Raw genomic sequence first — 65,456 nt, 5'->3', positions numbered from 1 at the left:
CCAGAAAATCACATTGTATGATTTTTAAGTAATTAATTTACATTTTATTGCATGACATAAGTATTTGATACATCAGAAAAGCAGAACTGAATATTTGGTACAGAAACCTTTGTTTGCAATTACAGCGATCATACGTTTCCTGTAGGTCTTGACCAGGTTTGCACACACTGCAGCAGGGATTTTGGCCCACTCCTCCATACAGACCTTCTCCAGATCCTTCAGGTTTCGGGGCTGTCGCTGGACAATACGGACTTTCAGCTCCCTCCAAAGATTTTCTATTGGGTTCAGGTTTTGAGACTGGCTAGGCCACTCCAGGACCTTGAGATGCTTCTTACGGAGCCACTCCTTAGTTGCCCTGGCTGTGTGTTTCGGGTCATTGTCATGCTGGAAGACCCAGCCACGACCCATCTTCAATGCTCTTACTGAGGGAAGGAGGTTGTTGGCCAAGATCTCGCGATACATGGCTCCATCCATCCTCCCCTCAATACGGTGCAGTCGTCCTGTCCCCTTTGCAGAAAAGCATCCCCAAAGAATGATGTTTCCACCTCCATGCTTCACGGTTGGGATGGTGTTCTTAGGGTTGTACTCATCCTTCTTCTTCCTCCAAACACGGCGAGTGGAGTTTAGACCAAAAAGCTCTATTTTTGTCTCATCAGACCACATGACCTTCTCCCATTCCTCCTCTGGATCATCCAGATGGTCATTGGCAAACTTCAGACGGGCCTGGACATGCACTGGCTTGAGCAGGGGGACCTTGCGTGCGCTGCAGGATTTTAATCCATGACGGCGTAGTGTGTTACTAATGGTTTTCTTTGAGACTGTGGTCCCAGCTCTCTTCAGGTCATTGACCAGGTCCTGCCGTGTAGTTCTGGGCTGATCCCTCACCTTCCTCATGATCATTGATGCCCCACAAGGTGAGGTCTTGCATGGAGCCCCAGACCGAGGGTGATTGATCGTCATCTTGAACTTCTTCCATTTTCTAATAATTGCGCCAACAGTTGTTGCCTTCTCACCAAGCTGCTTGCCTATTGTCCTGTAGCCCATCCCAGCCTTGTGCAGGTCTACAATTGTATCCCTGATGTCCTTACACAGCTCTCTGGTCTTGGCCATTGTGGAGAGGTTGGAGTCTGTTTGATTGAGTGTGTGGACAGGTGTCTTTTATACAGGTAACGAGTTCAAACAGGTACAGTTAATACAGGTAATGAGTGGAGAACAGGAGGGCTTCTTAAAGAAAAACTAACAGGTCTAACAGAGCCGGAATTCTTACTGGTTGGTAGGTGATCAAATACTTATGTCATGCAATAAAATGCAAATTAATTACTTAAAAATCATACAATGTGATTTTCTGGATTTTTGAAATTACAGACCTCTACATGCTTTGTAAGTAGGAAAACCTGCAAAATCGGCAGTGTATCAAATACTTGTTCTCCCCACTGTACATGACTTCGTGTTCCAGTTCCCACCAATATCCAGCAACTTCGCACAGCCATTGAAGAGGAGTAGGACAACAAGCCACAACAGCCTGATCAACTCTATGTAAAGGAGATTTGTCACGCTGCATGAGGCAAATGGTGATCACACCAGATACTGACAGGTTTTCTGATCCACGCCCCTACCTTCTTTTTAAGGTATCTGTGACCAACAGATGCATATCTGTGACCAACAGATCTCTAGAGGTTCTCTGTGGGGATGGGAGAACCTTCCAGAAGGACAACCATCTCTGCAGCACTCCAGCAATCAGGCCTTTATGGTAGAGTGGCCAGACGGAAGCCACTCCTCAATAAAATGCACGTGAAAGCCTGCTTGGAGTTTGCCAAAAGGCACCTAAAGACTCTGTCAATTAGGTTATAGTGGAGTAACTACAATGTTGTCAGTTTTATCCCATCACAGCCATTAAACTGTCACCATTGGCCTCATGGTCAAATCCTTGATCGGTTTCCTTCCTCTCCGGCATCTGAGTTAGGAAGGACGCCTGTATTTTTGTAGTGATTGGGTGTATAGATACACCATCCAAAGTGTAATTAATAAACTTCACCATGCTCAAAGAGATATTGAATATCAGCTTCTTCTTTTTTTTACCCATCCACCAATATGTGCCCTTAGCGAGGGATTGGAAAACCTCCCTGGTCTTTGTGGTTGAATCAGTGTTTTAAATTCACTGCTTGACTAAGGGATCTTACAGATAATTGTATGTGTGGGATACAGAGATGAGGTAGTCATAAAAAAAAACATGTTAAACACTATTATTGAACACAGAGTGAGTCCATGCAACTTATTATGTGACTTAAGCAAATTGCCATAACAAAGGGGTTGAATACTTAGATCACGACTCCATTTTGCTCCTCCCTTCCTATAGGCATAAACTCTATTCAACGCTGGTCTGACCAGTCGGAATCCATGCTTCAAGATTGTTTTGATCACGCAGACTGGGATATGTTCCTGGTTGCCTCTAAGAATAACATTGACGTATACATGGACACGGTGATTGAGTTCATCAGGAAGTGTATGGGGGAGGTTGTTCCCACTGTGACCATTAAAACCTACCCAAACCAAAAACCGTGGATAGATGGCAGCATTCGCGCAAAACTGAAAGCGCGAACAACCGCATTTAACCACGGCAAGGTGACTGGGAATATGGTTGAATACAAACAGTGTAATTATTCCCTCCGAAAGGCAATCGAACAGGCAAAACGTCAGTAGAGAGACAAAGTGGCTCAGACACGAGACGTATGTGGCAGGGTCTACAGACAATCACAGATTACAAAGGGAAAACCAGCCACGTCTTGCTCCCGGACAAGCTAAACACCTTCTTCGCCCGTTTTGAGGATAACACAGTGCCACCGACACGGCCCACTCACAAGGTCTGTGGGCTCTCGTTCTCCGTGGCCGACGTGAGTAAGACATTTAAGTGTGTTAACCCTCGCAAGGCTGCCGGCCCAGACGGCATCCCTGGCCGTGTCCTCAGAGCATGCGTTTGCGTGTTTACGGACATATTCAATCTCTCCCTATCCCAGTCTGCTGTCCCCACTTGCTTCAAGATGTCCATCATTGTTCCTGTACCCAAGATAGCAAAGGTAATTGAACTAAATTACTATAGCCCCGTAGCACTCACTTCTGTCATCACAAAGTGCTTTGAGAGGCTAGTTAAGAATCATATCACCTCCACCTTACCTGACACCCTAGACCTACTTCAATTTGCATAACGCCCCAATAGATCCACAGATTATGCAATCACCATCACACTGCACACTGCCCTATCCCATCTGGACAAGAGGAATACCAATGTAAGAATGCTGTTCATTGACTATAGCTCAGCCTTCAACACCATAGTACCCTCCAAGCTCATCATTAAGCTCTGGTTCTGAACCCAGTGCTGTGCAACTGGATCCAGGACTTCCTGACGGCCACCCCCAGGTGGTGAAGGTAGGAAACAACACCTCCACTACGCTGATCCTCAACACAGGGGCCCCAAAAGGGTGCGTGCTCAGCCCACTCCTGTACTCCCTGTTCACCCATGACTGCGTGGCCACGCACGCCTCCAACTCAATCATCAAGTTTGCAGATGACACAACAGTAGTAGGCCTGATTACCGACAATGACGAGACAGCCTACAGGGAGGAGGTGAGGGCCCCGGCGGTGTGGTGCCAGGACAATAGCCTCTCCCTCAACGTCAACAAAAAGAAGGAGCTGATCCTGGACTTCAGGAGACAGCAGAGCAAGCACGCCCCTATCCATATCAACGGGACCGCAGTGGAGAAGGTGAAAAGCTTTAAATTCCTCGGCGTACACATCACTGACAATCTGAAATGGTCCACACACACAGACAGTGTGGTGAAGAAGGCGCAACAGCGCCTCTTCAACCTCAAGAGGCTGAAGAACTTCGGCTTGGCCCCTAAGACCCTCACAAACTTTGACAGATACACAATTGAGAGCATCCTGTCGGGCTGTATCACCGCCTGGTATGGCAACTGCACCGCCCGCAACCGCAGGGCTCTCCAGAGGGTGGTGCAGTCTGCCCAACGCATCACCGGCGGCACACTGCCTGCCCTCCAGGACACCTACAGTACCCGATGTCACAGGAAGGCTAAAAAGATAATCAAGGACATCAACCACCCGAGCCACGGCCTGTTCACCCCGCTATCATCCAGAAGGCGAGGTCAGTACAGGTGCATCAAAGATTGGACCGAGAGACTGAAAAACAGCTTCTATCTCAAGGCCATCAGACTGTTAAATAGCCATCACTAGCCAGCTACCACCCGGTTACTCAACCCTGCACCATAGAGGCTGCTTCCCTATGTACATAGACATGGAATCACTGGTCACTTTAATAATGGAACACTAGTCACTTTAATAATGTTTACACACTGCTTTACTCATTTCATATATATATACTGTATTCTACTGTATTTTAGTCAATGCCACTCCGAAATTGCTCATCCTAATATTTATATATTTCTTAATTCCATTCTTTTACTTTCAGATTTGTTGTGACTTGTTAGATACTGCTGCACTGTTGGAGCTAGGAAAAGAAGCATTTCGCTACACCCGCAATAACATGTGCTAAATATATGTATGTGACCAATATAATTTGATTTGATTGACTCAAGACATTTCAGCTTTTCATTTTTTATTAATTTGTAAACATTTAAAAAAACATCAATTCCACTTTGAAATTATGGGGTATTGTGTGGAGGCCAGTGACAGGTAATGTATATTTATATTTTTTGTTAATTTCGACCAGCCCACCCTAATAAAAGACGGTCCTTCTGGCATTTGCGAGAATTGCCAGACGGCCAATCCACCCATGCCCTTTAGAGTTTCGTCAGCAACACGTGACACAGAGGGCCTTCTGAGTGAGTTGGTAGGCGCGATGGGGTGGTTTGGGATTCACCAAGTGTTTCTTGTCACTCCAAGGTTGTGGCTCCATGGACACGCCCATTCCCCCTAACCCCGCCTCCATGTCAATAGAGTAGCAAAACTCAGAGAGAAAAGATGACCTGAAGGTGGAAAAAAATGTGTCATGGCAAGGAAAAGGACAAGAACCGAGACTGAAAAGAAGTTGTTTGACCAAAGAAACTTTAAGATTGGATGCAATATAATTTTCAATACGTTTTAATTGTAATTGTTTTCATACCCCCAAAAAATATATCTATATATTTTTTATCACTTTCGCTTACAATAATAAAACTCTGTGATGTTATCCTCACAATTAATCCTGATAGGTATCAGTCTGGTGTTTTCTGTAATGACTTTAGTGATCACTGTTTTACAGTTTTACAGCCTGCACGGTTGGTTAAGGGCTGTAAGTAAGCATTTCACTGTAATGTCTGCACCTGTTGTATTCGGCGCATGTGACCAATACAATTTGATTTGATTTGATCTGATTTATTGGCTGCTCAGTGAAACGACCTGTCATAGACTCTTGCTAAAAAACATTAATGAGCAAGCCTTCATTCATGACCTGGCCTCTGTAAATTGGTATAGAATCAGCATGATCCCATCTGTCAAAGATGCTTGGACCTTCTTTTTTGATATTTTCTGTGGTATTGTTAACAAACACGCCCCCATAAAGAAAATTAGAATTAAAACAGGTTCAGTCCCTGGTTCGACCGTGATCTGGCAGAGTTACTCTACCTCAAGAATTCCATTTGGCGAAAGGCTCGGCACACGCATACTCAGGCTGACTGGCTCTCGTTCAGGCAAATTAGAAATAAGTGCACTCAGGCTATCCGGAAGGCCAAAGTTAGTTACTTTAAGGAGCAGTTCTCTCTCTGTGGGTCTAACCCCAAGAAGTTCTGGAAAACGGTTAAAGACCTGAAGAATAAACCCTCCTCCTCACAGCTGCCCATGTCCCATAATGTTGATGATGTGGTTGTTACTGACAAGGAGCACATGGCTGAGCTCTTTAATCAAAACTTCATTAAGTCAGGATTCCTATTTGACTCAGCCATGCCATCTCCCACCCCTTCTAATGCGACTAGCTCCGATGTTCCTCCCTCTTTTCCCCCTGCCCTGCTAATAAGTTTCTCCCTGCAGGCAGTCACTGAGTCTGAGGTTCTAAAGGAGCTCCTTAAACTTGACTCCAAAAAAACATCTGGGTCAGATGGTTTAGCTCCTTTCTTCCTTAAGGTTGCAGCCCCTATCATCGCCAAGCCTGTCTCTGACTTTTTTAACCTGCCTCTCCTCTCTGGGGAGGTTCCCATTGCTTGGAAGGCAGCCACGGTGTGTCCTTTATAAAAGGGATGATCAAGCTGATCCTAACTGTTATAGGCCAATTTCTATTTTACCCTGTTTATCAAAAGTGTTGGGAAAAACTTGTCAATAATCAACGGACTGGCTTTCTTGATGTCTACAGTATTCTCTCTGGTATGCAATCTGGTTTCCGCTCAGCTTATGGATGTGTCACTGCAACCTTAAAAGTCCTAAATTATGCCACCATTGCCCTTGATTCTAAGCAATGTTGTGCTGCTATTTGTATTGACTTGGCAAAAGCTTTTGATACGGTAGACCATTCCATTCTTGTGGGCCGGCTAAGGAGTATTAGTGTCTCTGAGGGGTCTTTGGCCTGGTTTGCGAACTACCTCTCTCAAAGAGTGCAGTGTATAAAGTCAGAACATCTGCTGTCTCAGCCACTGCCTGTCACCAATTGAGTACCCCAAGGCTCGATCCTAGGCCCCATGCTCTTCTAAATTTACATCAACAACATAGCTCAGGCAGTAGGAAGCTCTCTCATCCATTTATATGCAGATGATAGTCTTATACTCAGCTGGCCCCTCCCCGGATTTTGTGTTAAACGCTCTACAACAAAGCTTTCTTAGTGTCCAACAAGCTTTCTCTACCCTTAACCTTGTTCTGAACAACTCCAAAACAAAGGTCATGTGGTTTGGTAAGAGGAATGCCACTCTCCCCACCGGTGTGATTACTACCTCTGAGAGTTTAGAACTTGAGGTAGTCACCTCATACAAGTACTTGGGAGTATGGCTAGACGTTACACTGTCCTCCTCTCAGCACATATCAAAGCTGCAGGCTAAGGTTAAATGTAGACTTGGTTTCCTCTATCGTGATTGCTCCTCTTTCACCCAAGATGCCAAACTAACCCTGATTCAGATCACCATCCTACCCATGCTAGATTACGGAGCTGTAATTTATAGATCGGCAGGTAAATGTGCTCTCGAGCGGCTAGATGTTCTTTATCATTCAGCCATCAGATTTGCCACCAATGCTCCTTATAGGACACATCACTGCACTCTATACTCCTTTGTAAACTGGTCATCTCTGCATACCCGTCGCAAGACCCACTGGTTGATGCTTATTTATAAAACCCTCTTAGGCCTCACTCCCCACTATCTGAGATACCTACTGCAGCCCTCATCCTCCACATACAACACCCGTTCTGCCAGTCACATTCTGTTAAAAGGTCCCCAAAGCACACACATCCCTGGGTCGCTCCTCTTTTCAGTTCTCTGCAGTTAGCGACTGGAACGAGCTACAAAAAACACTCAAACTGGACAGTTGTATCTCCATCTCTTCATTCAAAGACTCAATCATGGACACTCTTACTGACCAGTTGTGGCTGCTTCACGTGATGTACTGTCTCTACCTTCTTGCCTTTGTGCCGTTGTCTGTGCCCAATAATGTTTGTACCATGTTTTGTGCGGCTACATTTTACATTTACATTTTAGTCATTTAGCAGACGCTCTTATCCAGAGCAACTTACAGTTGTCTTAGGTCTCTCTTTATGTAGTGTTGTCTCTTGTCTCGCAGGAGGCCTTTTGCCTTTTGGTAGGCCGTCATTGTAAATAAGAATGTGTTCTTAACTGACTTGCCTAGTTAAATAAATACCCCATAATGACAAAGCGAAGAGGTTTTTAGAAATGTTTGTATTACAAATAAAAAACAGGAATACCTTATTTACATAAGTATTCAGACCATTTGCTATGAGACTCGAAATTGAGCTCATGTGCATCCTGTTTCCATTGATCATCCTTGAGATGTTTCTACAACTTGATTGGAGTCCACCTGTGGTAAATTCAATTGATTTGACATGATTTGGAAAGGCACACACCTGTCTATATAAGGTCCCACAGTTGACAGTGCATGTCAGAGCAAAGACCAAGCCATGAGGTCGAAGGAATTACCCGTAGAGCTCCGAGACACAATTGTGTTGAGGCACAGATCTGGGGAAGGGTACCAAAAAATTTGGAACCACCAAGACATTTCCTAGAGCTGGCCGCCCGTCCAAACTGAGCAATAGGGGGAGGAGGGCCTTGGTAAGGGAGGTGACCAAGAACCCGATGGTCACTCTGTCAGAGCTCTAGAGTTCCTCTGTGGAGATGGGAGAACCTTCCAGAAGGACAACCATCTCTGCAGCACTCCACCAATCAGGCCTTTATGGTAGAGTGGCCAGACGGAAGCCACTCCTCAGTAAAAGGCACAGGACAGCCCACTTGGAGTTTGCCAAAAGGCACCTAAAGGACTCTCAGACCATGAGAAACAAGATTCTCTGGACTGATGAAACCAAGATTGAACTCTTTGGCCTGAATGCCAAGCGTCACGTCTGAAGGAAACATGGCACCATCCCTACGGTGAAGCATGGTGGTGGCAGCATCATGCTGTGGGGATGTTTTTCAGCGGCAGGGACTGGGAGACTACTCAGGATCGAGGCAAAGATGAACGGAGCAAAGTACAGAGAGATCCTTGATGAAAACCTGCTCCAGAGCGCTCAGGACCTCAGACAGGTTCACCTTGCAACAGGACAACGACCCTAAGCACACAGCCAAGACAACGCAGGAGTGGCTTCGGGACAAGTCTCTTTATGTCCTTGAGTGGCCAAGCCAGAGCCTGGACTTTAACCCGATCGAACATCTCTGGAGAGACCTGAAAATAGCTGTGCAGCGACGCTCCCCATCCAACCTGAGAGAGTTTGAGAGGATCTACAGAGAAAAATGGGAGAAACTCCCCAAATATAGGTGCCCCAAGCTTGTAGTGTAATACCCAAGAAGACTTGAGGCTGTAATCGCTGCCAAAGCTGCTTCAACAAAGTACTGAGTAAAGGGTCTGAACACTTATGCATAAATGTCTAAAAACCAATTTTTGCTTTGTCATTATGGGGTATTGTGTGTAGATTGATGAGGAAAAATAATAATTTAATCAATTTTAAAATAAGGCTGTAACATAACAAAATGTGGAAAAGGTCAAGGGGTAGGTCCCGTGTAGCTCAGTTGGTAGAGCATGGCATTGGTAGAGCACGGGGGGCCAGTATGAAAAATCTGCTAAATGACTAAAATGTAAATGTCTGAATACTTTCCGAAGACACTACAGAATTGATTATTACCTCAACTTGATTATTATCTCAACTTTAAAATATATTCAAAAGTTTGTAGTTATTTACCTTTTGTAATGTTTTTTCTTGTGGCAGCCCACAGATACAACATGAACGGAATATCAAATTATATGAGTTTAAATATTGTACCTGTAACCCCCCCCCCCAAACAAAGAAGAGTAAATAAAATAAGTACATTTGAGCAGGTAAAATGTGACATTCTAACAAATAAGGCATTTATGAAAATTAATATTATATTGCATGAAGCCAAGTAAGAAGAGGTTTGTTGTTGTTTTCATTATATTAAATATGTATAAATAGTCATTTTCATTATGAAAACTGATAAGTAAAATATGTACTGTTCTTAGTCACTTGGTTACATGATATGGTGTGTGTGAGTGAAAAATCACAAAGTAAGATTTCAATAATTTTTGTATTTTATTTGCCACTTTTTACAAAAAGGTAGGCACCAAGTCAGTGGTAGGTGGGTGGTGGTAGCTAGATCACTTACGTCTTTTTTCCCCACTCCCCATGTCAATCAATAATCAAAACATACTTAAAGGCCCAGTGCAGTCAAAAAACAGATTTTCCTGTTCTATATACATTTCCACATAATGAGGTTGGAATAGTACTGTGAAATTGTGAAAATGATAATACCCTTTTAGTGTAAGAGCTGTTTGAAAAGACCACCTGAAATTTCAGACTGTTTTGGTGGGATGGAGTTTTGTTCTACCTGGTGACATCACCAGGAGGTAAATCAGTTAATAGACCAATAAGAAAGAGTTCCAAGCCTCTCAGCCAATAACAGCTTGTTTTCAGTTTTCCCTTCCCCACTCAGACCACTCCCAGACAGTTCTAGCAAAATTCTTGCTTGAGAAATTGCTCTTGCTAAGAAGCAATTTCGGTTTCTTTTTGACCATTGTAATTGAAAATTAAGTACGGTATTTAATTGTTACCGAGAAATGGTTTAATAGACATAAAAAACGTCTGCATTGGGCCTTTAAATACATAGTTCAATACCTTGCAAGTCAATGAAACTGACGCTTTTCTGTATTTCTAATTTCTGCAGAGGAATATAATCAAAATACTGTGACACTTGAGCTTCTTGCATACACGTTACCACACCTGTCAGTATACTCTTTGAAAGGTTACTGGACTTTGGAAATCTTAGCAATAATCCAGTGCCTAATAGCCTGTATACTTTAGTGCAGGGTCAGAATAGTGCAACTGAAAGCTGAATTACTGCTACAATAATACTGCAGTGTTGTAAGTGATCTGGGGTGATGTTTTCCCTAGGTACAGATTTAGGATCACCTTACCCAATCCTAACCTTAACCATTAGCTGGAAAATTGCAAAACAGACCCAAGGACAGTGTCTAGGTGCAACTTCAGCCTAAATCATTCAAAGTACTAAGGGGCAATGGGGAAGTGGTGATGGCACACACCCCAATAACTTTCAGTTGCATGACAACATTTTAAAAATCTGACAATCTAATTGTATTTTTAGAAACGGGCTACTGATTCCTCGCAAGCTTACTTTAATTATATATATTTTTCCAGTTAACCATTTGTCATCATACCACACACTAACCTACTCAGTAAAAATGCTAATGAGCTAACAAAATTCAACACTTGAGAATTATTGGCAGTCATATTTTCTTCTCTGGTTCGGTGAGTGCTGTGTTCATGCCTTGGACAGGGCCACCACTGTGAAGCGAAGCTCCTGGGGGTCCCGAGCCATGAATGTCTTACATACCTCTGTGGCATCCTGCAACACAGAAAAAACAAATTTTACTATTTTTAAAAATGGCATGGCACACCTTGATACATTATATGAATATAACCAGGGTCCTAATTATTAGTGCACACTAGGGGTGTTCAGTACGGGGACCTCTGTTTGGTCCATACTGTGAACCTGAATGAACACATACAAATATAACAAATTAAAATAGGCTATATGTACGCTGTGATGTATGCCTAGATGTATGTCCCCTGTAGCGCAGTTGGTAGAGCATGGCGCTTGCAACGCCAGGGTTGTGGGTTCGTTTCCCACGGGGGGGGGGGGGGGAAGTAGTATGAAAATGTATGCACTCACTAACTGTAAGTCGCTCTGGCTAAGAGCGTCTGCTAAATGACTAAAATGTAAATGTAAAGTAAATATGATCTTATTTGTATTTATTTTTCAGGCTATTCCGTTAAAACAACTAGAGCCTATGCGCACATTGTAATAAAAATTATAAATTGCCACATTTCAAACTGTCCTTTTGTGAGGCGCAGCCGGGAATTAATTCTGTACGATGGCGAGTGGTGGGGTCGATAAACCAGGAGGATTCTCCATCATCGTTAAAATTTCCAGTTTGGGAACATTTTGGTTTCCCAGTAGATTACAACTGCGATGGACAGATAGAGTATGTCGCCACTGCTCAACGAGAATAGCCTATGGAGCTGCCAACACTTCAAACATGTTGACACGTGCTCTTCATGGATGAGTCCCGGTTTCAACTGTACCGGGCAGATGGTCATCGTGTGAGCGAGCGGTTTGCTGATGTCAACGTTGTGAACAGAGTGCCCCATGGTGGCGGTGTGGTTATGGTATGGGCAGGCATAAGCTACGGACAACGAACACAATTGCATTTTATCGATGGTAATTTGAATGCACAGAGATACCGTGATGAGATCCTGAGGCCCATTATTGTGCCATTCATCCGCCGCCATCACCTCATGTTTCAGCATGATAATGCACAGCCCCATGTCGCATGGATCTGTACACAATTCCTGGAAGATGAAAATGTCCCAGTTCTTCCATGGCCTGCATTCTCACCAGACATGTCACCCATTGAGCATGTTTGGGATGCTCTGGGTCGAGGTGTATGACAGCGTGTTCCAGTTCCCGCCAATATACAGCAACTTCGCACAGGCATTGAAGAGTGGGACAACATTCCACAGGCCACAAATCAACAGCCTGATCAACTATGCGAAGGAGATGGGTCACACTGCATGAGGCAAATGGTGGTCACACCAGATACTGACTGGTTTTCTGATCCACGCCCCTAACTTTTTTTTAAGGTATCTGTGACCAACAGATGCATATCTGTATTCCCAGTCATGTGAAATCCATAGAGTACGGCCTAATTAATTAATTTCAATTGACTGACTTCCTTATATGAACTGTAACTCAGTAAAATCTTTGGAATTGTTGCAGGTTGCATTTATTTTTTTGTTCAGTGTACTATTTTAATCATATCAGTGAAATTGGAGCCAATTCCCATTTGTTCCAAGACAGACCAGAGATATGACCATTCTAGTCAATCAAAAGCTTTTTCTGCATCAAGAGATAATACAGCCCAAGGAGTTGTTATTTCTGATGAAGCATCGAAGATATGTAATAGTCGATAGGATAAACGCTCTCTGTAGGACTGGGTCTGAGTGTAATGGCAACTACTGTATGTACCTTGGAGATACGGTGAAGTAAACGTTGTTAAACTGGAACCTAGTCATTGTGTTATTTGGAATTAACAATGGCTACCCAAAGAGGAGAGTCTGTGGTCACTGCATGACATGGGAGGTAGAGACAGCCATGCACTTCTTCCTCTACTGTGAAAAATACTCCCAAATAAGACATTTTTTCAAGAAAATATCTCAAATCAAGTCCCAACTTCTGCGCATTTACTAATGACATAAAGCTGGGAATTATTCTGGGTGAGGGAGAAACCGCAAATATTACTGCCAGATATGTATATGACTGCCATAGCCTGAGGGACATCCCATGACCATTCATTCCCTGCAGTATTTACATTGTATATAACTTTCAAGTAATACCTAGTGTAGCCATCTTCCATGTACATTTTGCTGTTTATTTATTAGCCATTCTTTCTTTTTATCTTATTTGTATTTAATCAAATGTATCGACCGAAGATTACACAATACAACAGCAGTAGTGTTGTATCTGTATACATGATTATAAGTACTATTGTTATTATTATCACTACTACTACCACCACCACCACTGAAATGAACTGTATTTCATTATCCTCATTGCATTGCATTTACTGAAATGCTGTGCCACTATACTGATTTGACAATATCGACAAATTGTATTTCATACCAATAAAGCAATCTGAATTTACTCCCGCTCCCACACACATCTTTCTCTCTCCCTCACACACACACTGCTCCCATAAGTTAGGTACCAAACAGAATTTAAGGAACACCAGAAAAATATATTGAACAAAAATATAAATGCAACATGTAAAGTGTTGGTCCCATGTTTCCTGAGGTGAAATAAAAATCCCAGAAATTGTCCATACGCACAAAAAGCATCTCTCTCAAATTTGGTGCACAAATCTGTTTACATCCCTGTTAGTGAGCATTTCTCCTTTGCTAAGAAAATCCATCCACCTGACAGGTGTGGCATATCAAGAAGCTGATTAAACAGCATGATCATTACACAGGTGCACCTTGTGCTGGGGACAATAAAAGGCCACTCAAATGGTGCAGTTGTGTCACAACAACGCCACAGATGGTTTGAGGGAGCGTGCAATTGGCATGCTGACTGCAGGAATGTCCACCAGAGCTGTTGCCAGAGAAGGTAAGGTTTATGTCTCTACCATAAGCCGCCTTCAATGTAGTTTTAGATAATTTTGCAGCATGTCCAACCGACCTCACAAACGCAGACTACGTGTAACAACGCCAGCGCAAGACCTCCACATCCGGCTTCTTCACTTGCGGGATCGTCTGAAACCAGCAACCTGGACAGCTGATGAAACTCCGGGTTTGCGCAACTGAAAAATGTCTGCACAAACTGTCAGAAACTGTCTCAGAGAAGCTCATTGTCCTCACCAGGGTCTTGACCTGACTGCAGTTCGGCGTCGTAACCGACTTCAGTGGGAAAATGCTCACCATCGATGGCCACTGTAACTCAGTAAAATCGTTGAAATTGTTACATGTTGCGTTTATATTTTTGTTCAGTTAATATGGATTTTTTATTCTGATTTAGCTTTGAATTACATTGATTAGGCATATGCATCCTACCTTGGAAGCTTCTCTTTGAGTAGGCCATCTATCCCTTTTTTCCTGTGCCATCCAAATGTTTGCATAGAGAAGGGGTACCATGTTGTTAGCTAGCCAGGTAACATGAATAAACAAGGTCGTTTGTTATCAAAGCAAAAACTCGCGTCCCACAAGTAGTTTAAAACTGCCCGTGACATGGTTCATAAAATATAACGTATCGACTTCGCTTGCGCTGCAAGCCACTGCAATAATTAAACAAAATGTAGCAATAGAAATCCCATCACTATCTGCAGACCCCAGCTCGCCATCACGGCTAAATGACATTTTAAAACTGATGGAGATGCGCAGAAAGAACGGACGGAGAAGCAGCTGAGTAGGTTAGGGGATGCAGCTGGCTGCTCACACCTGTCACACGTGATATTGGATGAAGCGCTCATCGCTCAATGGGTGAAACAATTTACATCTGCTCACTTTATCAGACAACCCTGCCTCCCAAACGATTCACGTGGATGACCTGACAGTCACTCCAGGATTCCGCGATCGCATAATTAATGCAAAATCAACCAATCAGCGTATATTATGCGAGAGCTCACAATTTTGACCAATCCCCACACTTTTAGCACATAAAAGGGTCCAATCAAAAGCAGGTTTGTAATTTTGGTTTGTAACGTCAAAGTTTTTTCCCCTGGCCTGTCAGCGTATTTACGTGTGAAGATGATGGCTGCTTGTTGATGGATGACAGGCAGCAAAGTTTTTTCCCCTGGCCTGTCAGCGTATTTACGTGTGAAGATGATGGCTGCTTGTTGATGGATGACAGGCAGTACAATGAACAGAAATCTAATTTGCCAACAAAAATAACAGCTAAAGACCGTGCGAAATAAATTTCCAAATGTTTTACATGAGAGTGGGGGGAAATTGTTTTGCACTCCGTGCAACGTTGTGCTGGAACACAAGAGAAAGTCGACAATCAACAGTCACTTCGAATCAGTAAAGCATATGAGAATGTCAGAACAGTTCCCACAGCAGCGGCAGATCAACATGACTGATGTGGTAGCAGGGAGGACTGTGGCAAGCGCTGAAAGAATCAAGGTGAGTTGCGTTTTACTCAAACTTTTACTCCGCTAACCTTGGCTTTAGTAGGGTGGTCGGCACTCTGCTCTCCCCAGTCTGTCTATGGAGAGCGCTGCTCAAAGCACTGAGTGCAATTTGTCAGCTTTGCCGTTTTAAACACTGTGTAAAACTTTATACGGATCACGAAAGCACAATCTTCCTTGATTTTCAAGGAATTGTAATACTGTTTTAAAAGTTCATATCAACCACTATACTCTATTTTTACGTGTTCTGTTCTTTATCTCACTTATGACCCTTAAAGAAAAAAATCACAATCAAGTATTTTGACAATTTATGCGAAATAAATATCGATCCTCAAAGCGATTGATCAGCTTTGAATCTATTTTTTTTTTTTTTTAGAGAGAGCGTGAGTGGGAATGGGAGGTGCATCTCGTGTTGATAGCAAACCCCAAGCCTTGTGGAGAGGTATGTGTGTGTGAGTGGTTTATGACACACAGATATATTTTTTCTAATTAATTGGTGTAATTGTTATTTTTCAGATTTGTGAAGATTGGGTACGCACTTGCACAGTAGTCAACATTTCCCTTTCCAAAAGTGATCACCTCTCAATGAGGCAGTTTCTGAAGGAGATCATAATCAATGGAGGTGACATCCCTGGATACCACCAGTTACAGGACAAGTACTTGGGAGATGTCTACCTGAAGGTGAAGGAAGAACTCAAGCAACATCTTGCAGGGAAGCCAGCGGCAGTCATCTTTGATGAAACATGAAGGAAGATGTGTACAAAACATCCTCATCGCACCACTTGAAAAGGATACCTCAGGGAGAATTTTTGCCTACAGTGAGGGAAAAAAGTATTTGATCCCCTGCTGATTTTGTACGTTTGCCCACTGACAAAGAAATGATCAGTCTATACTTTTAATGGTAGGTTTATTTGAACAATGAGAGACAGAATAACAACAAAAAAATCCAGAAAAACGCATGTCAAAAATGTTATAAATTGATTTGCATTTTAAATGAGGGAAATAAGTATTTGACCCCTCTGCAAAACATGACTTAGTACTATTTCGAGGACTTGCAGATGAACATTGTAGACAACAAAGAACTACAGTATGAGGCTTGTTCAAACTACTTTGACGCAGTTGACGACTTGCCCTTTGCTGTGAAAACAAAAATCTTGAGCACTGTTGAAGAGGCATACAGCAATGCAGAGGAAAAACTTACAAAGTACATGTCAGATGGACAGCCTGCCATGGAGTTCCTCCAAGAAGTTAGGTCAGATGGACAGCCTGCCATGGAGTTCCTCCAAGACGTTAGGTCAGATGGACAGCCTGCCATGGAGTTCCTCCAAGACGTTAGGTCAGATGGACAGCCTGCCATGGAGTTCCTCCAAGACGTTAGGTCAGATGGACAGCCTGCCATGGAGTTCCTCCAAGACGTTAGGTCAGATGGACAGCCTGCCATGGAGTTCCTCCAAGACGTTAGGTCAGATGGACAGCCTGCCATGGAGTTCCTCCAAGACGTTAGGTCAGATGAACAGCCTGCCATGGAGTTCCTCCAAGACGTTAGGTCAGATGAACAGCCTGCCATGGAGTTCCTCCAAGACGTTAGGTCAGATGAACAGCCTGCCATGGAGTTCCTCCAAGACGTTAGGTCAGATGGACAGCCTGCCATGGAGTTCCTCCAAGACGTTAGGTCAGATGGACAGCCTGCCATGGAGTTCCTCCAAGACGTTAGGTCAGATGAACAGCCTGCCATGGAGTTCCTCCAAGACGTTAGGTCAGATGAACAGCCTGCCATGGAGTTCCTCCAAGACGTTAGGTCAGATGGACAGCCTGCCATGGAGTTCCTCCAAGACGTTAGGTCAGATGGACAGCCTGCCATGGAGTTCCTCCAAGACGTTAGGTCAGATGGACAGCCTGCCATGGAGTTCCTCCAAGACGTTAGGTCAGATGGACAGCCTGCCATGGAGTTCCTCCAAGACGTTAGGTCAGATGGACAGCCTGCCATGGAGTTCCTCCAAGACGTTAGGTCAGATGGACAGCCTGCCATGGAGTTCCTCCAAGAAGTTAGGTCAGATGGACAGCCTGCCATGGAGTTCCTCCAAGATGTTAGGTCAGATGGACAGCCTGCCATGGAGTTCCTCCAAGACGTTAGGTCAGATGGACAGCCTGCCATGGAGTTCCTCCAAGACGTTAGGTCAGATGGACAGCCTGCCATGGAGTTCCTCCAAGACGTTAGGTCAGATGGACAGCCTGCCATGGAGTTCCTCCAAGACGTTAGGTCAGATGGACAGCCTGCCATGGAGTTCCTCCAAGAAGTTAGGTCAGATGGACAGCCTGCCATGGAGTTCCTCCAAGACGTTAGGTCAGATGGACAGCCTGCCATGGAGTTCCTCCAAGACGTTAGGTCAGATGGACAGCCTGCCATGGAGTTCCTCCAAGACGTTAGGTCAGATGGACAGCCTGCCATGGAGTTCCTCCAAGAAGTTAGGGTGTTTGATCCACGTCACATTGCGTTTATGGATGACAGTGTCCAGCTACAAGGCTATTCCAGACTTCAGTAAGGTACAGAGAGATGAACTGGATGCCTACTTGACCAATGTAGGACCACCAGCACTGAGAGCCACAGTGAGTGGGGTGGTGGATTTGGATATCTTCTGGGATGGACTTCAAGAGAGAATTCCTGTGCTGTGCACCCTGGCCAAACGCTACAAAGATGCAGTCTCAAACTCAGTTGATGCTGAGCGAAGCAATAGTATCTACAAGCTTGTGTTGTCCAGCCGTAGGCGAGCAACCTCTAACCACCTACGAGCCTTGGTCTTCATGTACCACAACCAACGACTCCGCAGTGGAGCAATTGATATGGAGGATGAAATGGATGATTACATTGAGATATAGGCCTATATGAACTAGGCCCTTGGTCACACCCCCCACCTCTCGTTATGTTCAGATAAAGAGCTGTGTTTGTTCAACAAAAAAAGAAACAGCCCAAAAAAGAGCACTTTGTCTCTGTAAGATGAATTTGAGATATAATATGTCTTAATTGCAGATTGGACCCCAGGTGTTTCTTTTGTCCTAGTTTAATATTTTTGAGTACCTACAGATTATGGGGGCATGCATATTTTTTATTTTGGAACTCTGAGCTAGCTTCCACCCCTTTTTTTGTTCAGAAAAAGAGCTGTTTGTTCAGGAAAATAAACGAAATTGAGCACTTTAAATGTTTTTGTTTGATGTATTCTGCTTAAAATCATCCTGAAACTGAGCACATTACCTTTTATTGCGTTATATGAAATTAACGTGAAAAAAATCAAGCATTTTTGGCCGCAGAAATCACGCAAAAAAAATGCGCAATCCTGGAGGGATTGTATTGAGATCAAAATGGTGAATATCGCCAAAAAGTGCAGAATTTGCATCCCTGATGTCTGATGGAATTACCCAAGTGTTTGAAAATCGCAATTCATAATCGCAATATCTGCCCCCGCAAAAAAACAGAATTACATATTTTGTCCAAATCGTGCAGCACCTTTCGTAATATTGAGGAAACTAGATTTGATACCGTCAGTAAAGCAGCACAATGATTTTTATAGTCTAAACAATATAGCACACATCATGTAGTCCTATGTAGCTCAGTTGGTAGACAATTGGCGCTCGCAACGCCAGGGTTGTGGGTTCGATTCCCACGGGGGACAATATGAAAAAAAAAAAAGTGAAAATGTAGGCACTCACTACTGTAAGTCGCTCTGGATAAGAGTGTCTGCTAAATGACAAAAATGTAAATCTAAGACAAGTGTAGCCGCAGCAATGGTGTTATGTCCAGGTCTAAAACCAGAATAGAATAAGTAAAAATAAATTCTAAGCTGAGAGTTGGCCAGGAACTCTAAAACTTTGGCAAGGCAATATAGCTTGGAAATTGGATGGTAGTTATCCAAGTCAGAAGGATCTCTGCCTTTATGTAGGGGGAGGACTTGTGCCGTTTTCCAGATCTTAGGGATAACCCCAGAAACAATTGTCAAGTAAAAAATCTAGGTTAGTGATTGTGCAATAAGTGGGGCAGAAAGCTGCAGCAAGGGATCAAGTGAGTCAGCGCCAGTGGATTAATGTTTACATCGATCTCCACTTACATCATAAACATCAAATGGTTTAAATAAAAATAATGAACGTGTATCTGGGAATGTATCGTTCTCTGCAACCTGTCTCGAAGTGAGTAAAGAACTCCCTCTACTGGAATCAGAGTTTTCAGAAGCTATTCTATCAAATAGGTGGCCTGCTGAGGCAAAGTGGTTATTAAAAGCACCACAAATGTTAATCCTATATATCTGTTATGGGACCAGAGGCTGTCATAACCTGCTGGGGTAATGAGGGCGTGGAGTTTTGTTTCAGAGATTTGACTACCTTCCAGAAGTCAGCTGGATTCCCACCAATCTCAGATACACAGTTCAAGAAGTATGTCGATTTTACTTTTCTAACCAGGGATAGACATTTTTCTCAAGCGTCTGAAGGACTGCCAGTCAGACGTAGAATCAGTCAGCCTTAGTCGAAGCTAAATTTCTCTTGAAGTTTCTCTGATAGTTCATGCGTGAACCAAGGATTAGCTCTATCCTTTAACCTTAATTTCTTTAACGGTGGATGCTTATCTGCAATAGAGTTAAACAAAGAAGTAAAACAATTTAGGGCCTGATCCGAATCAGAGATAGCTGACAACCCCCCATTCACACAATCCCAGATCAGACAAGAATTGTTGCTAATTAAAATTCCAAAAATGTATCTTTAATCATGCAAGGGCGAGATTAAGGTAGCTTTGCATCTTTTATGGTCACTGAAATCATTAGCAAAAATTCAATTGACTGTATACTTTGAGGGGCGTTTGTCAAAATATTTAAAATAGTAGATCTTTCAGGGTGTTTAATGTTGGGGCGGGTTGGTTCAGTTATCAACTGAGTTAGATTTAGCTCAATGCAGATATATTTCAGCCTATCAGAAGCTGGCATCAACCGATCCAGATTAAGATCACCTAAAATTTATAATTCAGATTTAGCATAGTTAGATAAATCAGACAAGAGCACATGTTGAGGCAGAGCAATACATTCCCACTAGCATAAGTTGGGCAATATTACCAAGGCCCACATGTAGGACTAGACATTCAAATTGCTTAGGGACAGAGGTAGGCCACAGAAACGTTTAAGTTGTCCTTTGTAAATATGGCGACACCCCCACCTCTGCCAGATCTATAAACATTGTAACTAGTGAGAGGCACATCTGTTATTTAACCAAGTTTCAGATATTACCAGAACGTCCACATTGGTTTATGAGGCCAGAGATGTAATAAAGTACATTTTGGAGATCAAACTTCTGGCATTTACATGAATCCGTCCAAGGCAACCTCAAATCAGACAGTCTCCAACACAAGCATTCTATAGTAGGCAACCCCACATTTGAAAAAACTATAGGGCTGGTCCGAATTGGTATAGATATAAGACTGCATAGAACTGCACCATTGGGCCGCCTCGAGCGAGGATGTGGAATAAAATCAATGAGTCAATGAGTTACCTTACATGTGCTTGCTCCAGTAGACCTAACAGCGTCACATCACTGAAGGGCTCTTAGCACCGAGCCAATGTTGGTGAACAGCAGTCTGGATCCTTTTTCTTTAGTATGAATCCCATCATAACTGAAAAGCTCTGGCCTATTCCAAAAAGAGGTCAGTCATCCACAAATTGAATTTCAATAGATCTACAGACCACATCTTAATTTCTCACTGTTCTGACGCAAAGAGGGAATGGGACCGGAGATTATGGCTTGTTTCCCCAAATCCTGTACGGTCTCAATAATTTGCGCTTTCCTGATTTCACTAGCATGACATAATTTGATATGAATCACAACTTGTTTTGAGTCCGGGAGTTGCATTTTGATGGTTGGGAACAGTTATTGTAAATACATCGCGCGCACGCACAACATCGCAAACCATGGAGTTGGTTGAAACACCATTGTGTTACTGTAAGTTTGGTAAATCAACCTCAGTTTGTCCCGGTCTGTCTCAATGGCAGACATCGCAAACCACGCCTCAAGGGAGCGTATTTTCGTAGGCCACATCCACTCTGGAAGCCTCTCTGCGAAGATTCTGTCTACTTTTCAGTTGTGCCATCTCAGTTTGAAGTGCGATGATCCAATCCTTCAGCTCAACATTTTGATTGCACTTTAGACAGACATAGACTATCAACATTTCGCACAACTCACACTTCACGGCTTGGTTTTTGTTAAGACATTCCGACTGCGAAATGGAAGAGTTTTGCGACTCGATAGCCGTGTCACTTGAAGCGCATGAAAGTCAACGTGCAAGACAGCTGCCTACAGCAAATTCTATTAATATTGGTGATAGAATATACCTAGAAGTAAATCAAAAGGTATAAACATTTTATAAAATCCAAGGCTTTAAATCTGAAAATAATCTATCAGACGGGAGGTGACTTTCAGCAGCTCTGATACCGTGCTGGGAGGCTGCATATAAACTTTCTGTAACGTTGCACCCTTCTGAACAAGCCCCAGACCTTTGTTAATATTTACACTGCCCAACAAAGTCACGGCAAATCTATTTTCCGTGCAACTCCAGATGCTGCAATCGAAGTGAGTTGACTATTGTCAGTGATCTTCCTACTGTAGGCCTACTTGCCATCCGCTCTGACTTTGAAGTGTAAAGACATGTTATGCTTCTGCTTGAGTAGACTGTTCTCAATATCCACCCTACGCCTTGCCCAGTTCTATTATGGGAACTGAGTTCCCAAAGTGAAAGTAATTTCAACATGTAAAAATTTGTTTAGAGCTGAATTCCTGGCAATTCCCAGAGGGCTGCAGAGCAGATACAGTGGTGCTCTCTTGTGGATGCCTTATGTGCCTAAAGGCACAAAGAGGATTAAGTAAGTAGGTATGTAAGTTCCCAGAGAGATTTCCCTTTCCAATTCCACTCATGATTATAACAATGCAGGTAAGGTACAACTACTGAATATGGAAATATCATTAATCAAACTTTTTCTGAATAGCCGCCACTCATTCAACAAATGCCGTGGTTGCCTCTACCAAACCATAATTGCATCGAGTCATACAATGAGATGCATTGATTAGCCATTTACCTCAAGGAAGCGGACTTCTGATGTTTTCCCGTGGGCAATAGGGAAAGGCTTGCGGCCATCTTGAGAGAAAACACAAGATGAGAAACAAATGCTATAGATAGTGCTCCAGCAGCACATGATCAATATCACACTGCAGTGACTGAGCAAGTCTGATAGAACAATCCCATTGTAATGTGGATTATTTGCATAGAAAACTCATGGTAACACTTCCTAAGAATACCCTCTTAATAATGCATTATAAGCACATTTTTAATGAACATGTCACGGATGGGATCTGAAGGAAATTCCCCCCTGGGCTGAGGGTGACTGATTTTGAAGACACAGGCTGGGCTACCTCATCACGAGACCATGAGCCTCCCCACGAGACACCACCCCACGTTGGGCGCCATTGTCACATGCGGGATCTGAACCTTGGTCTCCCACGGGAGAAACCAATGTCTTCACCATTAGACCAAAAGGAAATTACCCCTCATGTCGGCTACAAACGCATTATAAATGTGCTTACAAGACATTTTGAAGAGGTTATTCATAAGAAGTGTTACCAAACCCATTTCTGTGTATCTTATTCCTGCTAGTGAGATGTTCACTACAAAGCATTTCAAGTGGAAAGGGGTGTTTCACTTACCCAGTTCATATAAATGTCCCCCAACATTCACAAAAGCAATGAAATGCAAGTCCACTTTTTCATCTAAGCTTGGTGCCTATAAAACAAAAAATAAAGGTTATGCCCGTCGACAAAATGAATGTAATTCAAACGCACAACTGGGTCATGTTCAGTATGGGCAAATAGAAAATGAAAAGAAGAGTTTGCAAAGGACAAGTTTAGGTAGTACCTCCCCATTTCACGCTCTTTCAAAAAGTTCTCCCTGGAGTTACTTATTGACTGCCGTTGACCATGTTCAAAATCAACTCAAATTAAGTTGTTTTAGAAAAGAAAACCCTTAAAATTAATACTCACCTCAGTCTGTCCTTCCTGTGCACTGGATTCATGTGTAACACGGATGCTCTGTAAAGGAAGAAAACATAATTCAATTTAATTTCAATCACATAATTTCCCCATGGCTAGAATGACACCATCCACTCAGTGCATTGTCAGCGTGGTCACCACTTATTATAGGCACACCCTGGTGTAACTACCAAGCTAAGCACTAGTGCTAATCTGATAAATTATCATCTTTGTATGATGAAGATTATGATGGAAATACCTCATCTTTCTCCAGGAAGGTGGCCTTGTTCTCTGGGCTCAGTTTAGTGGACTGTACCAGGAACATCTTCAGTGGAGAGTCAGCCTCTGGGAGGACGAGTAGAGATAAGCATGAAACATACAGAAAGTTATACCACTGAGCAGTGTTTATTTCATCAACAGAAATAGTGACTAACATTTTTGTCAAACACCTACTTTTCAGTGGCAATTGACGAGACTAATAACTGACTAAATAGACCCAGAAAAAACTATAACCAAATGAAAATTAATTTTCATTTCAGTTGACTAAAACGAGAAGAGATGAAATTATCTCTGTGACTAAAATCTGACTACTAAGTGGACTGGACAAGAGTTTTGGGAGAGATTGAGAGCTTTTCATTGATAAGCACAATGAATATTGGCAGCACAGATGCGCAGTTGTGTTCAGCAGTGGGAAGGAAGCGCCACACACAGACTACATCAGCTGGTGAGCTGCGGGGGAGCAAGCGATGGATGTGGGCAGACAGGCTCCACTCCGGCTCAGATTATTATAGGCACACCCTGGCACAGGTGACACTCTTGCTTCCCGGTAGCTAACCAGTCACCCCCAGCCTTCTAGTTAGCTACCCTTTGCCTGGTTAAGAAACAAGCTGCTTTATGAAATTAAAAACAATAGTAGCATTGAGTTTAATCGTAAAAACAACAGTCTAGCTATGTTTTTCTCTCCCTTGAGTTAGAAAAGTAGGCCGTCTTTGAACTTGTAGTCTCGCTTAACATTCCCCACTGCATTTCATAGCCAGGTTCTGTAACCAACGTAGCCAAGTCTCCCTCTTTTCCTCAGAGAACATGGCTTGATTCTAGCCCTTACCGTTCAAAATATATGATCCATAATACCGGAACTATGTTTTCATTCCTTCTATCGCGCATTGTCGGGCCGCATTTTACATTCATAAAGTGGATCGGACCGTTAACCACTTGTTTAGGCTACACCTTGTTCAGTCATGTTACTTCATTAGCTAGCTATAGATAACAACCTGGGGCGCGTTCAGCAGGACGTGTTGAATAAGGAATAACGCAATGTTCGAGAATGTTTTGCATCTGAACGTGGCCCTGGTAACATTACCAGTAGGCTATATGCAAACATTTGGTGGCAAAGAAAGGAAAAGGGATAGCAAATAATTGATTGACTAAATTAATCTTGCCACTACAGGAAAATCCTTTGCACGATTAAATTAGTGAAATAATTTTACGGAACGACAACGCAATGACATTTTTCATATCCTCATTTTTTCAACAATTTATCAAAGCCATCCTCGACTAGTCATTTGACATTGCCAAACTGTGAGCATGCCATTTTGACCCTCGCCATCTCAATAAGGACAGTCATCCGCCCTGTGACAGGTGATGTAGGGTTTTTCATTTCCCCACACAGGGATTGGGGGGAGGGAAGCTGATCCTAGATCTGTACCTAGGGGAAACGTCACCCAGGGTGTGACAGCCACGTACCAAATTCCAGATGCTCCTGGTTGTTGGCCACAGCGTGAATTAAGCCTATTGTTCCGCAGGCGTTGCCGATTGTCTGCTTCATGAAGTAGACATCTGGGGAGACCTCCTGGCCCTGGGCCTTGATCTTGGCCTCCTCCTCCAGCCTGAAAGACTCGTACTGAAAAATGGCAGAGGAGAGGGAAAGTGTGTCATGTTGTTTTCCTAACTTGTGTGTTCTTCTTTTGATTATATTCTACTGTAGTTACTTTTTTTTTGGAATTCTGGAATTTTAACAATTCCAGAATGTTAATAAATAAATGTATAAAATACAAAATTATTGCAGAATGCACGTGTGGTGAATGCCGGCAAACACCACAACTCTACATGCGTGTACCAGTATATTTGACTGTCAAATCATTTTCAAGTGTAAAATACCATTTCACACTTGCTGAAAACACAGGTTGATCAATCAGGACAACAGAGTATATTTTTTTAGCATAGTGTAGAAGACAGGTTACCAACCTTTACACTTACCAGCTGTGACTGATTTCTACTAAATAGCCTAAGTCAAACAAACACACTAGATTGGAGATGCTGGAGCAGACCTACCTTCTCTGTGACAGGGAAGAGCAGCAGGACAGCACACACAGGCCTGGGCACCATGCTCAGAAGCTCGGGGTCCATTCCATACACATCGCCAAACTGCCAGGTCGGCAGCAAACCCAACTGTCGCAGAAACTTGGGGTAGAATATTGGAGTTAAATCATCATGCATGAAAATAGGAAAGCAAGAGACAGGGCAAAGCTCAGGGGTGCTTTAAAATATAAATTAGGATATGAACATGTATAAATCAGCAGGTGATCATTATTGTAGCTGCCACACTATCCTTTTAGCAAACCACACCAAATACCAGAAGCCTAAGCATTGGTAATTTAATCAGATCAAAGAATCACATTTGATTCGACCAACTTTGGTTTCAGATTGACTTCTGTTCTCTATTTCTATTTGGAGCTCGTCGGCATCATGTGCACATTTACTGCAGTAATTATTGGCTCACAGAACTTGCTAGCTAGCTAGTTACATAATCACCATCAAAATCCTGCCTCAGCTCTCTAAAACAAAGAGCAACTGTCTCTGATATGAATGGCAATGCTGTCTAGTTAGCTACTTAGTTGCTATTATTAGGGGTTAAATATCAGCTGATACAAGCATAACGTTAGCTGTTGGATATGCTATTTTTAGAGGGTAGGTAGTTAAGATGAACAGCACCTCCGCTTTTGATAGCTAGCCACCCTTAGCTAGCTAGATATTAAATATTATAGCTAGCTATCCTCCTAGCTGGAAACTGTGTTGTTAGCTAGCTAGCTTACTAGCTCGCTAAGATTTAGCATGGAATCTGCGAGTGAGATTCCGATCTCCTTGAACAGCAACACTTGAAACCTCCATGATGGGTTTAGCAAGATGATAAGACTGACTCACTTGGTTCATCACCTAAAAGAAAGAACAAAAAGTAAGCCGTTAGCTTTTGTTCTTTGACAAACCAGCCAACAATAATAGCTAGCTAGAAGAATCACGCTAACTAGCCACAGAAAGCCCACTCATGTGAGATTGAACGAATGAGGCAGCTAGTTGTGATTACATGTTTTGCAAAATTGGATAAATACAAAGTATGTATACTAACATCTGGGTTAGCTTCCAGTGGTAACCAGCGCTGGCCGTTCATTTCTAATGATATTATAGCTAGCAAAAATCTTCACTAAAGTGAAACTGCTCCAACTTATTTTTCGGCTAAACAGAAGAAGCGCGTTTCTTCTTCTGCTTCTGCTTCTTCTTTTAGGGTATTATGGCGGTCCGCAAACAATCGTTAGAGGTGCATGCCGCCACCTACTGTACGGCTGGTAAACTATTTAAGAAAAATAAAGTCACTTTAACATTTTAGTATTTTTATTAAATAAAATATAACAGACATCACTTAAGTTCAAGAATTGACAAGAACATAAAAGACGAACAAAACAAAAACAGAAAAAGTACTTATGACAGCAATGTGACAATGACACTTATTCAAAAAAGAATTTGTTATAATATTGGATTTTAGATAAGCTTTTCATATTATTTAGTAATTTCAGAGACTCAATTAAAAACAAAGTCTATCAAAAACACTTTAAAGGAGGGGGTTGATTTAAAAATGGTTTTGTGGATATAACATTTACTAACCAAAATCATGACATTAGTTAAACATTTTAAAGACTTCAGAGTACTGTCAAAAAAGTTTATACCATTGCATTTAATATAATTAGAGTGACCAGTTTTACTCATTATATACTCCTCCATATCGCTCCAAATGTAATAGTGTACAAACAATCAACAACAAAAAAACGTGTCAGCATTTCAAGTCCATCACTGCAGAAGGTATACTTGTCATCAATGTCTGTAAACCTTGACACCATTGTGTTGGAGGGGTACATATTGTGCACAATCTTTTGGTGCACCTCTCTTATCTTATTAGAAATACAACATTTGAAGGGACAAAGCCAGGCCATTTGCCATTGAATGTCTGATAGTTGGTGTGATCTTTCTTTTGCTATAAAATATTATCTTATGTGTTTATTTGTACACTTGGGACTTTTGATATCAGTACCATTAATAAATAGACTAGGTTCTAAATGTCTATCTTGAAAACATAGCACTAGCTGGGAAATACCTGAGGGAATAGCATTAACCACAGAGGGATATCCTTTGTATGCAACAGGAAAGGCTTTGACTCTTGAAAATACCTCATAACTTAAGATTTGGCCACCACTATCAAACATGTCACCTACAAAGATGATATTTTTCTCTATCCAATGTTGCATAAAAATACTTTTGTTTTTAACAGTGATATTACCATTATTCCACAGAATAGCTTTATGAGGCGAAAAGTCATGCACAAAACATAATTTCCGTGCCACAAGGGCTTGCTGATAACATTTATAAAATTGAAGTGACCGTTTGGTTATGTTGTAATTACAAGACACCAAAAACTGTAAACCCCCAATTTCTTAAAAATATTACAAATAAAGAACCATAAAGATTATGGAGATTCTCTGCATTTTTTCCAACCACTTAATCTTAAAGGTATTATTTATATCCACAAAATCCAATAACTCAAAACCTCATCTGCCCTAGTTGCAGCGAGAACTTCCTTTTAAAATTTAAAATGTTTACATTTTAGTCATTTAGCAGACGCTCTTACAGTGGGGAAAAAAATTATTTAGTCAAATCAAATCAAATCTAATTTTATTGGTCACATGCGTTGAATACAACAGGTGCAGACATTACAGTGAAATGCTTACTTACAGCCCTTAACCAACAGTGCATTTATTTTTAACAAAAAAAGTAAAAATAAAACAACAACAAAAAAAGTGTTGAGAAAAAAAAGAGCAGAAGTAAAATAAAGTAACAGTAGGGAGGCTATATATACAGGGGGGTACCGTTGCAGAGTCAATGTGCGGGGGCACCGGCTAGTTGAGGTAGTTGAGGTAATATGTACATGTGGGTAGAGTTAAAGTGACTATGCATAAATAATTAACAGAGTAGCAGCAGCGTAAAAAGGATGGGGTGGGGGGGCAGTGCAAATAGTCCGGGTAGCCATGATTAGCTGTTCAGGAGTCTTATGGCTTGGGGGTAGAAGCTGTTGAGAAGTCTTTTGGACCTAGACTTGGCACTCCGGTACCGCTTGCCGTGCGGTAGCAGAGAGAACAGTCTATGACTAGGGTGGCTGGAGTCTTTGACAATTTTGAGGGCCTTCCTCTGACACCGCCTGGTATAGAGGTCCTGGGTGGCAGGAAGCTTGGCCCCAGTGATGTACTGGGCCGTACGCACTACCCTCTGTAGTGCCTTGCGGTCGGAGGCCAAGCAGTTGCCATACCAGGCGGTGATGCAACCAGTCAGGATGCTCTCGATGGTGCAGCTGTAGAATTTTTTGAGGATCTGAGGACCCATGCCAAATCTTTTCAGTCTCCTGAGGGGGAATAGGCTTTGTCGTGCCCTCTTCACGACTGTCTTGGTGTGTTTGGACCATGATAGTTCGTTGGTGATGTGGACACCAAGGAACTTGAAGCTCTCAACCTGTTCCACTACAGCCCCATCGATGAGAATGGGGGCGTGCTCAGTCCTCTTTTTTTTCCTATAGTCCACAATCATCTCCTTTGTCTTGGTCACGTTGAGGGAGAGGTTGTTGTCAGCCACCAATTGTGCAAGTTCTCCCACTTAAAAAGATGAGAGAGGCCTGTAATTTTCATCATAGGTACACGTCAACTATGACAGACAAATTGAGAAAATAAATCCAGTAAATCACATTGTAGGATTTTTTATGAATTTATTTGCAAATTATGGTGGAAAATAAGTATTTGGTCACCTACAAACAAGCAAGATTTCTGGCTCTCACAGACCTGTAACTTCTTCTTTAAGAGGCTCCTCTGTCCTCCACTCGTTACCTGTATAAATGGCCCCTGTTTGAACTTGTTATCAGTATAAAAGACACCTGTCCACAACCTCAAACAGTCACACTCCAAACTCCACTATGGCCAAGACCAAAGAGCTGTCAAAGGACACCAGAAACTTTTTTGTTTGCTAGAGTGCATTTGGATGATCCAGAAGAGGATTGGGAGAATGTCATATGGTCAGATGAAACCAAAATATAACTTTTTGGTAAAAACTCAACTCGTCGTGTTTGGAGGACAAAGAATGCTGAGTTGCATCCAAAGAACACCATACCTACTGTGAAGCATGGGGGTGGAAACATCATGCTTTGGGGCTGTTTTTCTGCAAAGGGACCAGGACGACTGATCCGTGTAAAGGAAATAATGAATGGGGCCATGTATCGTGAGATTTTGAGTGAAAACCTCCTTCCATCAGCAAGGGCATTGAAGATGAAACGTGGCTGGGTCTTTCAGCATGACAATGATCCCAAACACACCGCCCGGGCAACGAAGGAGTGGCTTCGTAAGAAGCATTTCAAGGTCCTGGAGTGGCCTAGCCAGTCTCCAGATCTCAACCCCATAGAAAATCTTTGGAGGGAGTTGAAAGTCCGTGTTGCCCAGCGACAGCCCCAAAACATTACTGCTCTAGAGGAGATCTGCATGGAGGAATGGGCCAAAATACCAGCAACAGTGTGTGAAAACCTTGTGAAGACTTACAGAAAACGTTTGACCTGTGTCATTGCCAACAAAGGGTATATAACAAAGTATTGAGAAACTTTTGTTATTGACCAAATACTTAATTTGCAAATACATTCATTAAAAATCCTACAATGTGATTTTCTGGGAAAAAAATTCTCATTTTGTCTGTCATAGTTGACGTGTACCTATGATGAAAATTACAGGCCTCTCTCATCTTTTTATGTGGGAGAACTTGCACAATTGGTGGCTGACTAAATACTTTTTTTCCCCACTGTATCCAGAGCGACTTACAGTTAGTGAGTGCATCATTTATTTATTTTCGTACTTTTCAAGGTGGTGATGTTTGTTTTTCCACACAAAATTGGTAAATTGATTGTTAATCTCCTTACATGTGGATTCATGTACAAAAAGAGATAGAGCTGGATAAACAAACCTAGATACACCCTCAGCCTTCGTTAATAGAACCCTTCCTAAAATATAAATATCTCTTTGAAGCCACATATTCAATGTGTTTTTCCAGTCAGAGTTAGTATTTCGTATTGTTTGCCTATATTTTGGAGACCTATGTGCTCCTCATTTGCTTTCGTGTATAGTCTGTTGTTTTATATCCTGGCTTTTGAACCACCAGTGAAGATCCTTGTTTCACCATCCCTGCCTACTGTCTATCCTGCACCGCACCTGGGTCACACCTCACACCAACCCTTACAGAGCATCAGATTCCAAATTGTCTGAATAGTCTATAAGGTCCAAAATCAACCTGATATTACAACTAATATGGCGATTGGCCATAAAGCCAGTTTGAGTCTCATTCATAATTTTCTTAAGACCTTTTTTCAAACAATTAGCATATACATGAGAGATTACTTTGTAATCTACATTTAAAAGAGTTATAGGTCTCCAATTTTCAATAGATAAATGATCCTTATCTGTTTTGGGTAGTAAAGTAATCAAACCTTGTTTCCTTGACATTTCCTTTCTATCTATACATTCATTAAACATTCCCGATAAAGCAGTTTCAATAATGTTCCAGAAACAAACATAAAATTCAACCGGAAGTCCGTCATTACCAGGAGATGTACCTTTTCACAGTCTGATTTGAATTATTCTGAAAAACATGTCAACATACATCTTATCAATTTTTGCTGTACATTTCTTAAGTGTTATTTCCTCTTCTACTGTAAGATTATCTTTTATAAATCAGATCATTCAGATTTTCCGTTATTTTCACTTCCTTGGCTGAATTACTTTTTTATATATATCTTTACTATGCTTTATTTCCAATTCCCTGACCTTAAACAAAAAAATGCCCATCTTTGTACATGAACCATTTGCTTGTTCCCAAAAAATCTCCTTAGCAGTTGTTTTAATAGTGTCACATCCCTACAGGCTCAGGGGCCTGTGACGGAACATCCTGTGACATTATTTTTTGCAACGCCTCGTTTGTAAACTTGTGCCGCATTCAAAACAACTCGGAATGCTGAAATCTCAGACTTCCGACTTCAATGTGTTCAAGACAACTGGGAACGAGCTTCAACTGGGAAAATCGGTTTGAACGGTCATCCAACTCGGAATTCCATGTTGGGAACTGGGGCATCTTTCTAGAACTCAGACTTTCCGACCTGAAGATCACTGACGTCATGATTTGACCTAGTTTTTTCCCCCAGAGTTCCCAGTTGTATTGAAAGCACCATTAAGGGTCATCAACACCAAGGATGATAACTATAACGATAACAAAAAATAGAAATCGTTTTAATTCAAGTGAACAGGTGTGTTCACACTACAGCGATAACTACAAAAAGAGTGGAGAACGATAACGAGGGTTATCGTTTGGATCACTTTCATGGCAAATTTTTTTTCTGTCCCTCCGATGATAAATCATTGACAACCAATCAAAAACGTGTTTTATTGAAGCGTTCTTGGTTCTAGGTGCTCTAGGCTGTTTGGAGAGGAGAGAACGCTGAGCGTACAGAAAGCTTGTGTGAATAACTGGGCATGTGTGAGCATATTGGTGGCCACATTAATTACACTGAACAAAAATATAACTCCTTGGGCTGTATTATCTCTTGATGCAAAAAAAGCTTTTGATTGACTAGAATGGTCATATCTCTGGTCTGTCTTGGAACAAATGGGAATTGGCTCCAATTTCACTAATATGATTAAAATACTACACTGAACAAAAAAATAAACGCAACCTGCAACAATTCCAAAGATTTTACTGAGTTACAGTTCATATAAGGAAGTCAGTCAATTGAAATTAATTAATTAGGCCGTACTCTATGGATTTCACAAGACTGGGAATACAGATATGCATCTGTTGGTCACAGATACCTTAAAAAAAAGTTAGGGGTGTGGATCAGAAAACCAGTCAGTATCTGGCGTGACCACCATTTGCCTCATGCAGTGCGACATCTCCTTCGCATAGAGTTGATCAGGCTGTTGATTGTGGCCTGTGGAATGTTGTCCCACTCCTCTTCAACGGCTGTGCGAAGTTGCTGGATATTGGCTGGAACTGGAACATGCTGTCGTATACGTCAATCCAGAGCATCCCAAACGGGCTCAATGGGTAACATGTCTAATGAGTATGCAGGCCATGGAAGAACTGGGACATTTTCATCTTCCAGGAATTGTGTACAGATCCATGCGACATGGGGCTGTGCGTTATCATGGTGAAACATGAAGTGATGGAGGCGGATGAATGGCACAACAATGGGCCTCAGGATCTCGTCATTGTATCTCTGTGCATTCAAATTGCCATTGATAAAATGCACTTGTGTTCGTTGTCCATAGCTTATGCCTGCCCATACCATAACCCCACCACCACCACGGGGCACTCTGTTCACGATGTTGATATCAGCAAACCCACACAACGCCATACACGTTGTCTGACATCTGCCCGGTACAGTTGAAACCAGGATTCATCCGTGAAGAGCACACTTCTCTAGCGTGCCAGTGGCCAGCGAGGTGAGCATTTGCCCACTGAAGTTGGTTACGACACCGAATTGCAGTCAGGTCAAGACCCCAGTGAGGATGATGAGCACGCAGATGAGCTTCCCTGAGACGGTTTCTGACAGTTTGTGCAGAAATTCTTTGTTTGTGCAAACCCACAGTTTCATCAGCTGTCCGGGTGGCTGGTCTCACACGATCCCGCAGGTGAAGAAGTCAGATGTGGAGGTCATGGGCTGGCATGGTTACACGTGGTCTGCGGTTGTGAGGCTGGTTGGACGTACTGCTAAATTCTCTAAAACGACGTTGGAGGAGGCTTATGGTATAGAAATGAACATTAAATTCTCTGGCAACAGCTCTGGTGGACATTCCTGCAGTCAGCATGCCAATTGTACACTCCCTCAAAAGTTGAGACATTGTGTTGTGTGACAAAACTGCACATTTTAGAGTGGCCTTTTATTGTCCCCAGCACAAGGTGCACCTGTGTAATGATCATGCTGTTAAATCAGCTTCTTGATATGCCACACCTGTCAGGTGGATGGATTATCTTGGCAAAGGAGAAATGCTCACTAACAGGGATGTAATCAAATTTGTGCACAAAATTTTATAGAAGTAAGCTTTTTGTGCATATGGTACATTTTAGGGATCTTTTATTTCAGCTCATGAAACATGGGACCAACACTTTACATGTTGCGTTTATATTTTTGTTCAGTGGATATGACGACTTGGGAGAATGATGACAAACAGCACATGAGAAGGCCATATTTTCCGATACATCCTGACAAAATACACACTATGACTGGCCTGCCTTTATGGACCTTGTAAACTGTCGAGAATAGACCCATAACTGATCCAAATGGTTGCATAATCAGGCCTAGGCTGCATGCAGTTATTTCGGCATGAAGCATTCAAAACAGGATGTTTGAGCGGTTATTCAAATTAGCCTAAATCGCTGCAGTTTACAGCCCTAGACAATAATTGTGTACTCACTTGATAACAATAATACATTCCTCATTGCACTGTGTTGTTGTAGCCTAGGTAGAATGACTTTCTTGTCTAAAAACGTAGGCCTAATCAGTAGTGGAGCTTTGTGTGTCCAGGACTGCAGAGCACAGCCTGGAGGAATGCAAAGATCTGCCATTTCATAATCTTTAAACTTTTGTTTCTTGCACGTTGACAGGTAAATATTTATAGCCCTAGCCTACAATTTAGCTAATGAATGGCCTAAAATCGAGCTAATATTTAGTTTCTTACTTCAGCTACACGTCTCTAGCCTCTCTCTTCCAACTGTTCCCGAGCGCAATTCCGCTATTCCTCTTCACCTGAAATCCCAGGAAAAGCTATAGGCTACAAAAGCTATAGGACAGTTATTTTTGTATTTATTTTATACTAGGCCTAATAGCCGTTTCGTGGAGAGAAGCAGGCTTGCTCTTGCTAAATTGCTGAGTGCAAAATAGGCCTAGGCCAAATTAACTGTCGCACAGGACAGACAGAGATGAGCAAAGCGAAAAAGAAGATCCAAACGAATTGACAATCATTAGAGAAATAGAAATCACTTACAAACCACTTGAGCAACGAGGCAAGTTAATGACGTGAAAGATGTGCAGGCTAAACAGAATTTGTTGTTGAATTGCTACATTTAAATATGAGTTTCTATATTATTATTATTATTATCATCAATATTGTTAAATGAACATAGCCTGAAGCACTGAATGGTATTGTGTTACTACCTTATTATTAGGCCTACAGTGTGCAGTCGGATGCGTTGATCAGCTGACAATAAATGCTCGCCAACGTTTCTAGTTATGTATAATTTATCGTTATAGTTATCGTCCTTGGTGTGGATGGCCCTTTAGAGTCCAAAAAAGCATTCTGCTGCACTCACAATGATTCCAATGTTCTCCGATTTCTTCTGCATTTGTGCTATGCAGTTTATAACCATTGCAATAAAAGCTACAAAGTCTACCTTCTTCACATGTAATATATCAGGATCAATTGATTGCAGAGAAACATTCACTGGTGCATGCTCAATTACCATTTAGTCTTCAACGCCACTCTCTCCTTCCACTTTTCTTACAGCCTCAAGATACGATGGACAAAATCGAGCACACAGCCATGCAATCTCCATAGACAAGCATTGGCAGTTGAATGGCCCGTCCTGAAGAGTTCAGTGACTTTCAATGTGGATGCCACCTTTCCAACAATCAGTTTGTCAGATTTTTGCCCTGCTAGAGCTGCCCCGGTCAACTGTAAGTGCTGTTATTATGAAGTGGAAATGTCTAGGAGCAACAACAGCTCAGCCGCAAAGTGGTTGGTCACACAAGCTCACAGAATGGGACCATCGAGTGCTGAGGTGCATGGCGCGCAAAAATCTTCTGTCCTCTGTCCTTGGTTGCAACACTCACTACCGAGTTCCAAACTGCCTCTGTAAGCAATGCTAGCACAATAACTGTTCCTTGGGATCTTCATGAAATGGGTTTCCATGGCCGAGCAGCCGCACACAAGCCTAAGTTCACCATGCGCAATGCCAAGCGTCGGCTGGAGTGGTGTAAAGCTCCCGACATTGGACTCTGGAGCAGTGGAAACCCGTTCTCTGCATACAATGACATTCTAGATGATTCTGTGCTTCCAACTTTGTGGCAACAGTTTGGGGAAGGCCCTTTCCTGTTTCAACATGACAATGCCCACAAAGCGAGGTCCATACAGAAATGGTTTGTCGAGATCAGTGTGGAAGAACTTGACTGGCCTACACAGAACCCTGACCTCAACTCCATCGAACACCTTTGGGATGAATTGGAAACTCCGACTGCGAGCAAGGCCTAATCACCCAATATTTGTAATTGTATTTATTATGGATCCTCATTAGCTGCTGCCAAGGCAGCAGCTACTCTTCCTGGTGTCCGGCAAAATTAAGTCAGTTATAAAATATTTAAAACATTACAATACACTCATAACAGATTTGTGTGCCATCAGGTCCGTACTCCACTATCACATACAGTGGGGAGAACAAGTATTTGATACACTGCCGATTTTGCAGGTTTTCCTACTTACAAAGCATGTAGAGGTCTGTAATTTTTATCATATGTACACTTCAACTGTGAGAGACGGAATCTAAAACAAAGATCCAGAAAATCACATTGTATGATTTTTAAGTAATTAATTTGCATTTTATTGCATGACATAAGTATTTGATCACCTACCAACCATTAAGAATTCCGGCTCTCACAGACCTGTTAGTTTTTCTTTAAGAAGCCCTCCTGTTCTCCACTCATTACCTGTATTAACTGCACCTGTTTGAACTAGTTACCTGTATAAAAGACACCTGTCCACACACTCAATCAAACAGACTCCAACCTCTCCACAATGGCCAAGACCAGAGAGCTGTGTAAGGACATCAGAGATAAAATTGTAGACCTGCACAAGGCTGGGATGGGCTACAGGACAATAGGCAAGCAGCTTGGTGAGAAGGCAACAACTGTTGGCGCAATTATTAGAAAATGGAAGAAGTTCAAGATGACGGTCAATCACCCCTTGGTCTGGGGCTCCATGCAAGATCTCACCTCGTGGGGTATCAATGATCATGAGGAAGGTGAGGGATCAGCCCAGAACTACATGGCAGGACCTGGTCAATGACCTGAAGAGAGCTGGGACCACAGTCTCAAAGAAAACCATTAGTAACACACTACGCCGTCATGGATTAAAATCCTGCAGCGCATGTAAGGTCCCCCTGCTCAAGCCAGCGCATGTCCAGGCCCGTCTGATGTTTGCCAATGACCATCTGGATGATCCAGAGGAGGAATGGAAGAAGGTCATGTGGTCTGATGAGACAAAAATAGAGCTTTTTGGTCTAAACTCCACTCGCCGTGTTTGGAGGAAGAAGAAGGATGAGTACAACCCCAAGAACACCATCCCAATCATGAAGCATGAAGGTGGAAACATCATTCTTTGGGGATGCTTTTCGGCAAAGGGGACAGGATGACTGCACCGTATTGAGGGGAGGATGGATGGGGCCATGTATCTTAAGATCTTGGCCAACAACCTCCTTCCCTCAGTAAGAGCATTGAAGATGGGTCGTGGCTGGGTCTTCCAGCATAACAACGACCCGAAACACACAGCCAGGGCAACTAAGGAGTGGCTCCGTAAGAAGCATCTCAAGGTCCTGGAGTGGCCTAGCCAGTCTCCAGACCTGAACCTGTCGTGGAAATATTTGACTAATAGATAATCAACTCAAAAATATCTCTCAAGACACCGGAGCCTGTGAATTCAAGAATTTAGACTTTATTGCATAACAAAGCCTGAGCTTTGCTCCATGGAGCAACAACTGGCTCTCCTTGGCTCAAAGATCTCCTTTTATACAAATACAAGCGCATAGTCATCCTTACATAGCATACACAGTTACTACCCTTAGGGTAATTGATTAACTTCTTTCATGGCCACGCCACCCTTATCTTTCAACGTCTAGATGTCACATGTTGTTTTTCTCCAAAAAGGCTATGTGAACTTTTCCATATGACCTCTTCCTCTTATCTCATTATATTGGTGGCAGACCCTTTCTCAAAAATAATACACATACATACATTAAGGCATGGTTACACACTGTATTGGCTATATTGCTTATTTAAACATACATCTGGATTATAGAATGTCAATCATGTTTACTATATTTTACTTTTGACATTTCCCAACATTTTGCCTTAATGATACATAATTTATTACTATAAACCCAATAGAAAATCTTTGGAGGGAGCTGAAAGTCCGTATTGCCCAGCGACAGCCCCGAAACCTGAAGGATCTGGAGAAGGTCTGTATGGAGGAGTGGGCCAAAATCCCTGCTGCAGTGTCTGCAAACCTGGTCAAGACCTACAGGAAACGTATGATCTCTGTAATTGAAAACAAAGGTTTCTGTACCAAATATTAAGTTCTGCTTTTCTGATGTATCAAATACTTATGTCATGCAATAAAATGCAAATTAATTACTTAAAAATCATACAATGTGATTTTCTGGATCTTTGTTTTAGATTCCGTCTCTCACAGTTGAAGTGTACATATGATAAAAATTACAGACCTCTACATGCTTTGTAAGTAGGAAAACCTGCAAAATCGGCAGAGTATCAAATACTTGTTCTCCCCACTGTATCTACAACACAAAATCCATGTGTACGTGTGTGTATAGTGCGTATGTTTTCATGTGTGTGTATGCATGTGTCTGTGCCTATGTTTGTGTTGCTTCACAGTCCCCACTGTTCCATAAGGTGTATTTGTATCTGTTTTTTAAATCAGTTACATGATGTGGAATAGAGTTCCATGTAGTCATGGCTCTATGTAGTACTGTGCGCCTCCCATAGTCTGTTCTGGACTTGGGGACTGTGAAGAGACCTCTAGTGGCATGTCTTGTGGGGTATGCGTGGTTGTCTGAGCTGTGTGCTAGTAGTTTTAACAGACATCTCTGAGCTTTCAACATGTCAATACCTCTCACAAATACAAGTAGTGATGAAGTCAATCTCTCCTCCACCTCACTTATGCTCGTGGCTGAATGGAAGCAAGTCCCGGCAGCAATGTTCCATCATCTAGTCTCTGCTCAAAGCATTAGCAACAACATTCTTGGGACCTGGTATGTACTGGATATCAAAATCAAAGGGTGCCAGCTTTGCAACCCATCTCTGCTCGCATGCATCGTCTCGGCTTTGTAAGAATGTATTTGAGTGGATTGTTGTCGGTCCACACAGTAAACTTATGCCCTTGCAGCCAATGGCTGAATTTATCATGAATGGCCCATTTCATGGCTAGAAATTCCAGCCGGTGAGCAGGATACTTGGATTGTGCATGATTAAGAGATTTACTAGCAAAAGCTATCGGCCTGGCTATGTCCTTCCCATCTTGCACTTGTGATAGTACAGCTCCCAAACCACTAGTAGATGCATCCACGGAAAGTAGAAATGGCTGAGAAAAATCTGGATGAACCAGCAGTGCCTGGTCAACTAGTGCTGATTTCAAAGCTTCAAAAGCGAGTCGACATTCGGCAGTCCAGTCTGCAGTAGTGAGCCTGCGAGGGGGACCAGGCCTCTTCCTACCCTTGCCTCTCCTAGGCTTCTTCTGACCTGTAGTTAGCTGAAACAATGGCCTAGCAACCATGGAACAATTCTCAATGTAGTGCTGATAGTATACTACCATACCAAGGAAAGAACCTATTTTGATAGGAGACGGTGTGACACCATCAGCTTCCATTATCTCACTCTCAGTCACATTCAAAATGGTTTGAACTTTAGCAGGGTCAGTGGCTACACCCTCCTGAGAAATGATGTGGCCCAAAAACTTTACAGACCTCCTCAGAAACTTGCACTTAGACGGAGACAGTTTAAGGTTGTGCTCCTGCAACCGCTGAAAAACCATCTCAAGTCTCTGCAGACTCTCTTCCTCCGTCTTAGCAAAAACCATCAGATCATCCAAGTAACAAAGGAGACTTAGAACGTTTTGGTCACCAAAGATGGTCAGCATCATTCTCATAAAAGTAGCCGGGCTGTTGCAGAGGCCCTGAGGTAACCGATTGTACTCGTGCAGACCTAAAGGGGAGGAAAAGGCAGTGTATTTCTTGTCCTCTTCATGCAGTGGCACGTTGTAATACCCTGACGTCAAATCCATTGTGCTGAAGAAGGCATTACCTCCCAGCGCGGCCAGTACATCAGCCTGATGAGGCAGGGGATGAGCATCCTTTACTGTGCGGGCATTTAACCACCTGAAGTCAGTACATAGGCGCAAGTCCCCATTCTTTTTCCATACCAGCACCAATGGTGAGGCATACTCGCTGCTGGATTTTCTGACGATTTCCTTTTCCTCCATATCATCCAGTGTTTCCCTGAGTTTTTGGTAATGAGCTGGAGACAGCCTACGATAAGGTCATCGAAATGGGCGGTCATCAGTCAGCCGTATGCGAAGGCAGAACTCCTTTGCCTCGCCACAATCTAGGCTATGTCTAGAGAACACTGTGTCATACTTCCCAATTAAGTTGACAAGTTTATCTTTCCAGAACTGTGAAACTGGACACTCCTCAACAGACAGGCCTTGAAGTCCAAGATTCCTCAGTGTACTGTTGCCATTATCTACACTGCCACCAACTGAACTCTTAGCTGTCAGACTGCCATGTGATCTGTCACATTGAGCCTTTGCCACATTCTGATGAGCTGCTTGCTGCTTGACATCATTAAAATACTCCAATGCAATGCAAGGGTACACATCCGCCACTTTAGCATTTCGTCTCAGGGTAACTGGCGATGTTGTTGGATTCACAATCTTCACAGGGAGCCATCCATCCCCCCACAGAGGCGTAACTACTCTCCCCACTAGTATGTGTCGATTCACACAACGAGACGTGCTGGGCTCGACAACAACAGTACTGCCCACAGAGAGTTTTGTCTTTGGGGGTAGGCGGCCCCACACCAGATGCTCACTCATGGGTTGGAGCGTTACTGCTCTCTTCAACTTAATGGTGCCCACTTTATCTGGGATGGAGTCTCCTCTCCATCTCTCCAGATTTGACATCACACTGGCTAGAGGAACCTGGTGTACCCGCCACCCGCCAGTAGCTGTCATTTGATTTGAACTGTCTAATCAGAGACTTCAACACATTAGTGCCCACAATGAGTTCCTCAACCTGCCCATCAACAATAAGCACTGGGACTACATAACAGAAGCCATAAAGTTGAATTTTTAAGTCACACATGCCCACTGGGCTAGTTTGTTCCCACCACAACCCACCAGGATGATGTCTGAAGGAGCTAGAAAGTTCCCCTCTACCACTCCTGCCTCCCTCAACCGAGGTACAATATCTGCGCGCAGAGTAGTAGCCATGGACCCACTATCTAACATCCCCTTCAGCTCAACTTTATCCTGTACTAGCACAGTGGTGTAAAACAAACTGTCATTCTGAGTAATTCTCATTGTGTTCTGAAAAATGACAGTGTTGTTCTTGGGTACTGACTCACAAAAGTAAGAATAAACAGATTGGATATCATCATCAGTGGAGGAAAAATAAGAATGCCCCACATTGCCCTCCTCAGAACGGAGGCTTTCTAGTTTTCCTGAGACCTGCCAGTCTGTCCACATCCAGGGTTCTGTCGCTGCCCAGCCTCACTACAGTCAAAGCTCATGTGGCCCGGAGAAAAGCACTTGACGCACAGCTGGTGCATCTGACAGTGAGCTTTGGTCCAGTGATTAGTGCTTCCACAGACAGCACACTCATGCTGACGTTTGTGGAACTGTTTACGGGGCCCTCTACATTTAACATGTTTAAGTCATTTAGCAGACGCTCTTATCCAGAGCGACTTACAGTTAGTGCATACGTTACTTTTTTTTTTTCATACCCCCCGTGGGAATCGAACCCACAACCCTGGCGTTGCAAACACCATGCTCTACGAACTGAGCCGGCCATTACCTCCACTACCCTAGGCGACGCTGGTCCAATTGTGCGCCGCCCCATGGGTCTCCCGGTCGCGGCCGGCTACGACAGAGCCTGGATTCGAACCAGGATCTCTAGTGGCACAGCTAGCACTGCGATGCAGTGCCTTAGACCACTGCGCCACTCACAGACTGAGTATTACTGAGTATTGCTGAGTATTGCTGACCAGAGCCTTCTCTAACAAAGTCAAAACTTTCTTTAATGTCCCACCCTCAGATACAGATGGTGCCTGGTCTGGTTCACGGCCACATTGAGAAAAATATGACACATTAGGTCTTTTCACAGGACCCACTCCCTCCTGAGGGCAGTCAAAAACGGCAGCCACCTGCTGTGAAAGTTGTGTTCTACATGCTTTACGTTCCCTTAACAGTTCATCCAACCGATCCTGTACCTCACTGGCTGTCCAGTCACGAATGGGTTTGCTCTTGAACACTTGGGCCAACTCTTTATCAGGACAGTTGCGTACAAACATGACTGCCAACTCTGAGCACTGATTGGGTAAGGTCCGACCCTCACTCACAAGGTACTGTTCGGCTGCCTCTGCAGCTTTGTTAAGCCTAATCCAGAAATCTATTGGACCCTCATTAGCATATGGTTTGATTGAATAGAAATCAGCTAATGGCATACCTGAGCAGACAGTATCCCCAAAGTGTTGCTTGAAAACACTGAACACCGCCTTAACATCTGTGACAACAAGGTTGTTACGCTTCCAGACTTTGGTCACATCCCGTGCCCTCCCCATGAGCCTAGACATCACCTCCCCAACATTCCCAGACCCAGTGTAACCCCTCTTCTCTAGGTAGACTTCCATTAACTCCTCCCACTCCAGGACAGAGTACTTATCTGAGCCATCACCCCTAAAAAGAGGTGGAGCACTAACATCTGACTTCACAACCAGATTCAGCTTGGACGCATCAATAAAGGTTGACCCACACTGCTCAGGCAGGGGAAACTGCTGGGGTTGGTGAGGGGGACGGGCAGGAGAAAGACTTGAAACCCCAGGCTGCAGTAAACTCGCTCTGATAGATTCTCCTATCTCTGAACCAATCTGCTTAATAAGGTCACTAAGCTGACTCGGAGGCGTCCCATTATCACCGAGTACTGTGGATGATGGTACATCAAAAGACAGAGGTGGGATACCCTGGTCAGGTGGAACAAACAGCCTACCCCTCCCAGTGCTTGCAAACTCAGGACTAGCAAACGCTCTACTCCCAGGAGCTGACTGTACAATTGGTGTAAATGGAAGGACACCCCTCCCTCTACCCACACTAAAATCCCCAGCATAACACGTCTTATGGATTTGAGAATCTTCCATGGCTCAACAGAGCACTAAAATACAATGTAATTTAGTGCATTCAAATACCAAAAAAAATAAATGCAATAAACAAATTCATCCAAAACATACAAATAAGCACGAATACCTGTATCTAATGAATATGCTACATTCACTTTCACTGTTTACAGTATATATTCACTTACAGTAAACCATCAACAAATTCACATGCGCAGGTCGTGCACCTCATCCACATGCACAGCTCCGGCGGTCGGCTTGAGCTGACCAGTCGGCAGGTCACGTAATTAGGACACTGCCACAACTGGAATTCTGATGGTTGGATAGTTTTTATTCGACCTGCACACGAAGAGACAACACACAATATGTTAGCTCTTGGTGCAGCCACAGCTCTCGGGCACCTTGCTAGTTGAAGGTCAGGCAAAAGAGAACAGGTGCTGCATGCACACATTCAGTGCCTAACAACACACTATACAATACAAGTAAAATGATATACAACATAATTCTGACAAAATAAATGACATACCTGTACACGAAGAGACAACACACAATAGCTTAGCCCTTGGTGCAGCCACAGCTCTCGGGCACCTGCGTGAGCACATAGAAACTCACTGTCTAATCAGAGACTTCAACACATTAGTTCCCACAATGAGTTCATCAACCTGCCCATCAACAATAAGCACTGGGACTACATAACAGAAGCCATAAAGTTGCATTTTTAAGTCACACATGCCCACTGGGCTAGTTTGTTCCCACCACAACCCACCAGGATGATGTCTGAAGGACATGTTTAAGTCATTGTGTTTAAGTCATTTAGCAGACGCTCTTATCCAGAGCGACTTACAGTTAGTGCATACATAACTTTTTTTTTCTTCATACCCCCCGTGGGAATCAAACCCACAACCCTGGCATTGCAAACACCATGCTCTATGAACTGAGCCGGCCATTCCCTCCACTACCCTAGGCGACGCTGGTCCAATTCTGCGCCGCCCCATGGGTCTCCCGGTCGGGGCCGGCTACGACAGAGCCTGGATTCGAACCAGGATCTCTAGTGGCACAGCTAGCACTGCGATGCAGTGCCTTAGACCACTGCGCCACTCACAGACTGAGTATTACTGAGTATTGCTGACCAGAGCCTTCTCTAACAAAGTCAAAACTTTCTTTAATGTCCCACCCTCAGATACAGATGGTGACTGGTCTGGTTCACGGCCACATTGAGAAAAATATGAAACATTAGGTATTTTCACAGGACCCACTCCCTCCTGAGGGCAGTCAAAAACGGCAGCCACCTGCTGTGAAAGTTGTGTTCTACATGCTTTACGTTCCCTTAACAGTTCATCCAACCGATCCTGTACCTCACTGGCTGTCCAGTCACGAATGGGTTTGCTCTTGAACACTTGGGCCAACTCTTTATCAGGACAGTTGCGTACAAACATGACTGCCAACTCTGAGCACTGATTGGGTAAGGTCCTGCCCTCACTCACAAGGTACTGTTCGGCTGCCTCTGCAGCTTTGTTAAGCCTAATCCAGAAATCTATTGGACCCTCATTAGCATATGGTTTGATTGAATAGAAATCAGCTAATGGCATACCTGAGCAGACAGTATCCCCAAAGTGTTGCTTGAAAACACTGAACACCGCCTTAACATCTGTGACAACAAGGTTGTTACGTACGTGCACAAAGTGAGTTTGTAACATGTATATCATTCTTGCTTGTTGTTCTTTATAGTTACTACCATTGCCTATTGTAAGTTGCCTCTCTGTGTTTACTGTGTTGTGTAATACTCCGCAGGTAGCATTATGCCATTAATACAGCCCTTCCTTTGTTAATAGCGTTGTTGCTCTACTTGTGCTATCAGTTATTGTGCATATTCATTACCCCTGTTATCTGTCCATTACAGGACCACTATCATTCCACTACCTTTCCATGTCCATTTCATCCGTGTGTGTCAATAAAGTATCCTTGAATGTACAGTGAGGGAAAAAAGTATTTGATTCCCTGCTGATTTTGTAAGTTTGCCCACTGACAAAGACATGATCAGTCTATACATTTAATGGTAGGTTTATTTGAACAGTGAGAGACAGAATAACAACAAAAAAATCCAGAAAAACACATGTCAAAAATGTTATAAATTTATTTGCATTTTAATGAGGGAAATACGTATTTGACCCCTCTGCAAATCATGACATGGCAAAACCGTTGTTGGCAATCACAGAGGTCAGACGTTTCTTGTAGTTGGCCACCAGGTTTGCACACATCTCAGCAGGGATTTTGTTCCACGCCTTTTTGCAGATCTTCTCCAAGTCATTAAGGTTTTGAGGCTGACTTTTGGCAACTCGACAGGACCTTAATGTGCTTCTTCTTGAGCCACTCCTTTGTTGCCTTGGCCGTGTGTTTTGGGTCATTGTCATGCTGGAATACCCATCCACAACCCATTTTCAATGCCCTGGCTGAGGGAAGGAGGTTCTCACCCAAGATTTGACGGTACATGGCCCCGTCCATTGTCCCTTTGATGCGGTGAAGTTGTCCTGTCCCCTTAGCAGAAAAACAGCCCCAAAGCATAATGTTTCCACCTCCATGTTTGACGGTGGGGATGGTGTTCTTGGGGTCATAGGCAGCATTCCTCGTCCTCCAAACACGGCGAGTTGAGTTGATGCCAAAGAGCTCGATATTAGTCTCATCTGACCACAACACTTTCACCCAGTTCTCCTCTGAATCGTTCAGATGTTCATTGGCAAACTTCAGACAGGCCTGTATATGTGCTTTCTTGAGCAGGGGGACCTTGCGGGCGCTGCAGGATTTCAGTCCTTCACGGCGTAGTGTGTTACCAATTGTTTTCTTGGTGTCTATGGTCCCAGGTGTCTTGAGATCATTGACAAGATCCTCCCGTGTAGTTCTGGGCTGATTACTCACCGTTCTCATGATCATTGCAACTCCATGAGGTGAGATCTTGCATGGAGCCCCAGGCCGAGGGAGATTGACAGTTCTTTTGTGTTTCTTCCATTTGCAAATAATCGCACCAACTGTTGTCACCTTCTCACCAAGCTGCTTGGCGATGGTCTTGTAGCCCATTCCAGCCTTGAGTAGGTCTACAATCTTGTCCCTGACATCCTTGGAGAGCTTTTTGGTCTTGGCCATGGTGGAGAGTTTGGAATCTGATTGACTGATTGCTTCTGTGGACAGGTGTCTTTTATACAGGTAACAAGCTGAGATTAGGAGCACTCCCTTTAAGAGTGTGCTCCTAAACTCAGCTCGTTACCTGTATAAAAGACACCTGGGAGCCAGAAATCTTTCTGATTGAGAGTGGGTCAAATACTTATTTCCCTCATTAAAATGCAAATCAATTTATAAAATTTTTGACATGCGTTTTTCTGGATTTTGTTGTTGTTATTCTGTCTCTCACTGTTCAAATAAACGTACAATTAAAATGATACACTGATCATTTCTTTGTCAGTGGGCAAACGTACAAAATCAGCAGGGGATCAAATACTTTTTTCCCTCACTGTAACTCTGAGGTTGCCTAATTCCCCTCTTACCGGGGGAGGTGAAAGCGCAACCTGGTCTCAGAACATTTCGTATTATTCTGTATGTACAAAGCTGTGATCAAGGCAAAGGGTGGCTACTTTGAAGAATCTCGAATCTCAAATATATTTTGATATGTGTAACACGTTTTTGGTTACTACATGATGCCATATGTGTTATTTAATAGTTTTGATGTCTTCACTATTATTCTACAATGTAGAAAATACACAAGACACAGAGGAGGAGAAACTATCCAACACCCTGGGAGAGAGAACGAGTGACCTCAGTCGAACTCACAGCCAGAAAGATGGGTTAGATACAGGAGAGGAGGAGGTTACCCGGGATGCCATCACCCCTGCTCCTGTGAGCAAGGAATGAGAGGGGAAGCCTTCTGATCAGGCCAACAGACAGGCTGAGCGAGAGGTCATAGTGATAGTGATTCACACCCAGAGAGAGACAGACAACCCATACAACCTCTTGGCTGAGATGAACCACACAGAGGTAGAGGCAGAGGGCCTTCAGGGCTAGCCAGTCAGCCTTCCTGCTCTGATCCTCAAGTCAATTGTAGTTGACCTCATTCCGTCAGTAGAGGACGCCTGGTTGTTCTTTAAAAGTGCTTTCCTCTCCATCTTAAATAAGCATGCCCCATTCAAAAAATTCTGAACTAAGAACAGATATAGCCCCTGGTTCACCCCAGACTTGACTGCCCTTGACCAGCACAAAAACATCCTGTGGCGTACTGCATTAGCATCGAACAGCCCCCGCGATATGCAACTTTTCAGGGAAGTCAGGAACAAATATACACAATCAGTTAGGAAAGCAAACAGACATTTGCATCATGTAGCACTAACTCCAAAAAGTTTTGGGACACTGTAAAGTCCATGGAGAATAAGAGCACCTCCTCCCAGCTACCCACTGCACTGAGGCTAGGAAACACTGTCACCACCGATAAATCTACGATAATCGAGAATTTCAATAAGCATTTTGCTACGGCTGGCAATGCTTTCCACCTGGCTACCGTTACCCCGGCCACCAGCTCTGCACCCTCCGCTGCAACTTGCCCATGCCCCCGCTTTTCCTTCACCCAAATTCAGATAGCTGATGTTCTGAAAGAGCTGCAAAATCTGGACCCCTACAAATCAGCTGGGCTAGACAATATGGACCCTTTCTTTCTAAAATTAGCCGCCGAAATTGTAGCAACCCCTGTTACTAGCCTGTTCAACGTCTCTTTCGTATCATCTGAGATCCCTAGAGATTGGAAAGCTGCCGCTGTCATCCCCCTCTTCAAAGGGGGTGACACTCTAGATCCAAACTCTTACAGACCTATATCCATCCTGCCCTGCCTTTCGAAAGTATTTGAAAACCAAGTTAACAAACAGATCACCGACCATTTCGAATCCCACCGTACCTTCTCCGCTATGCAATCTGGTTTCTGAGCTGGTCATGGGTGCACCTCAGCCACCCTCAAGGTCGTAAACGACATTATAACCCCGATCGATAAAAAAAAAAGGACTGTGCAGCCTTCTTCATCGACCTGGCCAAGGCTTTCGTCTCTGTCAATCACCGCATTCTTATTGGCAGACTAAATAGCCTTGGTTTCTCACATGACTGCCTCGCCTGGTTCAACAACTACTTCTCAGATAGAGTTCAATGTGTCAAATCGGAGGGCCTGTTGTCTGGACCTCTGGCAGTCTCTATGGGGGTGCCACAGGGTTCAATTATTGGCCGACTCTGTTCTCTGTGTATATCAATGATGTCGCTCTTGCTTCTGGTGACTCTCAGATCCACAACTACGCAGACGACACCATTTTGTATACATCTGGCCCTTCATTGGACACTGTGTTAACAAACCTCCAAACAACCTTCAATGCCATACAACACTCCTTCCGTAGCCTCCAACTGCTCTTAAATGCTAGTAAAACGAAATGCTTGCTCTTCAATCGAACGCTGCTTGCACCTGCCCGCCCAACTAGAATCACTACTCTCGGCGGGTCTGACTTAGAATATGTGGACAACTACAAATACATAGGTGTCTGGTTAGACCGTAGACTCTCCTTCCAGACTCACATTAAGCATCTCCAATCCAAAGTTAAATCTAGAATCGGCTTCTTATTTCACAACAAAGCCTCCTTCACTCATGCTGGCAAACATGCCCTCGTAAAACTGACTATCCTACCGATCCTTGACTTCGGCGATGTCATTTACAAAATAGCCTCCAACACTCTACTCAGCAAATTGGATGTAGCCTATCACAGTGCCATCTGTTTTGTCACCAAAGCCCCATATACTACCCACCATTGTGACCTGTAGGCTTTCGTTGGTTGGCCCTCACTACATATTCGTCGCCAATCCCACTGGCTCCAGGTCATCTATAAATCTCTGCTAGGCAAATCCCTGCCTTATCTTAAGTCATTGGTCACCATAGCAACACCCACCCATGGTATGCGCTCCAGCAGGTATATCACACCTCCTTTGGCCACCATTCCTTCCAGCTCTCTTCTGCTAATGACTGGAACGAACAGCAAAAATCTTTGAAGCTGTAGACTATTATCTCCCTCACTAACTTTAAGCATCAGTTGTCAGAGCAGCTTACCAATCACTGCACCTGTACACAGCCCATCTGTAATTAGCCCACCCAACTACCTCATCCCCATATTGTTATTTATTTTGCTAATTTGCACCCCAGTATCTCTATTTGTACATCATCTTCTGCACATCTATCACTCCAGTGTTAATACTAAATTGTAATTATTTTGACTATGGCCTATTTATTGCCTTAACTCCATAACTTATTACATTTGCAAACACTGTATGTAGATTTTCTAATGTGTTATTGACTGTACGTTTTGTTTATCCCATGTGTAACACTGTGTTGTTGTTGTTTTTATCGCACTGCTTTGCTTTATCTTGGCCAGGTCGCAGTTGTAAATGAGAACTTGTTCTACATTTACATTACATTTACATTTACGTCATTTAGCAGACGCTCTTATCCAGAGCGACTTACAGTTAGTGAATACATTTTTTTTTTTATACTGGCCCCCCGTGGGAATCGAACCCACAACCCTGGCGTTGCAAACGCCATGCTCTATCAACTGAGCTACATCCCTGCCGGCCGGCCATTCCCTCCCCTACCCTGGACGACGCTGGGCCAATTGTGCGCCGCCCATGAGTCTCCCGGTCGTGGCCGGCGGCGACAGAGCCTGGATTCGAACCAGGATCTCTAGTGGCACAGTTAGCACTGCGATGCAGTGCCTTAGACCACTGCGCCACTAAACTGGCCTACCTGGTTAAATAAAGGTTAAATAAAAAAAATTTAAAATTTGTTTTTAATTCATATTCATTCAAGATATTTAGTCAAGACAAAAGTGCCATTTATTTCAAATGATAATTATTCAGTGTCTGCAACCCTCAAGAACCAGGGTGAGTCTGGTTCCCCCTTTTACTGGGCAAACACAACTTGCACATCGTCATAGACTAGGCCGAAACGTTAATCTTTTAACCTTGCTTAAATAAAACAATGCATTTTTAATAGTGAGAAAGAGTTGCGCTTTTCCTTTTATATTATGATTAAGGTTTTTGGTTGCACCTCGACTCAACGTTGGTTGAGCGCCCTCCACTTTTTTGTCAAATAATACATCTAAAAAAAAATTAATAAGTAAATCATTAAAAGCATTACAAATGGGATTGGGATGTTTCCCACTTATTTACACAACCTACTCCACAAAGTTTAGAGAAATGTTCTGAAATTAATTAAGAATTAAACAGAAGAAAATCAGAATTGAAGGCAACTATAATGCAAATAATTTAATGGTCTATGGTTCAATCCTGTTTCTGGTCTAATGAATAATTAATATTGTTCCTCCTCTTCCTTGTGGCAAGTGCAGCAGCACACTGCCCTCCAAAGCCTGCAAAAAAAACGCCGGACTGCCCCTTTCCTCGTCCTGCATGGAACATCCAGGGTCACGTCCTTGGTGACGTGTGGGGTGACATCCGGGGTGACCACAGCAACATCCTCTGGAAAGGGACAAAAGCGGGACAGAATGTAAATAAATGCAAACCGTAGGTTCTAAACATTGGCCAGTTGAATGGGATCTTTAATTTCAGCTCATGAAACATGGGACCAACACTTTACATGTTATCATGACAAATGGCACCTGTCAGAGTGCTTTCTATAAGTCTTACTACATTACACACCTGCTTGGATGGCAGATGGCAGAGTGGCGGAGACGGCCACCATGAGAGGCTTTTCTTCAGGTGTGACGTCCACAACCTCCAAGAGTGAAGAAGCCGGGTCTGCCTCTGTGTTAGGGGTGAGGTCCAAAACCTCCAGCTGAGAACAAGCAGGGTCTGCGTCTGTGTTAGGGGTGATGTCCACAACCTTCAGGTGGGTAAAAGCCGGGTCTGCCTCTGTGTAACGGGTGATGTCCACAACTTCCAAGTGGGAAGAGACGGGTTCTGCCTCTGTGTTAGGTGTGACGAACACAATCTCCAAGTGGGAAGAGACGGGTTCTGCCTCTTTGTTAGGGGTGATTTCCACAACCTCCAGGTGAGAAGAAGCCGGGTCTACCTCTCTATTAGGGGGGATGTCCACAACCTTACGGTGGGAAGAAGCCGGGTCTGCCTCTATGTTAGGGGTGATTTCCACAACCTCCAGCTGGGAATAAGCCGGGTGTCACGGTTTCGGCCGAGGCGGCTCCTCCTCCTTGTTCGGGCAGGTTTCGCCGGTCGTCGTCTCCGGAGTTCTAGCTGCCACCGCTCGATGTTTCGTGTTTGTTTGGTTTTGTCTGTTAGTCACACCTGTTTTGTGTTAGGTCTCATTTAGTACCCTATTTAGTTTCCTTGTTGTTAGGTTTGTGTTGTGTGTGATTGTTCGTGTCGTGGTTGCGCTACCCGTGTCGGTACGCTATTTTCCTGAGCTTCCTCCTTGTGTTGTGAGGAGAGATTTACGCACCTGTGTGTGCGCTTGTATTTACGCCTGTGTGCGTCTTTTGCCTCCGGGCTGTTTTGGATTACTTTTCGTGCACAGTAAAGTCTTGTTGGACTTACCCTCTGCTGCCTGCGCCTGATTCCACACCACACCCATACACAGCACCGTGACAGAATCACACACCATTAGATGGAATCAGCAGGAGCACCCGTCGACCCCATGGAGGAGCGTCTCCTTGGACACGAGCACCGGATCAACCGTATCGGGTACGCCTTGGAGGGCGTCATGGACACCCTTCGTCGATGGGAGACCAGCGGGGTTCCCATAGCCCCACCTATCGCACCATCACCTTCACCACCGGACAACCAGCCCGTCCATCGACCGGAACCCAGTGGGATTCGGCTCTCGCTCCCGAGGGCGTACGACGGCACCGCTGCCGGGTGTCAGGGGTTCCTCCTACAAGTGGAGCTCTACATTGCCACCATACACCCGGCGCCCTCGGGATACGAGAGCGTTTCCGCCCTCATCTCCTGTCTCACCGGCAAGGCGTTGGAGTGGGCCAACGCAGAGTGGAGGGGAATAGACGCCGCCACCGTCAACTATGCGGAGTTCTCCCGTCGCTTCCGTGCGGTCTTCGACCATCCACCAGAGGGGAGAGCGGCGGGGGAACGTCTATTCCACCTCCGACAGGGGATGAGGAGCGCTCTGGCGTTCGCGCTGGAGTTCCGGACTCTAGCGGCTGATGCGGGGTGGAATGAGAGGGCCCTCATAGACCACTTCCGATGTAGCCTTCGGGAGGACGTCCGCAGGGAGTTAGCCTGCAGGGACAGTACACTAACATTTGACCAGCTGGTGGACATGGCCATCCGACTGGACAACCTGCTGGCGACCCGCGGACGTCCCAGGTGGGGGTCCCCATTCCACCCTCCAGCGCCTCCGAGCAGTGTCCGATGGAGCTTGGAGGTGCTGGCGCTAGAGGGAGAGGAGGTAGGAGCCCGAGGGGGGCAGTCTCCTGCACCAAGTGTGGGCGCGGAGGGCACACCGCGGCTAGGTGCTGGGGAGGGTCCCCTGGTGAGGGAGAGAGCAGGTCGTACAGTGGGGAGTCCACCCAGGTGAGTAGGCGCCCTACTTACCCAGAGCTTTCTGTCGTTCACATTACCTTACCTGTTTGTTTCCCACAGGTTGCACCTCGGTCCCAGCATAAGGCGCTAGTCGATTCAGGCGCAGCTGGGAATTTTGTAGACCGGAGATTCTGTGTTAAGTTAGGGATTCCCCTCCTTCCAGTCGACAAACCCTTTCCTGTACATGCCCTAGATAGTCGTCCGTTAGGATCTGGGTTGATTGGGGAGGTCACAGCGCCACTTCGGATGATGACGCAGGGGGGTCATGAGGAGACGATTCAACTCTATCTTATCGACTCTCCTGCGTATCCGGTGGTACTGGGGCTTCCCTGGTTGATGACCCATGATCCTACTATTTCGTGGCGAGAGAAAGCTCTTAAAGGGTGGTCTGCTCAGTGTGAGGGGTTATGTCTGGGTGTTTCCGTAGGGGCGACCTCGGTGGAGAGTCCGAACCAGATGCTAGCACTGCACATTCCCCCTGAGTATGAGGATTTGGCGCTCGTGTTCAGTAAGACCAGAGCGGCACAGTTGCCACCTCATAGACAAGGGGATTGTGCGATAGACCTCCAGACAGGAGCAGCGCTTCCGCGGAGCCATGTGTATCCTTTGTCACAGGAGGAGAAAAGGGCAATGGAGACTTACATTGCCGAGTCTCTGAGACAGGGATACATACGGGCCTCCACTTCTCCCGCGTCCTCGAGCTTCTTTTTTGTGAAGAAAAAGGATGGAGGTTTGCGTCCGTGTATTGATTACCGCGGTCTCAATCAGGTGACGGTGAAGTACAGCTATCCACTTCCTCTGATTGGGACCATGACGGAGTCCTTACACGGGGCAAGGTTCTTCACAAAATTGGATCTCAGGAGCGCATATAACTTGGTGCGCATTAGGGAGGGCGATGAGTGGAAGACAGCATTTAGTACTACATCCGGCCATTACGAGTATCTCGTCATGCCATATGGGTTAATGAATGCTCCATCAGTCTTCCAATCGTTTGTAGACGAACTTTTCCGGGACATGCAGGCGCAGGGAGTAGTGGTGTACATAGATGATATTCTTGTGTACAGTGCTACTCGGGCCGAGCATGTAGCCCTGGTGCGCAGGGTATTGAGGAGACTGTTGGAGCATGACCTGTATGTCAAAGCTGAGAAATGTCTGTTCTTCCAGGAGTCAGTTTCAGGTTGGAAGAAGCCGGGTCTGTCTCTGTGTTAGGGGTGGTTTCCACAACCTCCTGATAGGAAGAAGCCGGGTCTAACTCTGTGTTAGGGGTGATGTCCACAAGCTCCAGGTGGGAAGAAGCCAGGTGTGCCTCTTTGTTAGGGGTGATGTCCACAACCTCCAGGTGCGAAGAAGCCAGGTGTGCCTCTTTGTTAGGGGTGATGTCCACAACCTCCAGCTGAGAAGAAGACGGGTCTGCCTCTGTGTTATGGGTGATGTCCACAACCTCCAGGTTGGAAGAAGCAGGGTCTGACTCTGTGTTAGGGGTGATGTCCAAAAGCTCCAGGTGGGAAGAAGCAGGATCTGCCTCTGTGTTTGGGGTGATGTCCACAACCTCCAAGTGGAAAGATGCTGGGTCTGCCTCTGAGTTATGGGTGATGTCAACAACCATACGGTGGGACGAAGCAGGGTCTGACTCTGTGTTAGGGGTGATGTCCACAACCTCCAGGTGGGAATATGCTGGGTCTGCCTCTGAGTTATGGGTGATGTCAACAACCATACGGTGGGAAGAAGCAGGGTCTGACTCTGTGTTAGGGGTGATGTCCACAACCACTGGGTGGGAAGAAGCTGGCTCTGCCTCTGTGTTAGGGGTGATGTCCACAACCTTCATGTGGGAAGAAGCCAGGTGTGCCTCTGTGTTAGGGGTGATGTCCTCAACCTCCAGGTGGAAAGATATCGGGTCTGCCTCTGTGCTACGGGTTTTGTCAACAACCTCTAGGTGGGAAGAAGCCGGGTCTGCCTCTGTGTTAGGGTTGATGTCCACAACCTCCAGGTGGGAAGATATCGGGTCTGCCTCTGTGCTACGGGTTTTGTCAACAACCTCTAGGTGGGAAGAAGCCGGGTCTGCCTCTGTGTTAGGGTTGATGTCCACAACCTCCAGGTGAGAAGAAGCCGGGTGTGGCTCTGTGTTAGGGGTGATGTCCACAACCACTAGGTGGGAAGATGCCGGGTCTGACTCTGTGTTAAGGGTGATGTCCACAACCATCAGGTGGGAAGAATCCGGGTGTGCCTCTGTGTTAGGGTTGATGTCCAAAACCACTATGTGGGAAGAAGCCGGGTCTGCCTCTCTGCTATGGGTGATGTCAACAACCTCTAGGTGGGGAAAAGCTGGGTCAAACTCTGTGTTAGGTGTGATTCCCTCAACCCCCAGGTGGGCAGAAGCCGGGTCTTTCTCTGTGTTAGGGGTGATGTCCACAACCTCCGGGTGGGAAGAAGCTGGGTCTGCCTCTGTGTTATGGGGGATTTCCACAACCTCCAGGTGGGAAGAAGCCTGGCCTGCATCTGTGTTAGGGGTGACAATTAACATCCTGATTGGCTCTACTACTACAAGGCACCAGGATGTCATGACAAAAGGCATCTGTCAGAGTGCTCTCTATGAGTGCTACTCACCTGCTTGGATGTCAGCTGGTAGTGTGGCGGAGACGGCCACCACTAGGACAGGGGGGACTGGCAGGGTGTCTGCAGTAGGCTGGAAGTAGCTTTTCACCTCGTCCGCCACAAAGGCACAGACAGAGCTCATAAAAAAAGGGGTCTTGAGGTCATCCAGGGAGAAGGACTGGCTGATTCTCCCGAGGATCGACCTCACAGAGTCAAAAGCAGCAGCCCGGGAGAAAGGGGTGTGAGGAGAAGAGGCCTTCAACATGCTGGAGAGCTTCTCCCCTACGGCCACCACCATACTCACAGCCATCCCGCTTAGGAGGATGGGGTGATCTGAATGGCCTTCCTCTGGCTGAAGCCACAGGGCCAGGAGGATCCTGGGCACCAGCTCCACCACCACCTGGGATGGGCTGAGCAGGTTGCTACAGGGCTTATTGGACAGCTTGTCCTGAATGCTCCTCACAGCTCTCTCCACGATGCTGTGGACCTTAGGGTCGCTGAAATCAACAAAAAGCAGCAGAGAAAGCTAAACGATGTGCAATGTTCACACAGAAAACAGTGCCCTAGTTTTTTTCTGCATAGCTCCAGATGTGTAGATGAATGGAGCAAGCCGTATGCAGGGCAGTACATGGAACTCACATGTCAGCGCCAGCTGGAGAGGTGGGGTGCATAGAGCGGCGGAGCTTGCAGACAGCCTCGTGCTCCATGTCAATCATTTTTAGGCAGGTGTTTACTTCCCAGGTCTGCCGTAGGAAACAGGAAGTCCCATTAGTGTAATTTCACAACAGATATATTCTGCTGTACTAACTAGTTGTTGAAAGGCTAGAAAAGAGCTCACTGACTGATAGTCTAAGTCTCTAACTCTCATTCTCTTACCAGCCGAGCGAGTTCGTTCCCCTCCTCCAGGGTTTCCTTCCACACCCTTCAAATAAAACACAAAGCATTTCAACTTTCCTGGCTTCCTATTTATCTGTTGTTTATTTTACCCACACCTCCTGGAGTGCTGCTGGTGACAGAGAATGGTAGTGAAGGTGAGAGCTGACGTGGTACTCACCTCTCCCTAAGGGATTTTTTGCCCTGAGACACCAGCCAGTCGCTCATGTGCTCCATGGTGACATGGGGCGAGACCTGGCCTCGACTCTGGAGCAGCAGATAGTGGACCATGAGCTTCTTCTGCAAGATGAGGTAAGGTGTGAGACCGTGCCACTAAAGACCATATAATGTGCTTTCAGAAGGGCCTCTCGCAACATTTCACAACTGCTCATGTCTCACAATTTGCAAGTGATATTAAGAACTCTTATGACCATCTTCTCTAAACTGTCTTGAAATAAAACTCTTGTTTTGGGATTAAATCTATCTCTTTTTTTCTGTGGTTACTGTTTTTGTGGGATGAATCTTACCTGTTTATTGTAATATGCTTCCTCCCAGCAGGCCTGCAGAGTCTGAAAATAAAGGCTGCTTCTACAGAATTCCTTTGAAGATAATTAAAATAAGTATGCTTTATTAGGTACATTATGCACAGGCATTTACAGTATGCCAAAAGGAATATCTCCTAAGATTACCTTAGTGGGACCATAAGTGAACTCAGGAATGCTCCCAACCCTATCCATGGTCAGAGGGGGACGAAATGCAGCGCTATAGATATACGGGATGCTCTAGAGATAACAGGAATTACTTAAAGTCGCGAATGATCAATGCCTGTGGAGTCGTCCAATTTGCTGCGCTGAGAATTGAGTTGTAGGCGATATTTGGTTATGTTTGGCGCAATATACATGTTTACATTCTATTGCCATGGAGAAATTGAGTTTCTAGAACCTGTTTTCTTCTATGTCTTTATTTCGTGAAAGATTAAGATCTTTATTTTGTCATAATGTGTATATGAGGACGTTGGAGCCCGTTCCGATTCATGACGCGGTTATCCAGGTGCATGTTGCATAGACCTACTAATCCAACCTTGCCTTACAAGTTAAATTAAATTAGTATATATGCCTATACAAATCTATTGACCACATCCATTTAAATTAATGATTGTCAATTGAACATGTGGTTGTTGTGTTATCCTGTTGTGCGTGTCAGGTGTCCTCTTAAGCACGTTATTCCAATATTTCCTAGAATTGACGCAGGTTACACTTTTGCAAAACTACTTAAAAATAAGAGCATGAATGACAATAAAGGTATGACTTGAATTATATGTGTAGTAGTGTGATGTTTCCCCTAGATTATGCACCAAATTGCACACAAGGACAGTTCAAGTAGGCCAGGTCAAGAGGGGATGTTAATAAGTTAATAATAATAATAATTCAATGTGGTTTCTTTATTTAATTACAGCTCCATTGCTAATGTTATTTTTTGGTGTACAAACATTTTTATGTATCTATATTGGTAATACACCTAATTGTAAAAGTTTTGTATATTTTGGTTTGGTCCATCGCGGGTTATCTGTATTTATGTACCCTCTTATTGTTCTCTTTTGCCCGACCTTCAACTAGCAAGGTATGTTGTCCTTGGCGCCGTAATTTGTCAATATAAAACTGTGGTAAAGTTACACAAAGTGCTGTTACGCAACTATAGGTTTTGTTACAATGTGGACAATATAAAGATTTATGTTAACAACTTTCACCGAGCTCGCTAATTAGGGTACCTATTGTAACTCGGGAGTATTTGGGGCAGTGTTTGAGTGAGTTTCTATGTGCTCACGCAGGTGCCCGAGAGCTGTGGCTGCACCAAGGGCTAACCTATTGTGTGTTGTCTCGTGGTGTGCAGGTATGTCTTTTATTTTGTCAGAATTATGTTGTATATCATTTTACTTGTATTGTATAGTGTGTTGTTAGGCACTGAATGTGTGCATGCAGCACCTGTTCTCTTTTGCCTGACCTTCAACTAGCAAGGTGCCCGAGAGCTGTGGCTGCACCAAGAGCTAACATATTGTGTGTTGTCTCTTCGTGTGCAGGTCGAATAAAAATTATCCAACCATCAGAATTCCAGTTGTGGCAGTGTCCTAATTACGTGACCTGCCGACTGGTCAGCTCAAGCCGACCGCCGGAGCTGTGCATGTGGATGAGGTGCACGACCTGCGCATGTGAATTTGTTGATGGTTTACTGTAAGTGAATATATACTGTAAACAGTGAAAGTGAATGTAGCATATTCATTAGATACAGTTATTCGTGCTTATTTGTATGTTTTGGATGAATTTGTTTATTGCATTTATTTTTTTTGGTATTTGAATGCACTAAATGCACCCGTGTTATGCTGGGGATTTTAGTGTGCGTAGAGGGAGGGGTGTCCTTCCATTTACACCAATTGTACAGTCAGCTCCTGGGAGTAGAGCGTTTGCTAGTCCTGAGTTTGCAAGCACTGGGAGGGGTAGGCTGTTTGTTCCACCTGACCAGGGTATCCCACCTCTGTCTTTTGATGTACCATCATCCACAGTACTCGGTGATAATGGGACGCCTCCGAGTCAGCTTAGTGACCTTATTAAGCAGATTGGTTCAGAGATAGGAGAATCTATCAGAGCGAGTTTACTGCAGCCTGGGGTTTCAAGTCTTTCTCCTGCCCGTCCCCCTCACCAACCCCAGCAGTTTCCCCTGCCTGAGAAGTGTGGGTCAACCTTTATTGATGCGTCCAAGCTGAATCTGGTTGTGAAGTCAGATGTTAGTACTCCACCTCTTTTTAGGGGTGATGGCTCAGATAAGTACTCTGTCCTGGAGTGGGAGGAGTTAATGGAAGTCTACCTAGAGAAGAGGGGTTACACTGGGTCTGGGAATGTTGGGGAGGTGATGTCTAGGCTCATGGGGAGGGCACGGGATGTGACCAAAGTCTGGAAGCGTAACAACCTTGTTGTCACAGATGTTAAGGCGGTGTTCAGTGTTTTCAAGCAACACTTTGGGGATACTGTCTGCTCAGGTATGCCATTAGCTGATTTCTATTCAATCAAACCATATGCTAATGAGGGTCCAATAGATTTCTGGATTAGGCTTAACAAAGCTGCAGAGGCAGCCGAACAGTACCTTGTGAGTGAGGGCAGGACCTTACCCAATCAGTGCTCAGAGTTGGCAGTCATGTTTGTACGCAACTGTCCTGATAAAGAGTTGGCCCAAGTGTTCAAGAGCAAACCCATTCGTGACTGGACAGCCAGTGAGGTACAGGATCGGTTGGATGAACTGTTAAGGGAACGTAAAGCATGTAGAACACAACTTTCACAGCAGGTGGCTGCCGTTTTTGACTGCCCTCAGGAGGGAGTGGGTCCTGTGAAAATACCTAATGTTTCATATTTTTCTCTATGTGGCCGTGAACCAGACCAGGCACCATCTGTATCTGAGGGTGGGACATTAATGAAAGTTTTGACTTTGTTAGAGAATGCTCTAAACAGTTCCACAAACATCAGCGTGAGTGCGCTGTCTGTGGAAGCACTAATCACTGGACCAAAGCTCACTGTCAGATGCACCAGCTGTGCTTCAAGTGCTTTTCTCCGGGCCACATGAGCTTTGACTGTAGTGAGGCTGGGCAGCGACAGAGCCCTGGATGTGGACAGACTGGCAGGTCTCAGGAAAACTAGAAAGCCTCCATTCTGAGGAGGGCAATGTGGGGCATTCTTATTTTTCCTCCACTGATGATGATTTCCAATCTGTTCATTCTTACTTTTGTGAGTCAGTACCCAAGAACAACACAGTAATTTTTCAATGTGTTTTTTCTCTCCATGCCGGAGGCTGCCCAGCCAGAGGAGGCTGCCAGAAGTACAACCAGCCCCCCCAGGGACATCACCAGGCCTGAGGCCTTCGTCCGGACAGGACCCCTGCTGGCCAGGAGAGCCCAGAGGGATGCTCCTCCTCCAAAGATGGACCCCAAACCCCCGGTTGCCCCCCGGCCCAAACTGCTTCCCTCCCTGGGCCAGGGCAACATGTCCCTGGTCAGTGCCAACACCTGGGATGAGAGCACCAAGAAGAAGGGCAAGAAAGGTTAGCACTTCTTGTGCAATGACACATTTTTCCTATTGAATGTATTGTCAATATTGTATAATGACAGTGCCTCAGACAGAAAGACAATAATCCTGTTACTGTCGGACACCATGCCTTTACATTTCCCTGAAGCAGTACATAAATAAAAACAAAGCATTGAAGAAAATACAATCTTTGGAGTTTTGAGTGCATACACTGCTGAATATATGAATTATAAGATGATACAAGATAAAAACATGTCATAACTGACAGGCTAAATTACATGGCTAAAATGCAAGCATCAAAAGGGAGTACAGCTTTTAAATAAATAAAATATGTTTATTTATTGCATTATTATTGATCCATTCCAGATAATCTACAATGTCAATCAAACTGTGCTGTATGAATCATATTGCCTCCCAGACTCTCAGGCTATACTCCGAATGGCACCCTATTCCCTATGGGTCCTGGTCAAAAGTAGTGCACTACATAGGGAAAAGGGTGCCATTTGGGACACAAGCAGCCAGACACACAGGACTCAGGACATGTCAATCACATTACAGGCAACAGCATATTGTTCAACAATACTGAATTATGAGGACAGTTACCACATGATGACGTAACATCATTACAGCATTACTGTCAAAGTTAAAGGGACAGACTGCTAAAAAAAAGGCTACTTAATATCACTAGCCACTGAAATCTTACAGTACTTTTTTATGTCCAGCAAGAAATACTAATTTAGCAGTATTCCATCTTATTATTCTTAATTATGCATTTAATAATCATTTAATTCATGACTAAAGGCATTTGAATTAGAAAGAAGAGATTATGCCATGAAAAGAAAAGCCTGGGCCTGAGGCATATCCCCCGTGACCTAGAGCTGGCGATAATGAGGCCCTGTCTGGTCAAGTCGGCCGTTCCCTCCCAGCGGCCCTACCAGCCGTGGGTTGACGAGGACGAGGTGGACATTTACGCCCTGAGGCGCACCGCCTACATGTGCCCCATGTACGACCAGGAAGAGAGAAGCGGCAGGGGCAACAAGAGGGTGGCAGTGGAGGCCCTGGACAACATTCCTTTCAGAAGGGGAAGAAAAAAAACAATTGAATGCATGAATTTAGCTAAAAACTATAAACCATCATAAAAGCCTTTGGAGTCATACAGTAAAGCTCAGATGAAAGACACCTTGGAGATCCTGATATCTAACACATTGTAATGTTGCTCCTTCTAAACAAAATGGCTGTTTCACCTAGTTGTCCAACACATTGTAATGTTGTTCCTTCTAAACAAAATGGCTGTTTCACCTTGTAGTCCAACACATTGTAATGTTGCTCCTTCTAAACAAAATGGCTGTTTCACCTTGTAATCCCTCACATTGTAATGTTGCTCCTTCTAAACAGAATGGCTGTTTCACCTTGTAGTCCAACACATTGTAATGTTGCTCCTTCTAAACAGAATGGCTGTTTCACCTAGTAGTCCAACACATTGTAATGTTGCTCCTTCTAAACAGAATGTCTGTTTCACCTAGTAGTCCAAGACAGAAGTATGTGGTCAGTAATGGTTCTTGTTTTACAATTAAGCCAACTGGTTCAGTAAGTCTCAGATTGCATCTAAGATATGTGACTTGAAGGTTATTCCTGAAACAGTGTCCATCCATTTCCAAAAGTGAAAACCCAGCCCACATTTAATAGTAGATACTTGATGTGTTTGTAGACCAAAGAGTAATAAGTTATGAAGAGAACAATGTGGAAGTTGAGTCCATTGTGTTCGTTCATCCATCCTTCAGCAGCCAGCCAGTCAGTCTCCACTTGATTCATCAACATCCTGCAATGTCATATTTCGACCAGCAGAGGTCACTGATTCCACTATCTGAATTGTATCACTGTTCAAAGGCGCCTATGTCTTATCCAAGGTTCCTCCTCCATTTCATGGCTTAAGGTAAACAGACATACACATGCATGGATCCAGAGTATTATTTTATTAAAGCCTTTTATAAAACACATCATCCACAGACTGATAGTCTTCCATGGTCCTATTGCAAAGTCAAGTCCTTTGGAATACGTATAGGAGATACTGGATCTTTCCACGGTCAAAGAAAGCATGTTTCCTTTTGCATAGAAACACTATAATGTTCTCTTATAAGACACTGAAGAAGAATAAAACATCTAAAAGCCCTTTCATGGTTTTAGAACTGTTGTCCAAATAAGCACAACTTTGGCGGTTGTGATTGAAAGTCATCAAGCATCTGAAGTCATCAGCTCTCTGTGATTGTAAAGTCATCAAGCATGGAGTCAATCAACAGCTCTCTGTTCAGCTGCCATATTCCTTTCAGTCCAACAACTCAAATGATCAATATCATAACTTAAGTCATATTGATTGATAAAGATAACGCAAGCAGTAGCAGGCATGCTATGTTCAGGCATTCTGGAATCCTCCAGGGAGATTCCGATTCAGAGGGGGTCTGGGTTTAGGCTAGGTAGCTGTCTGTCTGTCATCGGAAGACCAGCGTGGAGGCCTTGAGACAGGCGAAGGAGGCAGTGAGACAGGTGAGGAAGAGAGAGACAGACGGGTAGATCTGTGATGCACTTCCACACTCCTTGGCGTTTTCCTGTAATCAATCATTAACAACACATACAGTTACAACTTGTGGTATAATGAACACACTACATAAGGATAGAAAGTTCATATTTTTGATCTTTAGGATAAAAAATACTCAGTTTGATGTTTTGTTTTTCCCAAAATATTAAGGGAGCTTTGTGAATAGTACAGCAGATGTTATCTTCTGAAGTCAATCCATCCACTTGAAGTGATTGGTTCAGAGAGGTGTCACTGGACCAATAAGGGGAGGCAGTGGACCAATATGGGGTGCTGACCTGAGGGTGGTATGCGTGGCAGGACTCGGGTCTCCTACGGACCTTCTGAGATTTCATCCTGTCACACTTTACTGAGGCGTTATGTACACAGAGGTCAAGGACACCAACACACTTAACAACAAGTATCTATGCTGCAATACCAACACACTTAACAACAATAACAAGTATCTATGCTGCAATACCAACACACTTAACAACAACAAGTATCTATGCTGCAATACCAACACACTTAACAACAACAAGTATCTATGCTGCAATACCAACACACTTAACAACAACAACAAGTATTTATGCTGCAATACCAACACACTTAACAACAATAACAAGTATCTATGCTGCAATACCAACACACTTAACAACAATAACAAGTATCTATGCTGCAATACCAACACACTTAACAACAACAACAAGTATTTATGCTGCAATACCAACACACTTAACAACAATAACAAGTATCTATGCTGCAATACCAACACACTTAACAACAATAACAAGTATCTATGCTGCAATACCAACACACTTAACAACAACAACAAGTATTTATGCTGCAATACCAACACACTTAACAATAACAAGTAAATATGTTGCAATACCAACACACTTAACAACAACAACAAGTATCTATGCTGCAATACCAACACACTTAACAACAACAACAACAAGTATCTATGCTGCAATACCAACACACTTAACAACAACAACAAGTATCTATGCTGCAATACCAACACACTTAACAACAACAAGTATCTATGCTGCAATACCAACACACTTAACAACAACAAGTATCTATGCTGCAATACCAACACACTTAACAACAACAACAACAACAACAGGTATCTATGCTGCAATACCAACACACTTAACAACAATAACAAGTATCTATGTTGCCATACCAACACACTTAACAACAACAAGTATCTATGCTGCAATACCAACACACTTAACAACAATAACAAGTATCTATGCTGCAATACCAATACACTTAACAATAACAAGTATCTATGCTGCAATACCAACACACTTAACAACAACAACAAGTATCTATGCTGCAATACCAACACACTTAACAATAACAAGTAAATATGCTGCAATACCAACACACTTAACAACAACAACAAGTATCTATGCTGCAATACCAACACACTTAACAACAACAACAACAACAAGTATCTATGCTGCAATACCAACACACTTAACAACAACAACAACAACGAGTATCTATGCTGCAATACAAACACACTTAACAACAACAACAAGTATCTATGCTGCAATGCCAACACACTTAACAACAATAACAAGTATCTATGCTGCAATACCAACACACTTAACAACAATAACAAGTATCTATGCTGCAATACCAACACACTTAACAACAACAAGTATCTATGCTGCAATACCAACACACTTAACAACAACAACAAGTATCTATGCTGCAATACCAACACACTTAACAACAATAACAAGTATCTATGCTGCAATACCAACACACTTAACAACAATAACAAGTATCTATGCTGCAATACCAACACACTTAACAACAACAAGTATCTATGCTGCAATACCAACACACTTAACAACAATAACAAGTATCCGTGCTGCAATACCAACACACTTAACAACAACAAGTATCTATGCTGCAATACCAACACACTTAACAACAACAACAACAACAAGTATCTATGCTGCAATACCAACACACTTAACAACAACAACAACAACAACAAGTATCTATGCTGCAATACCAACACACTTAACAACAATAACAAGTATCTATGTTGCAATACCAACACACTTAACAACAACAAGTATCTATGCTGCAATACCAACACACTTAACAACAACAACAACAACAACAACAAGAATCTATGCTGCAATACCAACACACTTAACAACAATAACAAGTATCTATGCTGCAATACCAACACACTTAACAACAATAACAAGTATCTATGCTGCAATACCAACACACTTAACAACAACAAGTATCTATGCTGCAATACCAACACACTTAACAATAATAACAAGTATCTAGGCTGCAATACCAACACACTTAACAACAATAACAAGTATCTATGCTGCAATACCAACACACTTAACAACAATAACAAGTATCTATGCTGCAATACCAACACACTTAACAACAACAAGTATCTATGCTGCAATACCAACACACTTAACAACAACAACAAGTATCTATGCTGCAATACCAACACACTTAACAACAATAACAAGTATCTATGCTGCAATACCGACACACTTAACAACAATAACAAGTATCTATGCTGCAATACCAACACACTTAACAACAATAACAAGTATCTATGCTGCAATACCAACACACTTAACAACAACAACAAGTATCTATGCTGCAATACCAACACACTTAACAACAACAACAAGTATCTATGCTGCAATGCCAACACACTTAACAACAATAACAAGTA

At 43.7% G+C, this 65,456-nt stretch overlaps 1 protein-coding gene across 1 annotated transcript; it reads right to left on the bottom strand.

Annotated features, from left to right (window-relative positions):
• Window positions 1–9,747: 9,747 nt before the first annotated feature.
• uchl3 (ubiquitin carboxyl-terminal esterase L3 (ubiquitin thiolesterase)) lies at window positions 9,748–26,681 on the bottom strand. The gene is made up of 8 exons (XM_084200079.1): window positions 26,677–26,681; window positions 25,807–25,935; window positions 25,219–25,375; window positions 23,735–23,820; window positions 23,488–23,535; window positions 23,155–23,230; window positions 22,530–22,588; window positions 9,748–11,090 (listed from the first exon to the last, which is right to left on the bottom strand). The coding sequence occupies exons 2-8, from the start codon at window positions 25,879–25,881 to the stop codon at window positions 11,007–11,009; spliced, it is 585 nt and encodes a 194-aa protein (XP_084056205.1). The 5' UTR covers window positions 25,882–25,935; window positions 26,677–26,681; the 3' UTR covers window positions 9,748–11,006.
• Between the last annotated feature and the right edge of the window lie 38,775 nt (window positions 26,682–65,456).

Source organism: Coregonus lavaretus (genome assembly GCF_964263955.1).
Source record: "Coregonus lavaretus genome assembly, contig: HAP1_SCAFFOLD_243, whole genome shotgun sequence".
NCBI classification, from domain to species: domain Eukaryota; kingdom Metazoa; phylum Chordata; class Actinopteri; order Salmoniformes; family Salmonidae; genus Coregonus; species Coregonus lavaretus.
Note: the sequence above shows the minus strand (reverse complement) of the source record. Positions and strands in the feature narration are given on the sequence as shown.

Bases quoted from the DNA above. Each gene is read 5' to 3' on its own strand.
- uchl3 (XM_084200079.1), bottom strand. From the start codon at position 25,881: ATGGACCCCGAGCTTCTGAGCATGGTGCCCAGGCCTGTGTGTGCTGTC. The intron at 25,376-25,806 runs GTAGGTCTGCTC...GCCATTTTTCAG, and splicing joins TCTTCCCTGTCACAGAGAAG to TACGAGTCTTTCAGGCTGGA. The intron at 22,589-23,154 runs GTAAGTGAAACA...TTTTCTCTCAAG, and splicing joins GGGACATTTATATGAACTGG to ATGGCCGCAAGCCTTTCCCT.